This window comes from Channa argus, chromosome 3 (assembly GCF_033026475.1).
Source record: "Channa argus isolate prfri chromosome 3, Channa argus male v1.0, whole genome shotgun sequence".
NCBI lineage: Eukaryota > Metazoa > Chordata > Actinopteri > Anabantiformes > Channidae > Channa > Channa argus.
Genome location: NC_090199.1, coordinates 26,042,652 through 26,114,740, shown reverse-complemented (window position 1 = coordinate 26,114,740; position 72,089 = coordinate 26,042,652). Strand labels below are relative to the sequence as shown.

Genomic DNA, 72,089 nt, shown 5'->3' with positions numbered 1-72,089 from the left:
CTCTGCATGCAGCACATAACCGTAACTTTGTGATGACTAGATGTACTATTTAAATAAAACAAAAAGTGAGGTAACACATAATATGAAGACTAAAATATTATTTTCATATAATTTTAAGATAAAGAAATATCAGGAATAGCATCATTTAAAGTGGTTGAAAAACTAAACATTTTTACCCATATTTAATAAATATGGGCAAATGTGTTAAAACGACTAATAAACACTGGTACCGTGGTGACTTGACACACAATAATTTTTCATACTTGAAATATCCACACAGTTTTGCACGAGTCCAGCTGTCAGATTCTTACCAAAGAGGCCTCTGTTGCTCGGAAATGAACACTGACTGTAAAGTCAGATGATCAGAGAGATTTTTGCTGTTTGACACAAGGACGGACTTTCAGCCATGTCAACAAACTCGGCCAATGACATTTATCATCAGTCACTGCTAACTAGAATTTCATGTCTGCACTCTGCCAGATGAGACGTTGAATAAATATCTATGTCAAATTTATTGACAGCTACAAATAAATAAATTAATGATAACTGTGTTCAACTTCATTGTTAATGTTAATTATCATCCCTAAACAACTGTTGTAAGGCAACATGTTAAATTGTTATTTATATAAATTGTTATTTAACACCACAAAGAACCACGTACCCATTAAATATGTACTTTTAAGAGAGAATGAAGTGCAAGTTTTGGGTTGATCATGACGATGAACATTTTGTTCAGAGAGAATCATTGGAGTGATGAATAAATGTTTCTGAATATCACACACCTCACTGATTGACTCTTTTTATTATCAGAACTGGATTCATTGGGTCCAGTGTCTCATTATTTTACATGCACACACTTAGTAACCAACTTAAATTGTTCTAAGGCAACATATGTTAAATTGTAATTTATTATTTTGGAAAGTCTGCAAGATTATTTTATTTTATCCCCATTCATGAGTGCAGGGAACAGACGAAACTGAAACAAACTAATGACAAACACGAATGACTCCTGCACATTGTCTCACATATTTATTGATGCGCAACGTTATTTATTAAATGAACAAATCAAAGTTAACGCGCATTTAAAACACTCGGCAAGAGGTGTTTGTTGTATTTGTTTGTTTTTAAAGATTACATGCGATGAGTAAACAAAACAGACTTTTTTACCAGTAGTTGTACTTGAGTTTTACCAGGAAAACAGACTTCACTGAATCTTTTTTACATAAAAATGAAAGATCTGCTGTGGAGCAACCTTTACAATAGTCTATGGATCCATTTGAATCCTGCACAAACAAGTTCATGCTTAGTGGCAAAGCCCACTCAAACACATATACACGCCATCTTCTGCAGTCGGTGCAGAATCACATGTGCACTCACGCAATTGACTGTTTTGTGAAACAACACCAATGTGTGAAGGGAGTGACTATCCTCTCCTTGCCCACATCACATTTCCTCTATCCCTCCATCGTTGTTAATGATGACTCAGAGGGGCAGTGAGTCACAGCATCCTCCAGGTCTCTCTCTCTCTCTCTCTCACACACACACACACACACACTTACAACCTTCTTTCTTTTTACTGGAAGCAGGTCTCCCCTCCTTTTTAGTCAGAGAAATATTTTTTGTTTTCCTTCGCTGGTTCCCTTTGCTCCCCCTCAACTCTCTGGGGTGCAGTGTGTGTGTGTGTTTGTGTGGGCTTGTGTGTCTGTGTGCAGCTGTGTGTGAGTCTGCATGTGTGTTCCTGTGTGTTTGCACTTAATTAAAGTTGGGAGGAGAGCTCGGAGGAGAGAGGGAGCTGCCAAAGGCTGTTGCATAAAGTAAACAGGCAGACATACAGTCACTTGCACACAACACATACACACACACTACAAACTTCTCCATGTTTTAACCCACTGTAAGTACAACTTGAGTCTCTGGGATTCAGATCAGTCATAAATGTTATTTGATTAAGTTATTTAGTTTTTAATAGTTCTCTGTCCTAAAAACATACATACAGCCTTTAGGGAAAAAACATAAACTCTTGCACTACTTGGCACTGCCTCTGTTTCTCATTTTTTAAGGTATACAAATGAAATAATTTCAAGCCCTTGAAACATTTTATCTCTTTTTGGCAGAGCAGACAAACAGGTGTAAATGTTAACTCTGTTGACCATAGTTGAGTCGTGGGCTGTGTGGTACAGTCGCACCAGTGCAGCAGCTGTTCTGCTGGAAAATCTTCTCTTTTTCGAGATGTGACTTTCCAAACTTTACCTTTTCCACCATGGAAACACCATCCTGAAACTAACTGCATCTGCATGTTTTTATTAAGGCATGAAAAAAAAAAACGACACAGAACCGCACTTTGTTGGACAAACATACGATTTTGCTAAAATAACTAGTTTGCCCGACTTAAATCAATTCCGCCATGAATACTAGACAATCAGCCAGCGCTCCCTCGAGACGTGATCGGTTCAACCACAAACCTCAAAAATGTTGGGGTAATCATAATGTGTAACCCATTTTAATCAAAATGTACCACACCAAACAGTCATATATCACAGCCACAGTGAAGGTTTGTAACCTCAAAATAAATGTTACGCAAAGCAGTTACATGGTGTGATCACAGTAAGGAAACACACACACACACACACACAAAACCTCTAACTGCAAGTCTGGCCATTTGCATATTTTACTTTAGGGCTCACAAGTTCACAAAGTAAAGCAAGCTTCACAGTCTTGGCAGAAGCCTCCGTCCATGGTTATAAATGTGAAATTAAATCTGTTTTTTCTTAATTTATAAAAGGATATTGAAGATAGATGGTTCTCATCCTACATCAGAAATTCCCCTTCTCAAGTGTCTCCCCTCTGCTCTTGCTCTCTTATTTCCATCTCTCCCCTGCAGGCTTTCAGTCATTTGTTTCAAACTGGTGCTTCATGTACTTGGACTTGCAGGTCTGCATCACTTCGAAAGAGTGCAATTATGCATTCAGGCTGTGTAAAGAGTGGGATACAGTATGTGTTTCTGTGTGTGTGTGTGTGTGTGTGTGTGTGTCCAATGAGCCACTTTTCTTTCAGCGATGGAAAAAAAGAGAAAAGGGAGAGAGAGAAGGGCCTTTAACATGCAAATCCCTCCTACTGCGTTATCTGCCTCCTCTCATATCGTCCATAGCAACACGGATACGGGGCATAATGAGGAGGACACACAGGTTAACAGCATTGAGCTGTCTCAATGAGTGTAGTTGACACATCCTACACACACACACGCACAAACAGCAGCATGTTATCAGAGAGAAATCAAGGAGGTGTATGTGTTAGCTTAAAGCCATAAACAGACAGCAGCAAGACAGGATCATTCAGCTGATAAGCCCCGTTGGACTGTTGGCAGGGCCTGAGAATTTACACACACACACACACACACGCTCACACACACAATCTCTTTTATTTGACACTGCTGGGCTGATTTCAATTTATGAGCGTATTAGCGCCATTACCCAAACACGTGTCAAAGTGGGGCTTTACTAAGGAGGCGTGAGGCCACGTTTACCGGCACTTATACATACGCTCACACACAAACACACACGCACACACACTGGGAAAAAGATTCAATGGCGTTGTTATTGGGATTGATTGCGGCTTAGTTATAAAAGGCCAACAATATGTTGGACCACAAGGTTCTTTTCATCGTTTAACAGCTATTTGTGAGAGAACCTATAGTCAGCAAATTGGATTTAAACCAACCATAAGCACAGCTAAATCTGGGCCTTAATAACTTAATTACTGTAAGAGAGAACCAGGCCCTGAACAACACTGCCTCCTAAAAATCATGCTTCTACACAAGTAAACTGTAAACACAAATACATTAGCTTCTGTAGAGAAACTAGTTGCAGCCAGATTAGGGCACAAGATTCATCTAAAGAAATATGTAACTCATGTTGCATTAATCATTATCATCATTATCATGTTGCCTGCACCACACTGCTCAGAGTGAGCAAAGCGTAAGTACAGTTACAGCTAAGTCATCTCTAATAAACACTGATAAAAAATATACTGTAAAATCAGAATAGAAAACTACAGGAGGTTAGGATGTTTTAAGTATTACTGTCCTACATTGTGGACAAAAATGTATTTGCGTAGAACCATAGATGAACCTGTCTGTCTGTCTGTCGTATAGATGAATATTATATAACCCAGTATGATTGAAATTTTTTTTTTATAACATTGAATATATTGAAACAAGGTGGTTTGCACTATTACAGACATCTAGCATGTGTTGCAACTAAACCTCTGTTCGAATTAAACCCACTCATATGGTCATAACACTGCATTTCCTGTTATTTTCAGTGGAATTCTACAGAAATTGTATTTTCTAGAAACAAAGCTCAAGTGTATTTGTTGCTTGTACAAAAACACATAACAAAAAAACCCCACAACAGTAAAATGTGTTGGGTTGTTCCCTGTGCTCACCGAACCTTAACCTAAGTGCTTTTTTGTCATATATATGACTCAGACTCATGTTTGACTCTGACCTTGCAACTCTCTTACTGCTACTAAACACAGTGAACGCATTCTTTTCAAAAGCATAATTGCATTTGCAATTGAGTTGCACAGTGATGTCATTTTTAGGAGACGGTATTGCCCAGGATCAAATTTGACCCTAAAAGGTTGCTGATGTATATTATTTCTGCGTTAGTCAGTGTGCTGTCAAGTCATATCAGAACACACGTCACCGTCTATACTTAAATCCTCAAATTTAAAAAGAAGTGTTTGACAAAAACTTTAACATTTAAAACACACATTATGCCACTAGGATGAAACCATGATAAATTATAAACACGTGAAGAACATGATCAGGTAGGATGGCGAGCAGCATCAAGGTGTTGCCGTAAAAGCCAAGCTACACAATAAAGGACAGACTCCACAAGCTTACAAGAGGAAAAAGTCACACACACCACTCCCACATACAGGAGACAGGAATGACAGATAGGGAGGAGACAAAGAAGAGGCTGGGACTTCAGGAGGACAAGGATCCATTTTACCTGGAGTCTCTAGGAAGGTTGATTAAGTTTAACCAAAAGCTGTTAAAATATGCTAATTCGTTTGTGCCAGGAAAGGAAAAAAATAGAAAATAAGCAATGATTGAACCTTTTTTTACTTATTATGTTATGTTGATTTAACCATAGTTTTGACTGTGGTTGGTTAGATTTTTATTTCTTTAGGAAGACTCAGTGATTATGAGTCATTGATATCAGTCTCTTTCTTACCAACAGAACACATCATGTATGTCTTAAAATAACCTCATTCATCTACTACACTTGCAACAAGTGGCACTCAGGAAGCAAACACTTTCAGTCTTAGCACACTGAGATAAATCAGTGTTTTATTATAGAATAGGATCTTTGCACTTTATTGCATGTGCTAAATTTTTGTATGTTACATTGTAACAAGAATAAATCAGCAATGCCGCAATGTGCTTCAATCACATTTCTTCCATAGTGATTTACTGTACTTCATGTCTTCTACATTTGGCCAGATGTTTTGGTCAACATCATATTTTATGTCTTCTCTGGACCTTGGGAAGAATCTTTTTAGAATTTCTAATCCAACCCTGGCAGGCTCCAGGAAAAGTATCTTCGGACCCTGCATTTACAGCAAGGACAGCTGGTCATGTAGAGAGTCGTCATAAACCTTCCACCTTCACATGGGGCAAAACTCTTCTATATGGTTCAGGAAGGGTGAGTATGGAGGCAGAAGAAGAAAAAGAGAGACACCACAGGATGTGTAGCAAACCAGTCAGGGACTGCAGCAGAGTGCTGGGATGCCACGTTATCCCATACAAGTACAAATGTTGTCTGCCTTGCCCTTTGACCTCTCTCCCTTAATGGCACAAGTTGATTATGGAGGTCATCAAAGAAAGGAATTAGCCTTCTGTGTTGTAGGGACTGATGAGAGGTTTGTATAAAAGCAAACCATCCCTAGAGAGGGCCGCACATATTGTAATGTTTGCAGTGGACCTGGGACAATCAAGGTTCACCTGGATATGGTTTTCAGCTGTAGACTGCACTCAGCTGTTTGACAATATTGTTGAAATGATTTTCTTTAGACTTCAATATGGCGGCCGCAGAAAGGGAAATGTTTTTCCATCATTGTGTCTTGAATCCGTTGAATGTGCTGCAAAAGTGTTTTGCAGGGATGGTCTCTGACTGAGAAAGGAGTTCCTGATTTTCGGTATCTGTGGTCACTGAATACATTTTGTGTCAAAGCAAAGCAAAGTGATTCACACGTACTTCTGTTTTGCTGACTGCGTGAAGAGTTTTGACAATGTGACTTCAGTTTTGACCAATGCTTGTTAGCAACGCACCATCACAGATTCTGGCCTTTGAAATGTGCTAATAACAAGTCAGATGGTCCCTTTCATCCATGATTTTCCGAAAAGAATTTCCAACTTTGACTCTTCTGATCACAGGACACTTTTCCACTTCAGCTCAGTCATTTTAAATGAGCTCAGGCTCAGAGAAAGTGGCTGTACTTGTTTGTTCATATATGAATACATGATGGAATTTTCATTTCAAAAAACAAAAATAGATAGATTAATGATAAATGATAATTTACCATAAAATAAAATAAACTAGATAATATATTGTCCATTTAGACCTGTCAATTTCCCACCTTTTTTCCAGAAGGCGGATGACTTGAACCGTAAAATGTTTTTTAGCAATTAAATGCTGCACTGCACTTATATAACACTTTTTTTCCTATTGGCACTCAAAGCCCTTTACACTGCTTCTTATTCACCGATTCGCACTCACAGTCACACACAGACTCACACACTAATGGGGGAGCTGCTATGCAGCTGGCCAACACTCACCGGGAGAAACTAAGTTGAGGTTCAGTGTCTTGCTCAAGGACACTTCGACATGTGACTGGAGGAGAAGCGGATCGTAACAGCAACTGGGGGATTGGTGTAAAACCACGCAACTTCCTGCACCACAGTCGCCCCTATAAATTCACAACTTTTCCAGTCCCTGTCGCCACTGTCCGGATTTTTTTCAACATGTTGCTGGCTTCAAATTCGTGGTGAGCAAATTTCTATTTCTCTATTTAACTATTTCCTTCAAAAACAGGTTAGAAATAATTTGCAAATCATCACATTCTGTTTTAGCACAGCTATGTATTTTGGCTTATCTTTGCTGCAGTTTTTAACATTGTCTGATGTGAGATTTTGAGGGTAATGCTCTCTTTCTGAGCTGCTTACCAAAGTTTAGTGTCTTCTATTTTTAACAAAACAGCTGCTGGTGGAAACCACAGTCTGCACATCACTTCCCTTGTGCCACAGAAGTTTTCCTGGAAAACCCCTAAACCTACAAATATAACAAATGCACTTGAAACTTGACAAGCACCAGCATTTATTTTTAATCTGCCTCTATTGAGACATTAAATCATCAAACATCCAGACCAGGGCAGGCACGCACCAGATACACACCACACACACTTAGATACTTACATGCTAAAATAACACTGTGGCAGCCAGCGACCACCGTGCTGGTAATAATGAGGGTGCAGAGCGGTGCCTCGGGCTGTCCCTCCAGCACTGGGGGGGATGAGGTCTGGCTGTGGCTCCCTTGCTGCGTGGGGATGCATCACTGAAATCATTTAATTCATACCGTAAACGTGACAGGGTTAATGAGTGGCAAAGAGAGCCTGGGGACCAAGGGGTGGGTTAGATTGGGGGTAGGGTGCGTATATATGGGAAAAAAAGTGTGTGTGTGTGTGTGTTTGTCTGTGGGTTGGTGGGCATAATGTTTGTATGTGTGTTTGTACTAAGAATGGTGTGAACATGATAGGATGAGGCCAAAGTGTAGCCTGCAGTCATAACTAAAATGCTTTAATTCAGAGTCTGGATGTTTCAGCTTATAGAGAAACTCCTTGAAAATAGCCACATTATTGGGACACTTGTGTGTGTGTGTGTGTGTGTGTGTGTGTGCGTGCGTGTTTCTGTCTGTCTGTCTGTGTGCCTGTCTGTTGTGTATAGAGAAAGAGGTAGGAAGAGAGAAAGAAAGAGACAGAGGTGCAGGAGTATCAGGTTTAGGGGAAGACAGATGGCAAGGCCTGGGTGTATTTTTTTTTTTTGGGGGGTCACCATTGGTTCTAATTACTGTACCAACAGAATCCAGGATCCTTACTTTTTTTTTTTTTGCATTTAAAACACACCTCCAACAGACTGCAAGCACACAGACAAAAAAGATGAGAAAACAACAAAAACAACAACAAAACGGAAAGTACAGAGCTGTCATTCAATGCCGTCTCTGACAACAGACTGCTCGAATTTTGTGATCAGACACTGACAGAGAGAGAGAGAGAGAGAGAGAGAAGGAGTGAAAGAGGGGTTACGACAGAGGACAAAAGCACAGCGCTCTGCTGAGGAGAGAAAAATGAGTGAGGGCTAAATTGGCTGGGTGGAGAGATGGAAGACGGAGAGGGGAGCGAGAGGCGATGGTGATGGATGAGCAAATGGTAGGCGCGTGATGGGGGAGTATGGGAGGGGTGGATGTGATTCGAGTGCTGGAAGCATCAGAAAAAGAAAAAAAAAAAAACACCTCAAACCTCCCCTCCCTCCCTGCTCCCCGCTTCTTCATTAACACACACTGCAGCCTTTAAACACTAGCACTTATTGTGTGTGAGGCGTGCAGTTTACACTCGCCTTTGGCCCTGACAATTAAATCAGACATCAACACACTGGACGAGCTTTCACCTCATAACTGCACACGATGCTTTTCTTCTCTCCTGAAGGAGGTGTGTGTGTGTGTGTGTGTCTCTCTGTCGGAATGGCAGAAAAGAAAGCGCTGTTTTTTTGCGGCTTCAAAATGCATCACCTAAGGAACAAAAGAAAGAGTTGTGAAGATGACATCATTATGGCACGATACATAAACTGCACAAATCTCGTTAAACTGGATCACCGCGCAGGATTTCTTCCCGGGTGCCAAAAACAAACCCCATCATAGGCGTACGTCTTCAAGCTGGGGTCATGAAAACAGCTTGTTTGCTTCATCAAAGCTCAAGCTGCAGTGACATTAAGGCCTCCAGCGGGAAAAACAAAGGCCTCCACCTCCCCCCTTCTCCTCCATCTCTGCTTCCATCTCCTCTGTCCCCAGGGATGCTATCAGGACATGGAAAGGTCAGGGGTCTGGTAGCACTGCAGTAACCACACACACACACACACACACACACACACACACACACACACACACACACAGATCTACCTGCTCCCACAAAGCACCTGCAGACACAATCAGCTCTGGTTGTGTTACGATCAATTAAAAAGCCTCATTTAAATTGATGCCATGTGGTAATTGACACGGTTCATCAATAAGTCAGTTTGACCTTTCTAACAGGTTTTCGGTTGTGGTTTGATTTAATTATCAACGTCATTTCCTATTTTCTCCACTTTTAGATAGTGATGATAGTTTAGAAAAATACACATTTATTAAAAAACAATAAATCACATCATGAACATATTAATCCTTATTATTTTGGTGTGAGCACATTTACAAAACAAACTATGAAAGGGATTAAAAAAAAAATCTTCATCCCAATGGTCAGAAGAGACTTTAAAGAATCTATACATTTCTTTAAAGCTGCTTCAGGAGTTTTTCAAACTTTCATATTTTTTTCTGGAAATCCCAGATTTGGTTGTGAATGTTGAATGTAATGATAAACCCTTCAGTAAGCATCAGGTTATTTATTCAAGGGAACCAAGAGAGAGGTCCACAATTCCTAAGTCATGAGGGTTCAACTTCTCAATAAAAGCCTGGAAATTTCCCTCAGTAGTGGAAATCCCTGTCTTCGCTCGCTCATACCCAGGGGGGAAACACAGGAGCAACTGAAGCAGCCCTGTGTGTAAATGCTGCATCTCCGATCTCAGCAGTTTCATTCCCTCTGACTGTTTTCCAAAACCAATTCCAGACTCATACATTTCCTGAGTGTGGAAAGAAGCTTGGAAGAAGCTGGTCATTGGTTTTTACTGCTTAAAATTAACTTCCACATAATAAAATCAATGAAATGAGAAATGAAATATTCTAGTTTTACCAGTCCTGTGTTTTTGGAGTTTTTATATTACTCTCACATTATTACAAGACTTGTATTATCTGGGTGAATTCTCTCTGAGGAGCCGATTGTTTCCTTTCACAATGTGATGTACAGAAACTGTAGGTGTGTGTAGACCTGTGAAACCATTAGTGTGTGTTTGTCTGGCTGAGATTCATGGTGATACAATCTCTGTGTTGCACTGGCTCTAGAGGAACAGGTCCTGCCTCCTGATACTGTATCTACTTAAATAACACATCTCATTAAGTCCGATGACTAATGAGGTGATTAGCCTCGACTACCAATAACTAGCGCTAGCCTAGCGTGGCGTTTGCGGCCCTCTCTAAGGGTTTAAGAGCAGTGAATCACATGGAATGGCTAATATGACTGGTGGTTGAGGCTTTTAATTGCCTAAAAGCTATTAGAACTAATGTGCAGATATGTGAAGGACAAATTACTTTAATTAGCCTCTGTTAATGTGTTTGCTCGCAGAAATATGAACACATAACGTCAGCAGGAGGAAACACAGAGCAGCAACGAAAGGATGGGTAACCTGCTTCGGATGAGGGGTGAAGATCCTCAGAGCGTGTGTCACTGTGTGTGTGTGTGTGTGTGTGTGTGTGTGTGTGTGTGTGTGTGTGTGTGTGTGCTCTTTGGGAAGGGCAGGGGGCCTCAGCAGCAGTGAAGTGTGCCACAGCTATTTATAGGCCCAGTTGATTGCAGATTTATTCTCCTGGGAGGGAGTAACTCGGAATAGTGTGCACGCATGTGTGTGTGTGTGTGTCTGTGGTGGGGTGGTTATGAAGAAGACCCACTGTGGGAGGAACAGCTGTCTGTCAGGAGGAATCCGGTGGTTAATTTCCTTTGGGGAAGAGGTAGAATTGAAGGGTGAGACGAGACGTCTCTGACTATAAAAAACAATCATAAGTCTTGCAGTGTTTCATTCGAATGCAATCACATATCTTTTTATTTGGGTTTAAAAGAGTTTTACTGTCACTGCTGTTAAGGCAACGTTCAGCATTTTTAGTTTTTTAGTTCACAGCTTTCTCAAAGCTTTTGTCTTCTGACCTGTTCTGTGTTTGTTGCCCTGTACATCAGTGGTTTCTCTCATTATCAGGACAGATTGTTGTATTATCTCTCTGGTCACTATGTTAGTTTATGCATTATAAGAACAAATAACGTCTTCACAGGTAAAACCAGAGGCACAAACCAAGAGTAGTCATTTAGAGTTAATTACTGGGAAATCAAACTTTCCGACGGGACAAACCTGAGTAACATCAAACGCCTGCCAGTGACTTAAGGGGTGCTTGTGTAAAATGTGGGAGATCTGATACACAAGATGATATGTTCTCGATGTTTAATATATCTAGATGTTTTGATCTTAATCCTCTAGAGTCTAGATTATCTGGTCGTTTTTGAATAGTTTTGATTTTACCTATATGTTTCAATTTAAAACTGCTTACCATGCTGTGAGTTGGTCTAATGTTTTTCAGCACAAACTCACCTGTTTGAAGTTACAGTTATTTTTATCATTTTGACATACTGAAGGAGCATTGGAGCTAAAACTACACAAAAAACATGTATATTTTAAAATATTTGTGTTCCAGCAAAGTAAAAAATGAAATAAAATAAAAAAGGCGAGAACATTTGCGAGATGCGTTCTATAATTTGCACTATTGAACACACGTGAACCATTTTTCATAACTCTGGTTATGAAAAAAAAAAAACTGCTATAAATTTTGACATCTGCCCTTTCGACACACACAAGAGCGACTTCAGTGCTTCAACTTCCCGCTATGTTATCTCAAAGAGAGCGTGTGATTTGGATGCACCGGCATGTTCATTAACTCTAGAGGGTAAAACCCGGTTGCCCTCAGTGAAAAGCAAACACAAATAAATTGTCCTTGCTGTTCCTTTACTTTTGGAGGAGACTGAATAAATATGAATGTCATAAAAATAAAAAGTCAATTTCAGCTTAAATCCTACCAAACTATTGTGTGTTCATGCTTAAGTGTATAGAATAAGGATTTTTGGCTCAGCAATAACAGTAGCGTCACCATTTACTACTCTGTGTTCCTATAGGCAGATTTGTCGTTTGTCTCCGCTGTGGTCAAGTATGTGCATGTCAAGGATAAATAATAAAGCAGGAGAGTAAACAAGGAGCTGCGTGAGGCTGGGTACAGCTCCGTTTTGACAGGGGGATGGGAAATACTGCGGCTGGCGCTGTGAGTTAGATGAATTCCTGTCTGCTGGCGTTCATGGTGCTGACAGTGGTGGGCAGGCTGGGGATTGGAGGGAAAAAGCAAAGCTGATGTTGACACGGTAAATAAAAACAACATACTTGTATACTGTACACAGACAGGGAACATGCAGGTCCCCGCTTCTAAGTGATACCTTCATGCGGATGAGTGTTAATGTGTGTTTTGCTTCCTATTTATATCCTACTGGCTTTCAGGAAGACAGGTCTAACAGAAACAAAGACGCAACAACAGCCTCAGAATAGTGTGGCTGTTTTCAGAGCGGTGGGATGACAGAAGTGTTCGAGGCTTAACCCTGTCTCTTCCTGAACTCTGAGGACCGAGTGGCAGACAGACAGTGCTAAAAAAATTTCAACAATGCCAGTGAGCTCAGCCCTGGACAGAAGTAGATCAAATTAAAAGTCTAGACTTTATTCTCAACATTCTCTCATTGATGTGTTTTAAAACGTTTTCTTCTACGAAATTCGCACAGACGTTATACACAAAAGTTGTACAAGTATGTCGATGTTGATAAAAGTTTATTTTCGTTCTTTTGGTCACGGCTCGTTGAGACACTCCTGAAAACGTTATTTTCCTGACACAAACATATAAAAGAAAACTGAAGGAGGGGTGAGCACACAAAAATGTGATCTTGAATCAACATCGGTTGAAGTTGCAACAGTAATGAGCACTTACTGACCTGTACAAACACACAATATGTGGCTTGTGGGAGGACAAAAAGAGTGGTGTTTACAGTAACAATGAGATGACTAACAAACAGGGACATAGAACTCCACACACACACATACACACACAGATACACTACTAGCCTGATGCCGTCACAGAAGACTAGACCTGTGATTCGGTGCAGGATCATGTGAGCTGAGGCATGTCTGGCATCAGGTCTGATGATGGATAGCATGAAGCTGGCAGAGGCTCCTGAGAGTGAAGCAACATGCCAGCCAACCCGTTGCCAACAAAGGCAGCGTTACAAATACCTCACATTAGGGGAATTATGTCTTTATGCGCCATCCAAACAGGCACAAGGGCGAGACAATGGTGTGAGTGGAGATAGTTCTTCTGTAACAATTAGCTGAATGTTAATCTGCTTTTCCTCATCTCCTTCTTCTCTCTGTCTGTTGTCTTTGTGCCTTTCGGGCGTCAGCAAAGCGAAACAGTGCAGGACATTTTGATGGCGAAGACGCAAGATCAAAGAGTCGAGTGCGGTAATCTTAAAAACAAAACGTCAAAACTGTGCTGCAGAATGACTTTGGGGAGAGATGAGCAGATACTGAACTGAACTGTGTGCGTCTGTACACTGAGTATCTTTGTAGCATCCCCTGCGTATTAGAAACGTCTGGAGATGTTATCTTTACCAACATAACTCAGTCAGTCCTTCAGAAGCTTTATTGCTAGGATGTACTGTAATAACACACAAGTGCACACACACACACACACACACACACACACACACACACACACAGAGGGTATTTGCAAACAAACAAGTGTAGGTTAAGGTTTATCACCCTTAACTTAAAAACCTGCTGCCCTTTAAAATGCAATTTCCTGAAACAAGACACATGCACCAAATTTCCCCCCCTTTCGCTGCCTGCCTGTTACTGCCCGTAGAGCTCTGTAAAAGCCCGGCCAGGCTTTCCGCAGGCACTTTGGCAAGCATGAGCATCCAGTCTATTTTTCTCGGATAAGGAGGAGGGGGTTAGAGGGGGAGGTTTTTGTCTGCCTGTGTGAGAGCGAAAGGAGGAGGAGGAGGAGACAGAGTAAGAGGGGTGGATAGAGCGAAAGAGTAGGTTCAAGGGAACAGAAGAAGATGATGCAGTAATGTGAGAGTGTGTCTGTGTGTATGCTGATGATGGGGAGGGGGAGGGGGTGTGATGGTAGATGTAAACAGCTAATCAATCAGCATAGGAAAATGACACAGCCTCAGACAGCGGAGATAGACAGATGAGGATGGGGAGCTGCACAGCTGGCTGGACGCCGGCTCTCTGCACACACCACTGTCCTCTCCCCTCTCCCCCCTGGGCGCCCTATCTGCCCATCTGTATGTCTGTCTGGGCCTTGGCGGGGGACCTGCAGTATAGTAGCTGGTGCTGGGACATGAGCTCCAACATCGTCTGTGTGTTCAGAGTACTGCTGGCCTCCCCCTCCTCTCTCTTACCCTGCAATTTGAACTCCCACTGGAGTCTAAGTGTGGTTATGTTTTTGTTGTGTTTTAGTTTTTTTCTTTTAGGCTGAGGAGGGGGTGTCTCAGAGGAGGGAGGGGGATAGGGGTGGGTGGTTGGGGGGTAGTAGTGATGAGAAATGAGCTTTCACTGCAGCTCAGGTGCTCCCCACAGACAGGAAACACACCTCACACACCTGCGTCCATCTTTTTTTGTTACCAAAGTAACTCAACACTTTCTTCCACTGACATCCTCTCTAGAAAATATCACAGCCCCTTAAAGATAAATTCTGCTCTGTGTTACCCTTTGTTTACAGGGTTTGAGAGGTTTCCTTTCAGACAACAGTACATAACCTTTAACGTGGCTGCATCCTCTCTTGCTGCTCTCAGAGAACATGCTGACAAAGCCCAGTGGACTTTTATAGCCTGAAGAGTTTCTATTTTTGCAAGCTAAATTAGAAGCCCCCCGGAAAAATGGCATGAAGGGCTGAATTATTGTCCCATTTTCCTATAATAACATTTCCGCTTTGTCCTCTAAAATCTGACAACAATCATCCCGTTCGCAGGCACAAAACATCATTTATTCTTCCTCAGTTTCTGTAGCACACAAGCAAGAAAGTGGCTGACATTTCACAATAAGAGTCTTTCTTCCCAACGTTTAGCGCACTTGATGAGAGAAACAACTGGGATCCTGAACAGGTTAAATGCAGCTCTGTGCGATGTCTCTGTACAGACAGACTAAGTATAAAGTGTAATTGAAACCCTGGTGCCACGTCCTGGTGACTCAGCAGAACATTTAGTGCGCTGTAACCTTGACTCATTTAAGCGAACACGTCCAGCTTACACGCAGCCTCATAAGCCAAACTAAACTACAGACAAATCCCTAAAGTAATGTTTAAAAGTGTGTTTGTCCTTAGGTTTGTCCAAGTGTGTTTGCAAACAGGTTGTTCTGTTCACAACCTTGAATGAGCACAGAATGAAATGTTCTTCAAATACTGCAAACCTATGTAAAAATGTACCAACACTGACAACATTTTAGATTCCAGAAGTACAAGAGGAAAAAACTAGACAAACTTCTTTCTGTACTATTTAGGTTTGTTTTTTTTTTTAAGGAGAGGGAGCTGAAGCATTTTAAGAATTCATGATCTAATTGTAGCACTCAGTCTATTAGTAGTCTAGTAGTAATTTTACATTTTGAATTATGTGCCAGTTTCTGTCTGTTTTTAATTAAATTTTAGGCGTTTCGTGTCTAGTTTTGGGAACTATGTGTCTATTTTTTGGATCTTGTGTGTCTGTTTGGATACTTTCAAATCAACCATCATATTTAAGTAATTTAGCCCTGTTTTGTGGTTGCAGTGCATAAAAACCCGAGCTGGTTGAATTCTTTTCGGATCTTCTTGGAAAACTGGAAAAATGTTTTGATGAAAATTGTCGTAATAAATAAAGTTTCCCTCTTCTTCAATTGAGAGGAATTGTAAATGTAAAATGTAGACATTTGCAGTCAAGCTGACCCCTGTAAAGCCTCAGGTGCATTCATTCTTTCTGCAACTGTTAAAAAGCTTCAGTAGATGTACAGTCATGGACTGGAGCCCTGAGGTTGAGCGTGAGATTGTTGGAGCATGAATAGTGAATGAATAGTGCCTGACTCCATCAGAACAAAGTATTACAGTGAATATTACACTGGGAATGAATTCAGTGAATACATGTTAAAGAGTGAAACCACCTTAACCCAGTTTACCCACAGAGCTCAGAGCTGTGAAGCCTTTTAAGACTCAAACTCAATACAGACTATTGAAATACTATTATTAATTTCAGGTCCAAGGACTTGCATATACGTACACACTTATCTAAATAACTCACGCTGTGGGTCATTCTGATGGTGTTTACTGACAGGAGGTCAGGGTTTTACCCACCTCTTTATCTGCTACTGTATCGCTGCACCATGGCACATTTCCAACAGGTGTCTCACCTTGGCACAGTGCCTGGTCAGGTTGACGGCACATGTGACAGAGCAGAGTGTGTCAGCCTCTCGTTCACGTTTCCCACGGCACGTTTCAACCCGCGCACTTAGTGGAAACACACATTCAGCGGAGCTACTTCATGTCTCCTCATTACTTCTTGGATGGTGTCAGGCGTGATGATAGGCCTCCACATATGAATGTGCCATCATATTGCCCTGCGGCTGTTACAGCCTTTTTTCTAATTCAGAAGTTTATTTGTATGCTGGTGCAGAGGGCATGCTTATTTCTGTTTATTTTCCACATTTCCCCTCCAGGAGACATTTAATGTGTCTCATCTCCTAACAGGGAAAAATAGGATGTGATTGCCGGCTGCATTTTAGGAGCAGCTCTCATCTGTCATGCAGGGAAAGGACAAAGGGAAGCCCCGCGCTGTCTGTCCCGTTGTGCTCTACTCTGCTGCTATGATGGCGTTTACATGTCAGCCAAATAAAACAGGCTATTTACATGTGAGTGCTGCTGACATAATATCATGCGGCATCTCTTTATAGATGCAGTAGAAAGGCACAATGATTTATTGAGTGCGTGTCCTTAGAGGTGGCACATTCAAATCTTGATTTTATGTAGCACAAACACTTTTTTATTTTTAGGATCCATGAATCCAAATGAAACATTTGATTTTTACAAACACGTCTCCTAATGCAGCTGAATTTTTCACAACCTAAAAACACTCCTAACCACATCCCACTACTGTTGTTCCTCTCTTCTAATGTTGGCACCATCAGGTGCATTAAACTTATTATTATTTTATTTATTTCCACCAAATTCATTCTAAGTCCATTCTTGAAGCATTTTATATTTTTTTACAATTTTGGCACCAATTTCATTAACACACTGCAGTGGAAATATTGTCATAAAAACCAACAGCACAAATACAACAATAAGAAAAGGGTGAAATATTCAGAATAATGATATGCTGCAAAAGAATGGAATCACTTTAAAATGGATTAGCTGACAGCTTCAAAGATGCCACCCCCATCATAAAATACAGGCACTGTCAATGTGTTTGTGTGTGTGTGTGTGTGTGTGTGTTTGTGTGTAGTTGTTGTTGAGGCGGACGTGCACATTTGAGGCATGGGACACACAGTGAGCTAGAAAATAGATGAGTGTGATTTAAAAAAACGATGATGAGGGGATCAGGATGGGATGGAGAGAAGGAAATAGATGAAAGAAGAAAAGAGAGAAGAAAAAAGAGAGCGAGAGAGAGAAAGAGGCTTTTCTTTTGTCTTGAGCTGCAGCCTGTTTCATTAGCACACCAGCCAGCTCCCCTCCTCCTCATCGCTGGCTTCCCAGCCCCAGACAGTGAGCCCAGTTACAGTCCTAATGGTAGCTCTGTATTCATTATCACCCCCCCAACACGCACACACACACACACACACACACACACACACACACACACACACACACACACACACACACACACACACACACACACACACAGACTCTTCCCAGGATGGGGGTCTGTCGTAATTGATAATTAAAGAGCAATAACACAGCGGTCAATGCAATCTCACTGCAGGAGCGCCTGAGACCCCTACCTCACACACACACACACACACACAGAGAGAGAGAGAGAGATAGAGAAAGAGAGAGAAAGAGAACACAAGAAAAAAGGTTGCACTGATAATTATGGTTAACCCACAAACCAACTGTGAAACACACACACAGAAATATGTCATGTCTTGGCACAAAAACTGCGAACCCTGCAAACATCTGTGCCCGAGTTTACATGATATTTGAAATAAACACATAGACACACACATCCAGACAGAGGAGAAACAAACAGGAAGCAGTGAAGAGCATAAGGAAAAAGACAACAAAAAGAGAGCTCATGTTAATTTAGCAGCACACAGATCGATACACTGACATGGAGGTGAGGCCTCGGGTCTGCTGATCATAACAGGAACTATTCCCCACCACTGGCACCGCAGGCTCATTAACATCTTGTTAGTCAGCATCTTTCATGAGCCAGACCTCTCTCCAGCAACTGCTGCTAATTAAAGCTCTACCCACATTCATTCAGGGCCCAATGAAAAAGGCAGTAAATAAACGTGATCAAACATAATGTAAGTGTACGATTAGTGATCGGGTGCACGCATCAATTCGTGTGTTTGTTTGATCATGCCATCATATAAGAGCCCCATTCTGTCACGTGAGCACACGCACAGAGAGACGACAGAGATGAGAGACAGACAGAATTTATTAGTCTTCTCTCTCTCAATCGTTCCTCTTCAAAGTCATTTAGCACAGCGATGAGGATTCAATCTGCCGCTTGGTGTGATACGTGGGATGTAATTACAGACGGAAAGAACGAGGCAGAGCTTCCACTGATTAGAGAGATAGTAAGAACTAATGATTATGTGTGTGTGTGTGTGGGAGAGACACAGGTGACAGTTCTCTTGCACCGTGCACTCGTGCCTAATGTACAATTACAACATATTTCAAATTAGCCTGTGTGCACTGATTTTGTATTTTTTCAGACGTGTCTGTTTGGAATGAGCCTGGTTCCTTTACAGCAGGTCGGCTAAAGGCTCTCTGCGTTTCTAAATCTGCCACCATATGTTGTCCGAACATATTTAATAGAAATACACAGCTTCTACAGGAAATATGTGCAAATGCAGTATCTTGCTGTGCAGAAAATTGGGGGAAAGGTACAAGGTACATCAGAGAAAAGTTGTGAAGACTATGTGATTTAGCAGTTTTCAATACAGTACAGTAAAAAATGTTATAAGGCATCAATGTGTGCAACAGAGGCAAAAGAGGAGCTTTATAATTTGGAGCATTTGACAGAATTGTAATAAAGTGCAGAAACTAATCTTTAGAAATAAAGCATATTTTGATCTCAGTAGTGACAGTGCAGCTGTATTTCATTGGACAGACTGCACATCTTTAATGTCATATGTTGGTAAATACACTGTTTTTCTAAAGAACTGCTGTTGATTTCGGTCATTCGTCCACACAGTTCCACCATATTCAATGTATCCAGTCACGTTCCACCAACAGTTCCACTTTTTTAGTGCCCCACAATATGATGACAGACATTCATAATTTTAATTAAATGAAGTAAAGTCAAATGTAAAAAAAACACATTTTTAGAAAGACTTCATCCTCATCTGGGAATTTAATGGAGTCAACCAATATTTTTTTCAATAACATAACACAAGAAATATCACAATTTCATATTTTTAAGCTAACTTTTAATTTTTAAGCTTACTAGGTTTAACTCAAATAAACATTAGTTGTGCTAACTTGAAGTCTTTTAACCTAAAATGATGAGATAAATGAATTAATTTCTGTAAGTTCAATATGCTAATGTTTAAACAATCAAAACTAACATATAACTACACTTTCCAGCATGCACTTCTCCTCAGAGGCTATTTTCTTGTAATTTGGAACTGATTTTGGTAGAAACCGGCTCCACCAGCTGCTGCTGTAATTTCCTCACGTTGAGAACCTAAGTCTCTAATTTGAGAAAAGTGAAAGCAAAGGAAATGCGTAGGAGTGTGGTAACTACCTGTCATTGTTTTCAAAAAACAGACATTTAATTTAATTTAATTCCTAACACATTACTCCAACTTAAAGTACTGTAGTCACGATCTAACTTTGTGCTGCAGATCCTAGAGTAAATCGGATTGTGAAATTGGCTCCTGGTGTGAATAGAGTATCGGTTTCAGCACTAAGGGTCCAAGTGAGGAGAGTGTTCTACATTAGACAACTTGTAAAACTGTTTGTCAATGTTTGTTTTGTGATTGGGGCTAAAAACAATTATTATTAGTAATATATACATTTACCATCATAAAGGCACATGAAATGCTGCAGATCTCATCTTTGATAAAAAAAACTATTAAAAAAGGTTTATTGATGCACATATTAAAATATCGCCCTGGATCTCGTTATATTAATCCCTGCTTTTCTGGACTGAAACATTAACAGGTACCACAATTAGCCTCTGCCTACAGTTTTAACCTTAATTAAACCAGTACTGCTGCCTAAATCATCTAGGCTCCATGGGTCATGTCGTGTGCACGCACAACATTTAACTACATGTGTTTCACATTTTAGAAATGTGTGGATCAGTTCCTCTGTCAGCCTGCGTGTCAGAAAACCCCACTGTGCAAGATGTTACAGTACTTTACACAAAACCAGGTTTCTCACACATGGTTTGACACATGTACACCTGTCCAGTGCCACCAGGGTTCCATCAAACACCTCAGGGTTCAATGACTGAACCATGGAAGGGCTTGTAAATAAATGTTTGACATGTTTTTGACATGAGCACGGGCAGAGGACGCAACAGAGGTCAACAAATCAAATCGCGCGCGTAGCCGTGAGATTCCACAGTGACTGACATTTAATGAATCTCTTTCTGACAGAAAGTTCAGCCCTTTAAAAAAAAAAATCAGAGGTAACAACAGAAAACAGCGATTAAAACGTCCGCGTCTGGCCACTTTCAACCAAAGCCTTTCTCTCTTGAAGAGAAAAGAGCAGTTTTTCACATTCTTCCCGTGTTTCTCAGAGACCTTCATCTTTTTTACTTTTTTTATAATTAGCTCATTTAAATGCATCTGACTTGGCTTGGGCGCTATCTTAATAAAGACACACAGGGAAGGAACAAGAGCGTATAAACAGGAGAAGAGAGGGAAACAAAGTGCATGTGCGGGTGTATGAGCAAACGCATATGGCAGTGCATGTGTGAGCACTTGTGTGGGAGCGCCATATGCTGCAAAATGGCAGCCCAGAGGGGGCGAGAGACTAATAAAGACAGAGGGAGGACTGGAAAGAGAAAAAGAGACACAGGGAGAGAGAGAGAGCATGTGCGAACATACCAGAGATAGTTTTATGATCGAGTGTAGCACAGCCGTCAGAGCGCTGTGTGTCAAACAGGGCAGATGAAACCTGACATACTCCAACTATTGCCCACTCCTCCATCTATCAGTCTTGCTCTTTGCCAGAGAGCGTTCCCCTCAGCCCTTTTCTGGAGAGTGCTATTGACTGCGTCGGTTCGATCTTGGCTATTTCCATTTTCTCCTGCGGGGAAAGAGGAGACAAAGCAATAGAAAGTGGATTTTGCTTTCACCACAGCCGAGGCTGAAACCAGTAACACATCAGTCACCACGACGCTCTCTGTCTTTTTCACTTTCGCTCACTTCTCCATTCTGCATGCGAAAGAGCTTTTGTTTTTTTATGCACGCACATGCAGCCTTAAATACACACACACACGCACACTCAAAAATAGGCAGTGCTCTCTGTAGTTCATACCTGAGGGAAGCCTAGATTGGAAGAGGGTTTACACAAAGCCAGGAGCAGGAGTCCATCTCTGATTCACACACACATGGTTACACAGGCAAAACATATAAAACACCCACACACACAGGCACACGCACACACAGATATATGTCCCTCATATATATAAAAGCACACAGGTAATATGTGCACACATGCAAACAACTCTACAGTCACACATACACACACACACACACACACACACACACACACCTCTGAGCTCAGCTGCGTGGAATGAGGCCACTTTGAAGTGCTTAAAAACATCCTCCCTCCTTCTCCACCGCTATCCGCTCCCTGCGGGATGTCTGCTATGGCAACAAACACATACATACATGTGCACACACACAGACACACATACACACGCTAATTCAGACTCCGCACTTTTGGTCCTCACACACACATGCATGCTTGAATCGAAATATACATCACCACAAAGAACAGCGTCACCCACCGTGACCACAGCACTGAAATCACTGGGTTCTGATCATATAGTAGTTGACAGGAGAAGACACACAAACTAACGTTGAGCTTCTTTTTCAGTCTTGACTACATGATAGCAAACATGTGGAGTAATGTCACTGAAATGATTATGGGCTCTTTGCTACAAAATTAAGTGAAGCAATCAGTGGAGGAGAGAGAAAGAGACCGAAAGAGAGGCTGATGAAAACAAATGTAGGGCATAAAGGGGAGTTTTAGGATGTCTTCAGTCAGGCCGTGGACTATAAACAGACAAGGTGGGAAAAACAAGGCAGCCAGTGCTGTGTTTCACTCATGTTGTTTCACTACCAACTAAATCACTCTTTTTCCACATTGGGTGATATTCAGCCGAGGAACTAGTTATACTTTGATATCTACAAACCTTAACCTTATCTTAGGTTTCTGCCTGTATCCCTGGATAATCGAGGTAAAAAAAACGGTTTCGGCTTGTCCCTTCAGGGGTCACCACAGCAGAACACGTTCTGCACATTGACTTGGCACGTGTTTATACGCTGGATGCCCTTCCTGCTGCAGCCCACCCATTTTTTTTTTTCCAGGCTTGGGACCGGCACCAAGGTGGCCCTTGGTAACTGTGGGGGTGGGATTTGATCCAACGGGCTCCTGCATCCCAGCCTGATGCTCTACCCATTAAGCCACCGGGATAATCGAGGAACATGGACTTCAATTTGTGATGCACTCACACCTAAACAGATTCCAGAAGAGCTTATTTTTTAGGTTTCAATATCATAGAATTAGAATATTTTATAAGACTTTTAGGAGTCTCTCTGATGTGGACATGCACACACTCATTACATTGTCAATTGTTTCATTATACAGATACACCCATACAAACCTGACATGGAGAACTGGTTAAGCATAAAACTGATTTTACATGTAAGCTGAATTGAGATTTACAGCTTTATCAGCTTCTAGTTATGGTTTGGCATGAGATGTGTTGGGAAATTGGTGGAAATTGTGGCAGTTGTAGTAAATACTACAGGCTCCAGAGTGGAATTTAGCAATGCATTGTCATTTGACAAAGTCTATGTCGAGAGACAGTTGAGGTGGATGAGTGGGTGAGAAAACACGGGACTGTCTCACCTCTTCGTCAATTTTCTTTTTGTATTTTAACCCACCCCTGGACCTTCCCCCAACTTTAACCATCTCGTTTTTGTGCCTAAACGTAACCCACTGGCAATATGCTGCTGATAACAACTGATAACAGCTGTTGAATGGTGTGATAGCATCTGAAGTGGGACAACATGTCCTGATGACTTTCACCAGGCCATGTTCTCGCTGATAGAAACATTGGATGTTGCTGGAGACCAACAGGTGACATTGAATCCAGAACTTGCTCACAACGGACCCCGACACTGTAGTCATTCAGCTTTCAGTATCTCTTCAATCACTGTCATTTGCACTGTGACCAACCTCCTGTGTACTCATTCCTTCATAACAAGCACACAGAGATTGATACCACCTCCTCTAATTCTAGCCTACAGGCACATGCAGGCCTGCTCCCGATAGTGATTCTGCCCTGGGCTTTTTTTGTTTTTTAGGAGTGTGTGTGTGTTGGTGGGGGGCACGTCTGTCAGAGCAGGTTGCTAGTCACCTCTATTTCACAGGTAATGCCTCCTGTATTGACTTAATGGGTTCAGGCTCTGTAGCAGAGGTCATTTAGTGAAACATTATGGGGGAGAGTGGGGCTTACCAATCCTAATGTTACATTTTAGCTGCAATTTGGGGATATTTACGCTTTTCCTTCGATCCCCCGTGGTCACCCCCTCCCAAAAACCCCTGGAATAGCACTCAAACAGCCCCACGAGACTGCAGATTTGCAGGATCATCTTCCCATATATGTGTGTGTGAGTGTGTGTGTGTGTGCGTGAGGGTAGAGCGGTTTGTGGATGGCTGAGGGGCGTAGATTGATTTGGTTTTGTTAGGCAGAGAGGATTTGCTGTGAGCTTTAGTTCTTTTAAAGCCTCTCTCTCTCTCTTGATTTCCCTCTCACTCTTTTCCTCTTTTCAATGGGGACGGGGAAGTAATTAACAGCTACTTAAATTCCCTTGATGGATTTTGTGGACAGAGGAGAGAGGGAAAACGGGGCAGTGTGGTGACAGATGTGTTCTATCCTCCAGGCTTAATGCCACCATTTGCACAGAGTAATTCTGTCCTAGAGATTTTTTTAAGATTAGTTAGTGAAAAAAAAAAAAATCTCTTTCCTGATGAAGCATTATTCTCTAATGAAGCAGAATAATACAAGAAGCTGCTAATGCATTATGAAAACCTCTTTGCATTTATTCGTGCTGCCATTGATTGCATCAAAATTTCAACTCCCCCTCATATGTGTGTGTGTGTGTGTGGTTTGTGCATGGAGCTGCCTTGTCTTACAGACACGCTTTTAATGCTAATCAGTATCTTGCCAGTGTATTCTATAAGTCAAACTCTATTTCCCTTTGTTCATTCTCTAACTGGCCACCCAATAAAGGCTGAACTGCTCACTTTCCTCCTCCTGCCACAAAGCCAATTCAATCCCCAGCACGTTTTAATGATCCATACCACACGTACTGTTAAACAGGAAGATAGCAACCAGAAAAGTTTGCATTCCTGTTCACCACCTTTTAAAGAAAGTCAATCAAACACACACATTTCACTCCTCCTATCAAACAGTAGTCCCCAGATGGAAACGGCAGCACTTCCTGTCAACATGGCTCAGCTTCCTCTCCGCCAACGGCTGTGTCATGTGTGTCAGAGCTGCCAGATCAGATGTCCCATGTCTTGCGCGGATATCAAATCAGACAATGGACCTCCTGCTGCAGGCAGAGAGAACGGCGTCTACCCAGAAAGCATTCATTTCCCTTCTCGCAGCTAATCCTTCATCCCAGGAGAGACGAGCGGTTGGCTAATGAATACAGAGGAGGAAATGTGAGTCTGCAAAGTGCTCCATCACATGCTGCCTTTTTTTTACACACATGCACATATTGTTTGGATAGATTCATGGATGCACTGACACATCTACACATATACAGTATGTGCACTGGCAAACACCCACATCATTTGTTCTATTCAACTGCTGGTTAGGAGCATAAATATTCAATGTAAGGAGACACACTTGAATATGAACCCCACACTCCACACACACACACACACACACATTTTATTTGCTCTGTAACACCTGCCCAAGACGGGATCAGGGTTAGGTAAGTCTCATTATGAAAGAGTGTGATTATGGAACTAACATGGCCTATTTTCCACACAGGTGACGGAGTTTCGCTCTCTCTCTCTCTGTGTGTGTGTGTGTGTGTGTGTGTGTGTGTGTGTGTGTGTGTGTGTGTAAGTTGCATAACCATGCCAATGAAACATTCACTCTTCATCACCCTCAGTTAATCTCAAGCTGTTATGCAGGCAGGAGCTCAAATGCACTGATTTGTCCACCAAGATAAAATGTGTGTGTGCATGTGTGTGTTTGTACATGTTTCCAACATTATTTTTAAATTGGTTTGTAAGGAATTTTGTTACATAAATTTGTGAGGATCTGATTATTTGAGGTTAGTGAATTTCCCAGAATAAAAACACACCTAAGCCTGCATCATTTTCAATTTAAGAATTACTCAAAAATAAGTGATTCCACCCCTAACGTCCACTGACAAATTAATGTAAATATGTGATGGAACAAGGTGTATTTTCAAATCAAAGAACACAGTTTATTATAGAAATTGTCTAATTTGCAATCCAACTCGATAATATCTATTGCATCCATTTTCTACACCTGCTGATGATTCGTTGGTCATCATCTCTCTCTGTGTTCCTGCAGTGCCCCATTTCCGAAAATTCTCCCAGTGTGTGACACCAATCGAGTACGTAATTTTCCATCACTTTTGAACCTGCCTTTAAAACAACATGCTGCTTGTATTTCTGTCACACTCTTAGCAGAAGAATAAGCCAGTCTCACAGCAGCCTGGCGATATCATGGTATTAGCTGTAATGTGAGCAGGCAGGAAAAAGGAAAGAGTCTTGATTCAGTAAAAGTAAGGGCTGACACCTCTATAGCTACCTGTCCAACTACAAGCCTGTAATCTGTTTCCATCAGGTGCCTGATAGCTCTGGATATAAATACCCACTATTACTGAGAACCTAACAGTGGGGGCTAATCGAAAGAAGGCTGTATGGAGCTGTGGCCCTTCTTACCACACACACATTCACAGAGACACAAAAATATCACCTCTTCAACTGGCAAGCACAAGCTGATGTCCTCAAAATACCTGTGATAACTTCAAAACCAATATATGGATCTAGTAAAGGCTAAAAGGCCTTGGTGATGCTTTAAAGCCCTAACTGAAGAGGTGTGTATGCGTGTATCAGGGCCATCTTGAACTGAGGGACAGATACCTCCTGACTGCTGTCCTTCCTCCGAATCGATAGCCCTCGCTCTAGGTTTTAATTAGCTAATCAGTGGAACATGGGCTTTTAAGCGTGGTGGGAGAACGCGGCTAAAGCCTGGCGTCAATACCTATTAAAATGGCCGCCTCAGCTGTGGCTGTACGGCCAAGGCCGTCAACTCCCAGCCCTGCTCTTTTATAGCATTCAAACCAGCTTATTGCTGTGATGAAGCTCAATAAATAGCTGGGAGGGCAGGGTGAGATAAATGGAAGAAAAAGGATACACACACAAACACACCTATGAACTGTGCAGAAGTATCAGGTAATGAGGGCGTCACAATAAATGTAACAATTATAATTGCAATAATTATAAATAATTATAAATAATTATAAAGCAGAAGAGACAGGCTTATTTTTAGCTTCAACAGGGCAGCTCAGGTACAGTAGTTTGACATCAATGCACTAAAAACTGATTTGCTTATTTTAAAAAAAGATGTTACAGTAGGACATTAGTAACACAAATGCACCAATGGTGGCTTGTTTGTTGGCTTAGAAAACCAAAAAGAAAACACACACCCGTGAACCCTGGCGGATTCGCACCATGGCTGCCCACTGTGTGCACAGGCTGTAATACCAGAGGGATTAAGATGGAGTGACACGCTGCCAAGAGACAGGCCGAGTATTCAGCAGCAACTATAAACCAGTAAATATGCTGCTGTGCATCTGTGCATGTGTTGGTGTGTCAGTATTTATGTGTGTTCATCAGAGGTCAAGGTGGGGATATGTGTGTGTGTGTGCGTGTGTGTGTGTGTCTATGTGTTATTGACTTGGGATGACATATTTGCTTTGTGTCCATATGCGTGTGTGTGTGGGGGTGGGTGGGTGGATGTGTGTGTCATTGCATGCGAAAGCCCACGTCAGAAAGCCTAATTTATGTCAGCAGATCAAGTGTGTGTGACTATGTCCTTTGTATTTGTGTATAAATACTGTATGTGTGTGTATGTGTTGTGGTGACAGTCATGTTTACTTTGAGCTTAAGCCTGGAGGTGGCGTCCGAGTCTGAATGACAACATTACTGGTGGTTTTCACCAGCGGAGCCGTCACCTGTGGTCACCAGTCAACTTCCAGGACAGTGCAGAGGGCCTGTGCATGAGAATACACTGAGTGAAGCAGACAATGAGATTATTTGAACCCTAAAGCAGGAAGTGGTTCTTGCAGCTAATGCAACCAAAGAATTAAAAAAAAGAAAAAAAAACAGTGAGGAAATGTGAGGAAAGATCAACAAGATTCATAGCTGAACAAACAGGCCTGGTTACCTGTGTGACATTTTCTGGATCCTCTATGTTTCAACACTAACCACTGACTAAACTCTGGGACAACTCCCACACAGCCACCAGTGGCCTGTAATTAGGACGTTTGATTTAGCTTCGCTGTGATGATATGGCACAGAGTTAGATTAAAACAACTGATGCAACCTAGAGCAACTGTTTAGTCTCTCACTGGTTAGACACCATCTGTATCCACAGCCACGACCGAATCCAGCTCTCAGACACTTGCAGTATGTGTGCACACACACACACACACACCTGCTTTAAAAGCCTGTCCGCGCTGCATGGACACAGTCTAAAGCGAGTTTAGAGTCATTATCCCTCATTGATTTTCCCTTTAACTTTTTATAAACACCACAAGAGGTGTTAATAAGAAAATAAAGGCAACAAAGTGACAAATGTACTTGTTTAAAAAGGCCTTACAGTAAAGCGATTGTGCTCTAATGTCACATGCTTCCTCATAAGATAATGTTTCTATGGGATTACAACACCGGTGCACTAGCTGGAGGGGTTTACCCTGTGTGTCATCATTACTGTCCAAAGTACAGATGGAGCCACACTGTGGAAATTCCTGTTTTATTACAAGCTTTCGCACAAACACGGCTCTGTCACAAGGAATCTCGACCAAAATTCAGCTGAATTCAAGAGTAGCGAAACAATGTCGTGTGCTGGCTGTGCTGTCTTGAGTGTTGCTTTGCTTCACTTTGCATGTTGCAGTCTGACTGGAATATTAACCAATTGTCTGTGGCACTAATTTTGGATAAAGTGGATTTTCTGCATTATCTACAAACACTTAATCCACCACCAGGCCTAACTGAAGGTTACAGGAATATTTTAAAATGCAGGTTTGAAGGTCTTGTCTTAGCAGGCTAATTACAATATTCTTGTTGGATTAGACCTTTTTCCCCACAGCAATAAGAACTTAGTGGAAGGTTTTGCAAAAAGGCTCAAACTGTCTTTTATGGCCTGAGATGAAATGTTTCCCATTTGACCTTCAAATGATTTTAATCACTTTCAGATTAAATCAGCTTCATTGACTATGAAGTCGTGCCTGCAGCTCTGTTATCAACAGCTTCAAAAGCCAATAAACCCACTAATGTTTTTTAAGAAATGGTAAAGAAAATTTGCAAGAACAAAGCTTGTTTTCTTGCTCTTTACTGGACATAAAAGGAAACAGAATCCTTTAATTTGCTCTTTGTCATCTTGCCCTAATCCCAAATATGGCCACACACACACACGACAGATTGTTAATAAATTCCTGTAAAATTACAACATTTTATACATAAAGTAAAATTATTAGTTTAAAAAAACAAACATTTAATTGAGCTACATTTCTGACACTATATTTGCACTTCGCTCTGCAGGCATCCGCACTGTTGCCGTGCTCCCAGCATCCACCTGCCACAGTGCATGAGATCACCAGGAGTACATTACTGCTTTACAAATCCACGGCTGCTTTTATGAGCTTCCATAGCTCGGTCATGGGAACCCAGGAGAATTGAACTCTTTTTTTCAAAGGTATAATACACATCGGTATCTGGCAATAAAGGAAAGAACAACAAAAGTGCCCATTTTCAGGAAAAACGAGTGAAGCAGGAAGAATAGGAAGAAGCTAGTCACAGAGGTAGAAGAGAAGGGGAGGTGTATGTGTGTGTGTGTGTGTGTGTGTGTGTGTGTGTGTGTGTGTGTGTGTGTGTGTGCGTGCATGGGGTTTCAGTGCTTTAATATGATGACACCAGGCCAGTCAAGGCCATTATCAGCCTTGTAGACTGCTCTGAGCGCAGACAGAGAGACAGAAAGAGAAGGCACCCCCCACTTTAATAAAAGGGGCCCTTTGCCTTTGTCTGATTAGAAATATCATTTCCTGATGCCCATCCTTTTCCCTCCATTAAATTGGTCAGAGCTGCGCGGGGATAGACTGTATATAATAAGCTGCGGGGAACGAGGACTGTAAAAAAAACTGAGGTGATAGACAGGGAAGGACTGCACTGCCTGCCTACACTCTAACAGCCACACATCCACACTCACACACACACACACACACACACATACATACAGTATATACATGCACACACATCTGCACACCGTGTGATGCACTTGCTAAACCTGGTGAGGTGCGGGGGCTTTAATTTAAATCATCTGCCTCTGCTTTGATTTGCTTCCATGAGTTTAATCTCCTGCCTCTTCAGACTGTCCGTCAAAGAAAACACAGGCATAAATAAAACAGCGGCTTCCACGACACGCGCACACATCCACAAAGACACGCGCACACACACACTCACAGGTGTGCACACGTACGCACCAAGTGACCTACATAACTATCCTGATCACTATGATTAACTGCAGCATTGTCTGCATCAGTGTAAATTACATTCATATTCATACAGTTACTGAGATGATTGTCATGTAAAGTGTGTTTCACTGTGACCTGGAGCAGTTCTCTTTTATTGCTGCTGTACTGCTTGTTACTATCAATTAGTATCATCATACGTATTCATGAGGCTAATTATCATGTCATTTTTCACATGTGTATGTAAGCATTGCTGCTACCGCTAACAGATAACAATCGTACTATCATTCAACGCTTCATCTCCGTGTGTGTGTGTGTGTATGTTTGCATGATTACATTATCATGGTGAGGAGAAACGGTCGCTTTGGAATGAAACGGACTCTCTTTTTCTCGGCTGAGTGAGGGAGATGGCCTGATAAGTGGGGAGGTAATAAATAGCCTGATCCCACCGTGAACAGCATGCAGGCAGCAGTACACACACACACACACATTACACGCTCTCTCTTTCTTCCCCTCTCCTGCTCTGTCTGTCTCTCTCTCTCTGTTTGGCCCCTGTGGCCAAAAAGGCATCTGCTGCTCATGCTGATGTCATCTGGAGATAATAACCAGGCCCAGCGTGGCACCGGACCACAGCCAGCGCCCCAGACTCCCTCCACCCTGCATGGGCTTACTACGATCTGGCATCCCCCTGGCATGTGGGGGGACTGAGAACCTGGCAACTCGCAGCTGGCGGTTTTAGGGGGGTGGGGAGATGATGGAGGTCAGTGGTGTTGGACACATGCAAAGCATAGCCTCTGGGTTGCGGGGGCACCAACAGCGAAGAGTTAACAAGTTACTCTGAATATGTTCCGGGACTGGCAGCTCACAACTGGAGCGAATAAACAGTTTTTCTCCCCTGCTTCAAGTCGCGCAGCCTCGGTTACTGTACAGCTAAAGGGAGCAGCTCTGCCTGCAGCACAGGGGGAGATTTTCCAGACATCAGAGTAAATCAGTGGCAAAGCCTGGATGTAAGCAAAGCACTCCAATGAAAACAAGGTGACATGTTGCGTTTAGATGCAGACTTAACTTAGTTGCAGCCATAATGGTCACATCGGAAAAAGGAGTCAGATTTACATTTTGATTCTTCTTCAATTATACAGTTATAGGATAGATAAACTGTGTCTGTAGAGATTTGTTGACTAGCTCTGCAGTCAAACAAGGGCTTTTCTTCACCAATTATATGATCTTCATCCACACAAATTGCGCACATCAGTCGCTCAATTTGTTATATTCTAGTTTTCCTGAGTGTATCTGTGTAACTGGCTGCTGATTGGTAACCCACCCATTTAAACTGCATGTCTCCGGTCGATTTTTTTTTTTTTTACGAGCTTCGTTTTCATCTTCTTCAGCTCCATGGTCACCACTTTGTTTGTTTTGCATTGACAGACAACTCCAGCTCCATCAAAATGGCAACTCTCACTCAACCATGAGCCAACATTTGAACTCTTGGTTGCATGAGCTAAAACCCAGCTGCCCAAGAAAAGGTGTGGTGTCCAAGTATCTGATTAGATTTGAACCCTTACATTTTTACCCTCATATAGTATTGAAACTTGGCAGTTTAACATAGTATACATAATTTTATAATTTTTTTTCATGTACGCCCATAAGTGCATGTACTGTCATTTGTGTATCTGTCATTAAATACAACTATACTCTTTTATAGTAGGCCTCCTTTTTCAGAAATGTAGCTGGACATATTTGATAGGTGATAATTTATGTTTTTAAGAATTATGTTAAAATAAATTCAGTTTCACTTACAAACAGTTTCACTCTTCAAAATGTCCAAACACAATTTAATATTGTAGCTGATACAACCTTTATAGTCACCAATCTTAACTTACAGCACACACACACACACACACGGAAGTGAACACGCTGCATCATGTGTACACTGCACACACACACACAAGACCAGACATGCACAAAGATGCATGTGCTCACACACACACAACGCAAAAGCCAAACCTCCAGTGTGTGTGCTTGTAATGTTTGCACTCCACATTATGTACAGTGCACCCAGACCAACACATGGACATTACGTTAGCACAAGGTCGGCCACCCTCCCCGTAATTCACCTTGCTGGAGTCCTCTGTGGGTTAGTAAATCTATCTGTGCATATGATCACAGCGAGGTAAAAGCGCGGTACCTGCTCGCCACCCTGATATGGTGAAAGGGGCTGAAACAAGAGAACAGAAGTGAGGAATTGAGTTACTGTGGACAGGATGGCTCCCTTTCCCGCTGCCAACCCAAAATGCGCTCCATTACAGGAGCTATTAAAGGAGCTAACAGGCATCAATCTGCCCATTTGGACAGAAGTGAGTGGGAAGACTATTAAGAGGCTGCCTGAATGGCCTCTGCTATTGTCTTCCTGTTTTTCTCCCTCTTACACTCCTAACCTTTCACCTGCTCCATTTTTCCCCCTCTCTGGTTTCATCTTTTCATTGTTATTTCTTTTTTTGGGACAATCTTAATTGACTGCTCCTTTATTCCTTTTAACTTTCAAACTGCCCTCTTTAATTGCACCTCTATTTTGCACCTTGCACGTCTTTCTCTTCACCACTCTCCACCTTCATCTGCTTATCTCTCTGCCTATCTCTGTCCTCCACTTTCTCTGGCTCTCAGACCTGCTTGTCTGCTGTCTGTGAGAATCAAACCCTCTCTGCTGCATGTGTGTGTGTATCTGTATGTCGAGGAGAAGGAAGCCTTGAAGACGAAATCAAATTGTCTGCTAGCATCTAATTCCCCCCGACATCCACTTCAGTCTGGCTGACTTTACTCACATCCTGGAGGGAGGACAAGGAGGAGGAGGAGTAGGAGGGATGGAGGATGCAGGGAGAGGCTGTGGAGGTAGTAAATGAAGGAGCAGGGGAAGTGTAAATGTGTGGGGTAGTTGGCTGGAGGCAGATTCTGACTCCCTGTGCTTCTTGTCAGCTCGACCGTGGATCAACCTGAGGCTCAGACCTCACCTCAACATGAATTTACAACACATAGGTACACCTGCATACACGAACATGTACACATCTGTGCACGCACACAAGCTGTTTGCACCACCCTGGTGCACGCTGTCTTCACGGCTCAGTCTCCACAGACTTACATACAAGCCCTCAAAGTAACAACTACTGGGCCCGTCTCCTACAAGTGCAGAATAAAAATGTAGCAGGATGTTTTGAAGGATTCACAAATATAGTTCAGATTCTTGGTGAATAGAAACCTATTTGGACCTGGATACATGGGAGTTAAATGTACAAACTGCTCTCAAATCATTCATAAACTACATATATTACAGAAAAATCATTTAGCTACAATGTGTTGTTGAAAATCCTGAATCCTTAAAACCACTTAATGGGCCATTATTATTTTTTATCAGCCCTTAATTACAGTTCAGTAGGTGACCTTCGACCTCTCGTATAATTCACTCGTATCATGTGATACAGTGCACCTGCCTCTTTTCATTGTTAAAATAATAATAATAATGATGATGATGATGATGATGATGATAATACAATAATAATACCTTTGTTGTCTGTCCATCACCAACTGTAACTCCTGCTTGTGTCAGATTTACTAGATGTCACCTAATTATCAGACTTATGGATGAAAACCCCTAACCCTAACCCTAACCCCTAACCCTAACCCTAACCCTAACCCCTAACCCTAACCCTAACCCTACTGGATGGTAGAACCATAGGTTTGGGCTTATAAAAACTGGTTGTAGTCCAATCAACTGTTAAAATACATATGGTAAATGTACTGCAAGGAGCATTTAACCTTAGCTGTAATATGAAATATGGCCTTCCTTCACTAATATTTAGTTGGAAGAGCAAACTGTTCTTCATGCTAATATTCTGCATCCTGAAGAAAGTCTTTTTCAGAGCTTATTGAGGCACAGTACGCAGAAAAATACATACTGCTTATATATGTTAATAGGTCTCTGTTTTTAGATATTTACACTAAGAGCTCTCATCAGACAGATGCCTGAACAGGCTACACAGAAGTCATTGTCTAAAGGGTTTGTTTCCAGTTGAATCTGTAACAGACTAGTCTACACACTAGAAAGAAGGAACATGTTGGTTCCTGTACTGAGACAAAACCCATGAAATGAGGTAATAACCAGAGACTTCCAGTCTCGTAATTTTTCCTTGGTTTACTGTCACTAAGTGACATCATTATCAAAGGGTATTGATTGTCTTCTAGCCGGGTGACTGCAGGTCAGCTGATAGATGGTTATGAGCACAGCCGAGGCTCCGTCTATAGACTGAAGAGAGCTTAACGTCAACACATTAATGCTACAGAGGAGATGGGCAGTAAACGGCAAGATGTGATTATTGAACATTACATTGATATGACATCTCATATTTAGTTAAACCTGCATCACTGAGTTCAATAATGAGCTATTTCTGTAACAACCACAGTGCAGCGTTACACAAGCAGACAAACATGTAAGGGACCATAAAACAATGGTTTTAACGCAATTTTATGTCTTAACTTGCACATTAAAGAATTTAACTATTACTGTCTGTACAGAGATTCAAAAACTGTGTAGGAGAGTTTAGAAGCTGAGAGGAGCGATCGCACAAAGAAAAAAAAAACATGACCCACCACATAAACAAGATCAACGGCTTTTGGCTGGTCACTTCAGGGGTCACCGCAGTGGAATGTGTTCCGCAAGTTGGTCTGCATGTGGTTTTTTTTACGCTGCATGCCCTTCCTGACACAACCTTCCCAATTTTTTCCGGGCTCAGGATTCTTTACTTCACAATCTTAAGGTTCTGTGTTGTCTCTAGTTCAGTTACACACTACAACATACATCTGTGATAAATCATTTTTCATCTGCCACCTCTTCTACCATTTTTCTTTCTTCTTGTTCCTAACTGTGGTTTTTCTGGCTCAGTATTATGATGTTGGTCAAACCATCACCTCAGTGACTCTGACCCTGGCATTGTGTGTCACTGACTCTCTCTGACATCTCAGAACAATGGATCCACTCACAGCCGTTAGCCGGCTTAAACCCTACTGTCTGCCAGAGAATGAAGGCGGGCAGAAAAAAGCGGGTTGTGGAGGGGAGACAGGGGCAGGGGGAAAGTATATGTATGCATGTGTCTGTGTGCAGACTCACTTGTGTGATATTTCCAAACCATATTTCGACAGTAGTTCTATTAAGAAATGCACATCACATAAGCATTAATGGTCCAAATATTAAAAACCTTTTCTTACCTTCGCATCCTTTGCTGATCCGTTCTGGATTTCCACTGAATATTACACTTGCTCAAATAAAACAGTATCATACAGCATCTTGTTAGGATGTTCCAGTGTAGCTGATGAAATAATTTCACATATCTCTGTGCACCATTTCCCTGTAAGTCTGTGATGTATTTTTTAATGTTTAAAAAGGCCAGGATTGTGCTAACATTTTAAATAATGTTCCTGAGAATGTGTGCTGACACATGAGGTGGAGTATTAGATGGCAAACAAAGCGGGAGTTTTATTACTTTTTTGTTTCTAAGAAAAGGTCAAGGGCTTTCGCATGGCAGGTCCAGTTTATATGAGAAAATTCATTCAAACAAAGGAAGTGAACTGGAGGCTACATTTTTAATTATTATATTGTAATTAAATTATATTATGTTTTTTATTTTAGTTTTTGCATGTGAAGACATGCTGAGAGTTACAGGTTTCTGCTTCAACACAATACTCTAAGGTCAGGTTTGTTGACACGACTACAAGTAGAAACCTTGTTGACAAAAGACAAAGGACTGGACAAAACCCAGATCATCGTTCAGACCGTTACGCTGGCATCAACCAGATCTAACGACCCAGATTTGATAACGGTCTTTTTATTTAAGATACAGTGCCTTAAAAAAGTGGGGATGGTGTGTTCAGGGTGATGTGCAGTGTTAGGTTTCTGCCACATCTAGCATTTTGCATTTCGCATTCACATGTTTGCTGTGACTCCCACATGGCTTGTGGGGACGTCTTATGGCTTTTTTTAAACAATGGCTTTGTTATTGCCACTCTTTCATAAAGGCCAGATTTGTGGAGTGCATGACTAATAGTTGTCCTAAAGAAATTACCCCACCTGAGCTGTGGATTTCTGCAGCTCCTCCAGAGTTACCAAGGGCCTCTTGGCAGCTTCTCTGATTACTACTCCCCTTGCCCAGCCTGTCAGTTTAGGTGGGCGGCCACGTCTTGGTAGGTTTGCAGCTGTGACCCAGTCTTTCCAATGATAGATTGTACAGCGCTACTTGTGTGAGATGTTCAAAGCTTAGGATATTTCTTTTAACCTAACTCTGCTTTAAACTCCTCCACAACGTTATCCCTGACCTGTCTGGTGTGTTCCATGGACTTCATGATGCTGTTAGTCCACTAAAGGCCTCTAACAAACCTCTTAGGGCTTCACAGAACAGCTGTACTATACTGAGATTAAACTTCACACAGGTGGACTCTATTTACTAAGTAGGTGACTTCTGAAGACAATTGGTTCCACTGGATTTTAGTCAGTGGTATCAAAGTAAAGGGGGCTGAACACATATGCACGCCACACTTTTCAGATATTTATTTGTAAAATATTTTGAAAACTATTTATCATATTCCTTTCACTTCACAATTATGTACCACTTTGTGTTGGTCTATTACATGACAAAATGTAGAACATTTCAAGGGGTGTGGATACCTTGCAAGGCACTGTATACAGGTGCTGCAATTTAAACAGGCTGTGGTTTACCTGTGTAGTAGACCAGTAAGTTAGTACCTGTTCATGCTGCGAAAAAGAAACCTTATGGCCATTAACTTCAGCACATGTCCCCTAAGCACAGTGAAAACTCGTAGTGAGACAGGAGACACAAGAATCATCTGTATTTGCAGTCATGCTCAGGTTGTGTGTGCACGGATGTTGAAAAGAGAACTAGACAGTCTTGGAGAATTTCTTCCCATCATTCGCTGCTCCGTGACCACATGTGATCATCACTGAGATCGACAGGTCGATCACAATCAACAGAGCAGCAACCACAGCTTTAAAGTCATATATTCGGTGTAAATTATTGGTCACTACATTGCCACATTTGACAATGACATTTCATGCGCACTACTGATATGTGCAATGATTTGCATGTGTTCAGGGTTCAAAGAGAAGCCACCGATGAAAGATGCTGTTTGCATTGTTGTTGTGAACAGAAACTAAGCAGAGTTTCCATGAGGGTTATTACGTGCTGGTGCACATTGAGGCAGGGCCACCCTCAAGGTGAGCTCTGAGCGTGAACGTGTAAGGGAGGCAGACACATGCAGAGACTCATGCATGGATCTGGAGCCACTCCTGTGTGATGTGTTCCTCGCTATGCTGTGTCATCGAAGGGTCAGTGCTTTGGAAGAGGAGACATATTTGTCATAAAATACTTAGGCACATCTCTGACTTAGAAAATGACAAGCAATGCCATTGGAACCAAAGCAGACAATTTTCTAAAGAGCTGGTGCTCAGTCAAAAACAAAACTAAAGGAGTAGTTAATATGGGACTTTATCACACTCACAAACTAAGGCGAAATCATTTAAATGGTGGACACCATAGTGGACACTGAAAGAATAAACTGGCCTTTATTTGTCTAAAATTACTGATGACCAGACAATACAGTGCAGATAAAAGGTTTTTAGGTTTTTAGTGGTTTCCACGTACCAAGTCAGAGTTTCCCATGCTGTCATAATTATGACTTGGATGTTGATTAAAATGAAATCTACAAGTTAGAAACAGACAATGAAAATAACTTTGATACAATACAAATGCAGCTTCAGGCAGATGCTGTGCAGAGTTGAGCTGGGAGGTCACCAAACTCTATGTAGCCCACCATTAAAAATGATAAATGAGGCCTTGTCCTGCCTTAAGAGGAGAAGCTTTGTGCATAACCCCTCCATCACTCATTTTCTCAGTTTGGGCCCCAGAGAGCTGTAGCCTAGATTTAAGATGGTGAACACTGATGAATCATCATCCTTTGGTGTTGTCCTGGACAAGTGTAGTGCTGCATTACTTTAATATTTATGTCTATGAAATGTGAAGAATTACATTATGGGAGTGTTTCTCATTCCATGGATACTAGGCGACTGTTTTGTTCCACGGTGGGACAAAAGTCCCTTTTCACAGTTGAAAAATTACAAGTGGAAATAACTTGAATAATGGCTGAAGTCCATTTAGCTGCATCAGTTTCAGGTTCCTGGTTGTTCGTTCAGTTGCTCGGAGCCGCAGTTAATGAGATCAGAAACACCTGTGCTTTTTCCACTACGACACGTCAAAAAGTCTGATGTGAAAAAAGCATTTTACAGCCATGGACATGACTCTAATGCTGAGTCTAAAGACGCCCATGCCGTCCAAAGAAGAGTCTACAGAGTCTACAATCGGGCTACGTAAGTAAAAACACCTGTGTGCTTGGACCATGGCCACGGGTTAGTGGAAGGTGTTTATTGCTTACCAATGGCAACAAGCAGGGAGAGTAGTTATGAACTCATTACTGTGTAATAAAAGCCAAAGCATGAAAATGTGTAAGTGCATTTCTGTAAGCGGCCCATGTCAGTATAATTACCCACATACTCTCTTGCAGATTTATGAAAGTGTTCAGGTTTGGTTTTACGCAGGCTTTGCTCCAATATCTGTAAGTCAGCTGTAAGGCCAAAGTTCTGAGTACTGGTAACCTGCAGTATATTGTAATACTCTGAAAGGAATTTACAATTTTCTGTTTACCCTCAGGGCGACGTAAAATATCAGTAGGACTATTGACATATTGACAGAAAATGGGCTCCTGGGCACAGATGAGGGAAAGGCCCCTCATCCTTTCTTTTTGGAACTTTTTTGTCATATTTTTTAATCCATTTTTAGTCATTTTATGTTTAGTTTTGGATATTTGATGTCTATTTCCCATCTTTCTGTGTCTATTTTTGGTGTTTATTCCGTCATTTTGGACATTTTTGTTTTTTTGTGGTAATTTTATGTCGTTCTTTCGGACAAAAAATATGAACTTAAGAGCCTCTGCTTAATGGGCCCCCTTGACCTCTTGGGCCCCAAGACCTGTGCCTGCCCATTCAGAAATGTTTCCATGAGTAAAATGTAACAAGGCCTAAGTACTTTTCCCCAGTTTTCTTGTGAGAACTGTAATAGTTAAAATTAAATGTAACCTAGTGTAGAGAGGAGCTGCTGATGGCCCTATTGTTTTGAATTAATGTGACAGTTTTACTTTCACATCAAAGGGAGATGAATTTGGCAGTGAAAGGTGTTTCTGAACATAGTATGAAATCATTCACACTCACAGTACTCACAGACACGACTCCTGGCAGTAAATCTCTTTCACGCACACACACACACACACACACACACACACACACATACACATATTCAGCGTGATTTAAAGTAATTGCAAGTAACAAGCCTTCTGCTTTGACGTCCAACCTCTATCAATTAAACATCAAATAATTCTCCCCAACAGTTTTGCTGCCAAACACATTCTTCATTCCTTTAATCCCAAAAGCTGAAACTCAACCCAGTTAAAATGCCGATGTAGAGTGAGAGAGAGTGAGACAGAAAGAGAGAAAGACAGGGGGGAAATCAAAGCATGTTAATCAAGCCCTACAGTGCAGTATGCTGTGTGTGCGTGTGTGTGTGTGCGTGTGTGTCTGTGTGTGTGTATGTTTGTATGTGTGTCTGTGTGTGTCTGTGTGGTTTTAAAGGAGACAGTGAAAAAGAGAAAGGGAACAAGAGTAGATGTGCATGTACTCATTTTTCTTCTTGAACCCCCCCCCCCCCCCCCCCCCTCTCTCTTTCTTCTTTCTTTCTCCAGCCAGGGTCTCTCTCTCTCTCTCTCTCTCTCTCCATGTCACTGTCTATAATGCACTCTGACAACACACAAATCACTGAAGTGGTTTCCCAGCAACAGGAGAGAGGTTTTGGGGTTTTGGACCCTGATGAAGCCAAAAATGTCTTCCAGGAGAGGAAATTGATTCAGTGGAAGTCTTAAAAAACCTTCAGATCCAGTCAATATTCACCACCAGATAAAATAAAGAAGAAGACGAGTGCAGGGGTGGATGGAGCATTGATTATCCTTGTTTTCTCCTGCCCAGTACACACAGGCAGTAAAATCAAGTCGAAATCAATTGTTACGACAGCCTGATGGAAGACAGTGGTTCTTAGAGCTTGTGGTCAGAAATCAAAGCGCCCTCTCTCACCTCTCCCCGCTGTCAGAACAGCAACCACCATATTTCCCTCCCAACCACTCCCTCCTCTTCACATTCACTTCTCTCTGCCTCCACCCTGTGGCAGCTAAAGGTCCAAGCACAGCCTTCTGCTACACAATACTTTCATCAGGAAAAACTGCAACTGTGAAAGACTTATTTAGCTTTTTAAGATATAAGGAGTAATTACTTCCACCATGTAGTTCAACTTTACAATACAATGTTTATAATGTATAATCAATGTGAATCAATTGGAGGTTAGCAATGAATACCATGTACAATCATAAATTACCATCAATAACCCCCCAAAATACTGATGTGCCTCACAAACAGGCACCTTTAAAGATTAATAACCATTTAATAAAGTCATAGTAATTTACAAAGCCCATAATTGTGCATAATTGTCAGGAAGTGTTCTGCAGCCTGTAAGTGCCACACAATCCTTATAAGGAATAGAAATAGGTCCTAGTGCACTTTTTTAGGCTGTACATTTTCTTTCTTTTACTGTTTCAGTTCAACATAAAAAATGTGATCAGGTTTTTATATTTAAATGACAACAGAGTACAGACATGACCAAAAGACAAACACGCAGAGGCATAGACTGAGAGAAGGTAAAGGGATTTCTCCTTGTTTCAAGTGTACTGAATATGTTATTGTAAATCAATGGGTGGAAGCACAGTGGCGCCTTCAGAATATTTTCATAGAGGTGGCCAGATGGGGCCAGTGAAAATCTTAGGGTGGCACATCACATAAGTCCTCCTTGAGTTTGTGGCTGTGCACTGAATTCCCCTTTTACTCTTTTTCATTAAAGTGTGAGAAACACACAAACATTAAAAAAAAAAAAAAAAACATTTCAAAGAACTTTCAATACAGTTTGATTCATTGTAGCTGTTTCAACACCTTGGCTGAACAAATCAAATTGGGGAAAAAAATATATTAATAACCCATTAATAAAAATGTAATAAAATAAAAAAAGTCAAATTCTTTTAAAATAAATTAAAAAATATTTTAGGACAGCTTAATTCACCGGTTTCTGTGTCTTTGTGTTGTTGCGTGTGGCGAGTTAATTACTAAAATGTACAAAATGTGGCTTCTTTTCAATGTGATTAAACTTATGGCTGCACTGTTTTCTCTTCCACTTCTTTCTCTATGTTTTTGATAGACTGCACGTCTTTCGGCACAGAAAACACTGATACAACCACTGATAAAATGCCAAGAGATCTGGAAATAAGCTCAGGATGCACAGAGCAAAGAGCCACAGAAATCCTTTAACAACAACAAAAAAAGTAAACCCAGTGGATGGTTGTAACCCCACTGAGCACTTGCGCATGTAGCTGCTTCCTTCAGAAAGTGAGGAGAACCAAAACTCGCTTCAGTCAATCAGTCCTATGAATGTGTGAATCAGCAGGGTCCAGCTCTGTCCCAGTTCTCCGTGCAGAACCATCTCTGCTTTATTTCGGCCCCTTTCTGCGCACATGGCACCAAGATGGAGAGGGAGGCAACGTGTTTGGAGCGCTGCTCGTTATTGTGCTTGATCGACTTTGACATCACGTTCAACGATCCCATTTGAAGGTGCATTTACAATTAATTCAGTATTTTATGCCAAAGAGTAAAATTACTGCATACCAGCTCGCTTTGAGTACTGCTTTTATGTCAAATAAGTATTATAATTAAGGCTATGGACTTAGGGACTAACAGTCTACCTGCACCTGGTTTAAAGAAGCGGTTCCTGTGTCGTGCGTTTTTATAAATGACGGTTAAACGGTTAATTATGAAATGTGCAAAATAATGTGGTTGTAACGTGTAACGAAACTTTGTTTAGACATTTGGTGGAGTAAAAAGTAAAGATATTTGCTCTTAGACGTAGAGGAGTGAAGTCAAAGAGGACATAAGTAAATCTACCTAATCAAAATGTACTTGTAAGTACAGTACTTGTACTTAGTTACTTCCCACCACCTATGTATGTGTGTGTGGGTGTGTTTGTGTCTTTTGAAGCAGGCTGAAAGTCCCTTGAGGAAAAGAACTGACACGATAGAGTCTGAGTTAAAAAAAAGAAAAGGCCAAAGTGAATGATGTAATGACCTCTGCCTTGAATCTGAGCTAAAAAAAAATACAGTCTAAATGTGACTGAGTATTTAGAGGTCTACAGTTGTGTTAAACCACTTTGTGTTGGGAGCTGATTAAACCAGAGCAGGCTCTGCTTTATGTAATTACCTCTTCTTCCATCCAGCCACTCAGCTCTGCTTGTGTCTGCAGCCTTTTAGAAAACCTTCACATGCAGGACAGGATAGATTTACAGTTATGCATCTTCATGGCACACAGACATCAGTGTTCTCCAGGAGAAATGGATCAGGGGGAAATCAGGTTTCTCTTTATAATCCATTGCGGCTCATGGACCCAGGTTTCTTATTTCAGTCGTTATAATAACTTATCTGAGAAAATGGACTCTTGCCAGAATACTTAATGTAAACGCAGTGATTGTTAGCATCCAGTATATGAAGCTTAATGGCAGTTCACATTTTTCATCCTGTGTAGTGTCTTGAATTTTTAAAAGACATGCAAACCCACACAGAAATCACCACAGAAATATGTTGCCAACATTTTTTTTTTTTATATCACTGTAAACTATATCGAGGACATTGCTTGGCTCTGAATACACAGCGTTTTCAGTTTGCTCTTTTCTAGAGGAAAGTTGTCTTTGTTGAAAGTTGTTTCTCTTGGGTTGTTGCCGCTCTGCTTGGTTCTTTTTGCTTCAAATGACGATGTGCTGGGTACAACGATTTTAGAGGCCGCAGCCTTTCCAGGGAACCACACGTTCTTCCCCTTCAGACATGCAACTGTTCCATACGCTTCAGATCGAAACAAAAATGACATGTTCAGCAAGCTTTAGCAAAATGATGATTTCCTGACACTGCATATCCACAGATTATTTCACAGAAGTGTAGAATGCTCAGCAGTGTAGTGACAAGTTACATTTCTTTATCCGTTTTGGTTTCATTAGGTTTTGGGGGGGAAGACACTGTATCCCATTGTGGAGTTTGTGCCACAACTCCTGTGAGTTCAAATATTCAAATGAACAGCCTAAATCAAAGAATAACACATGCACTGTTTTCTTTTAAATACTATTCTGTGCCTTGTTTTGTCTTTTGTGAATCCATCTAATGCTGGAGAAACCAGTTTTCTGCAGTGTTGCTCACAAGTGACATTTTGTGACTTCACCTTCACCTTCCAGTTGCTTTCAAGTGACTGCAGATTTTCAAAATTTTGAGCATGTAATTGTAAACATTTTAAGATTGGTCAGCCTAAAAGCGTTTGTTAACTGATAACTTAATTGATTGCAACAAAATCTTATCGTGAATTGTGAAAACGTAAAAAAAAATGGTTTAAATTAACCTGAGATCTTATAAAGCTCTGGATTCCACAGATATTCCACAGTGTTGTCTATTGGCTCTAAGAAAAAAATGCATTTGTTCATCAACATTTTTTTCAGTCCTTCTCTGGATTGTTAATAATTCTCTGGATTGCTAATAATTAAAATTACAACACCAGCACCACAGTCTGACAAATGTCCCCATATTAGGAAACATTTTGGAGGATATTTCTAGTAAAAGAAATGTATAAAAAAATTAAATAGTAAAAAAATAGTAGCTTTAAATTGAAACACTGATTGTTACTTGCATGATGGCTAGTCCAGTGTTTTTCTAATGTTAAGTTAAAGGATGGTGTTAAAATGAGTTGAGTAAACTAAAACCAGTACCTTTCTTAATCTTAAAAAGATTTAGATGAATTTACCTATAAACTCTAAAAACATTTCTCATTAACTTAAAATTCATAAAACCCATGTATTTACATTCACAAAAAACACTAATTCCAATGGGTTCATGTACAGTATGATGTCACTTCTACATCTAAACACAGACACTAACATGGATAAAATGACCCGAAAAACAGTACAGTGTATGAAAATGAACAGCTTCAGACCTGAAAGGGGGATAATACTGGGGACACTGAAATACAAAACACAATCTGTGGAACAAAATGGGGACAATGAAAAGGACAGAGTGAAGACGAGAGGGGAGTGAGACACTAAAAGAAGATTCCTCATGGTGGGAAATGATCCACAACATACAGTAGAGATGCAGAACCTACAAGTCATTACAGTACTGTGCCGTATGTGTGATTCGTGAACGCTTTCAGGAGACACCACACACGTCTTTCAGTTTGAGACAAAAGCCTCAAAAAGGGAGGCAACACAAAGTAGGTAAAGTAAATATCACAGCTTACAGGTTAAACAGTATCATAGATACATACTCACGTTTACAAAGATACTTCTTGTAAAGCTTATGGTATAAATACATTCTCAGTACCAAAAAAAAAAACCCTTGTAGATACTATTATTCTTTTTGTGTACATTATCTGTGTTTTTAATATTCTTTTCTATTCTTCCTGTCACCACAGGTCAGGCTCCACCCAGACGATTTTCCTTTGCTCCTCCCAGATAATAGTGCGCAGGCTGGTCAGCAGGGAGGTCTGGTCGCACCATGAGTCTGGAGCCACGTTGTGATACAAACACGGCAGCTTGTCCAGAAGCGGCTCCTCGCTCCTGGAACACGCCAGCAGCTGCTCCTCCCACTGGCTGTTACGTTGCAGTTTTGACCTGCAAGTACAAAAGGGGTGGAAGAAATAAACATCTTGTTTGGATGCAATTTGATGTTTTTTGTCCCGATTGAGAAATCAATCTATATGAGGGAATGATTACAGATTAAAGAAAAAAACAAAACATTACAGATTTTCACGTCATATCCTCAGTCCAGGAAAAGATATTTGTAGTTAAAACTTTCAAAAATTGCATAAAGCTATAGTATAGAGTAGTTTTGTTAGTATAGTGCTGCTTTATTGTAGCAAGAAAGACTAAACAACCAACTTATGTAGCTGGGTTTTAAAAATGCTGTGAGTGTGAAATGCTTTATGTCGTTTGGTCAGTCGGCTACATTCAGCACTGCAGGCCTCACCTGAAAGTCCCTCAACTCTTAGAAAGTACTACCTGCTAAACAGGTGCTTTCTGGGGGTTGAAGTACGGCTTAGAATGAAATTTAAACCCTGGTTTCTCTGGTAGATGCGCGGTTACCACAAAAACGTCCATTTTCCATTATCCATTTGTCAATTAATGTTAATGTAAAGTTAAGTCTAACATAGCCAGCTGTCCTTGCACAAGAAACAGGGAAGGCCCTGAAAAGGTCAGCAGTTTACAACAAGGCCACACCTAAGTTCACACATGTACCTTGACCCTGAAGCTCTTTAGACAATAATGAGAGGAACTGCAGATGTCCGAGTCAGGTGTTCTGGAGATGACCCAGAGTATATCCTATGAGCCCCCTGCTCCAAAGTAATGACTGAGTGAGCCCCCGTGTGGACAGAACATCAGATTGTCTGTGTGGGCGAATGGGCCTGTTGATTCTTCTTTTTTTCCCTGATGTGCCGTAAATAAAACACCGTGATGCCATGTGATGCTCTTTTCATGCTCTGACCAGACACCACGCCTCGCTGAAATCAAGCAGTGTAAGAAACGTAAGAAATCATGTGACTTGGACAATCTCCTGTTTTCTGTAACACTACAGGAATCATAGAGCATTGTAAATGTTAAATTCTATGACAGCACATCTAGAAGAAGACAGAACAACTAAGTCCCAAGTCTGGATAAATGCAGAGGGTTGTGTCAGAAAGGGTATCCAACAAAAAACCAAATTAAACATGCAAGTCATGACTTCCACACCGAATCTGACTTCTATACGGGATCGGTCGCAGCCCAGGTTAACAACGAGGCACTGGTGCTATTGACCTACAGGGTTCCGGTGGAAATTGGGCTACTGTTGGCCGAAGAAAGGGATATCATTAGATGGAGGCAATGGTGCTGTGGCGACCCCTGAAAGGGAACAGCCAAAAGGAAAGAAGAGAAAGAAGACAAGACTTCTGCAACATGTCCTTTGGACATGTAAGACAAAAGAGGAATTGTTTGGCCTTGATGGCCAGGACTATGCTTGGCCGAAGCCTAATACAGCATTAATCAGAAACACCTCATACCTGTTGCCAAGCACAGCAGGTCCTGTGGCATCAGCACACAGGACCTTGTAGTTACAGAGTTAACCATGGATTTCTCTCTATACCAGATTATTCTGGGCATAAATGAGATGTGGCAGGTAAAGTTGGGTCAAAATTGAGTCATGCAACGGGACATGATCTGCGGCACAGCAGTAAATCTACATCAGAATGGCTCAACAATAAAAGAATTGAGCGTTTGGAATGTCCTAGTTAAAGTCCAGACCTCAACCTCAAGCTGCGCATAAGTGAATGCACTAAAAACGTCAATGAACTAAAGCAATATTGTAAAGAATGAGCCAAAATTCCTCCACAAAGATGTCAGAGACAGATAAAGTCATACGGGAAACAATTACTACAAGTTATCTCTGCTAAAGGTGGATCTACAAACTACTGACTCATGAAGGGCACTTTTTAATGACCTGTGTTTCATGTGTTTTTGAGTCATGAGTAATGAGGTGATCTCTCTCTGTTTGTATAAAGAAGCCGGAAGAAAGAATAGTTTACCTCAGTTTACGTACGCTACGTGCAGTCTGACCGATGAAGATGATGATAGGGAAGATGTCTGCTCGATGCAGACGACGCACACAGTCCAGGCCTAGTGGCAGCACACAGTGAATCCCCTGCAGCAGGAGAAGGAGGACAGGGATTTTTAAACCAGCATAATTTCTTTGCTAAATGATATATATTTTAACTGTCAACTGTAAACGATGACACAAATTTCTCTGGGAATCACGAACAACTGTAGACATTTTTATGGGAGGAGCTTCTGACTTTACATCCAGTCTGGTCCAGCTGAACATCTAGTGTGGCTGTTGTTTTTTTTACATTTTACTTAAAGTAGGTTGTTTGTGTGGAGAGCTCTGACCTTCTTCATGGTTTTCTCCACACTTTGTAGGGTGTAGCAGCAGTTTGTTCCCTGCTCACATTCCTCCAGGATCTCAGACCTCTGCAGCTGGGCTGCATGCTCACAGGAGCTCAGTACCTCTAAAGAGCAGGACAATGAAACAAAGGGAAGTGGAGAGGAAAACAGAAAAGGGGAAAGGGAAGAAGAAAATACATGTTGTACATGACCCCATAAGATAAGGTTAGAAAAGAAGACTCCCATATATCTGCATCACTTCTTCTATGTTGTATTATCTGAAATATGCACGATTAAATGTTCTCCACTATATCCAGTCTATTTTTTCTCTGGGCTTGTTCTGTATGTAATGGATCTGTAACTGTAAAGGATAATTTCCCCCAAAGATCGTTAAACTTTTATTTGACCTAATCAATGCAGCATTTACTGTCTTTACAGCTGCTACTACAGCTGACTTCCTTCCTTATTTACAGCAACAGACAAACCCATAAAATATTTTAAGCTGCACCATATGAGCTTTTCTGTTTATTAAGGCAGCAAAACAAACTTCCATCGCGGACAAAAATCGGAACTAAAGGATAAGATACATAAGCAATCACCAATAAAACATGTGACCTGTCAGGTCAAACAGACTTAATAGGAAAATGTGTTTGTGTAAAATTGGAATTGACTGACTCAAGCTAAAAGCCCACATACAGAGTGTGTCTGTTTTATTTCAGAATACACTGTAACTACACAGAATTTCTCACCAGGCTCACAGAGCTGAAAGCCCTGCCAACCTGCCAGCTTCTTGTCCAGGGTGCGTCCCAGGACAGTGGGCAGCACAAGAATGGGTCTGCAGACAGGTGGGTAGTGCGGGGTGACCAGGGTGTAGGGCATGAGGCTTACAAAACTTCTGGGTGCAGATGTGTCACCTGTGTAGAAAATGAGTGTGAGAAAGAGAAATGCTTTCCTCTAAACGCATTCCAGATCCAAAAAGGAGTTAAGCAAGATCTTGTGTGAGTGCTGCAGGTACTGTACCTGACTCTGGGCTCTTTTCGTCTTCCACGCTGACCCACAGTGGGTTCCTGCCCTGGCGCCCAGTGCTGACAATCCTTACTGCCTTCTGCTTTTTCTGGGCCACCAAGCGATTAGCCTGGTGTGGACGAAGGAATGAGTTAACAGAGTGAACTTCTGGATAAGATCACAAGGTGCTAGTACAGTAATTAGGTGTTTCCTACCTTAGGAGACTTCTTTGATTCAAAGCTAATGTCTTCAATGACTCGAATCAGAAGCCGCTGTGCCCTGTAACATCAGAAACGGATTCAAAATGTACAGTTTTAAGCACCGATTTGTAATTTCTCTCTACCCACTTTATGGTGACTGACAAACACTGAACTGATCCTGCGCCTCACATGTCTACAGCATATTCCTCATCAGTGTACCGACCTGTAATAGTTAGGTACGGTTCCACTCTGGAGGTCCAGTAGCTGACAGGGATGAACCTGGCTAGCGTACCACAAGTCCTCGGTGCCAGCCGCCCGTGTGTTGGTCACATGTAAGATGTCATTGCAGGACACAGCCAGGGTTCCATTGGGGCCAGCGGTAAGAGACATATTGACACGTACGTAGAAGGAATCTCCTGATAATGTGTCATTGTTCTGCAGGTGCTTCAGCAGCACTGCATACTCTGACAACAGGCAGAGGGAGACAATTTACTCTGTAGTTCATGTAGTGTTTAAAGTTTACATGTATCTGTATCTTGGAAGATTTTCACATAATACTCAGGTGTCAGTTGTCGAATCACTAAAAGAAACTGTATGACTTCGTCCACTTTGATGCTTTTAAAACTTATTGGAATGAACTGAAGTAGTACCACCCATAACTTGTTAGATCGGCATACACTGTATTATTGATTAAAGTTCTAATAAGTGGTTAAACTAACTTACAACTAATTGTATTTATTGTGTGATCATCCATAATTTACTTTGAGCATAGTAAAGAAATGAATCTTAGCCCTTCATGGAGGACATTTCTATCAATATACCAAGTGACGGAGTTTGTAATACATGTGAAAAAGTACAAATAAGTATTGTGTGCTGCTGCATTGCCATGTTTATGCAAATCAATTAGTGAGGAGTAAGTTATAGAACTTTTAGGCTAATTTTCTCTCAGCACATTCAAGGGTCTTCTGGAACACTGGGTTCCTAGACATGGACACAGGTAACACATGCAACTGAACAAGTTATTATTTTTAACAATAAGAGGCTTCAAGAAACTTGCGTGTCAGTTTTTGGTCTGTGTCTGTGTGTATATGGTGTAGACAAAAATAGACATTCTTTTTGTGGTTTTGTTTTTCATAATTACTGTGTGGGATTTCTTTGGGTTGTAATAACGGCATGAGCACAAACTGAACTGGGGTGTGGTAGTAAATACATTTTGCACACTGAGAAAACTGATACAAATTAGTTTCTAATAACTGAGACTTTATGTGCACGTTATGGGACATACCATCTTGCTTGGGACGCAGGGAGAGGTGGCAGAGACCTGTGACCTGGCTGAGAGCCCACATAGCTTCCTCTAAGGTGGAGTCTTCCAGCACCATTCTCAGAGCCCTCTGATTTTGCTCGTATTTCACCTGCAGAAAAACAGGGTGATGATTAGAAACACAGTCATAAACAGCTTAATATTAAGAATAACAGTTATCACTCGCTCACCTCCACTATCTGTGCCCCTGGGCTAATGCCAACAGAATGAGCAGCGCTCCCTTCAGTCACCTTGTGCACAAACACTCCTGTCTTATTTCCCCCCACCACCTCCAGCTGGCTGAGCAGTGCCTCCCCCGGGAAGGAGATGCTGAGAACACGGCCGTTGACACGAATGGCTTTTGGTCGGGAACGCATTAAGAAAGGAGGCACTGAAGTTCTTCCTAAGCTGGAGGGACATGAGGCAAAGAATATAAAAGCTCAACATACATTATTGAATGATTGAATATTAACCAAAGCTAGTTATGCTTGTCCTGGGGCTCTGACTACTCAAAAATGTTTTGTAATCTAAAAACTTGATTTTTTTTAAGAATGTTGTTCCAGTGGACCTCCTCACCGATCAGACCTGGAGCCATTACACGAGGATTTCTGCTTGCCTTCCTGTCCCACTAAACAAAAGAGAGACTGTTTAAGGATTTGGCATCAGGGTTGTTTCCCAGGAAATAATGTGCCAGAGTTAATGAGTGACTTTATGGCCTTGGCAAAGCTCCACCATGAAAATCCTGCTAAAAACCAGCAAACCACCACTACCCTTTTTACACGGAAACAAAAAGACACTTCATGTGTTTTCAGCACATACCACATGGGAGGAACACAAAGTCGTCCACAAAAGGATCCGTCTCTGCTGTTTCAAAGCTAGAAGAGTAAATACAAACAACAGCAACATGAACATATTCAAACGAGCACACAAACAATAATAACACTGGGTCTAAGCAAAGTTTGAGATAATCCGCTGTGTTACAACCAGAAACTGGTTTGGGGGGGTGGGAATAATTACTGCCTTATCTTTACTAAACACTTTGAACATAAAAACACACAAGCTCCCTCAAGTCTTTCTAAAAGAAATGTGTAATTTGGAAAAAAAACGATAAATGCATTTATGGAGTCCCCCCACTGTCTAGGACATTTACACATTTGTGTTATACGACACACACCTTATCACACAGTTGTGTCTTTATTGGAATCATGTTACATGTAGTAAAGACCTCCTTATAATACACACACACACACACACACACACACACACACACACACACACAGACACAAACCTGCTGCCTTCATGTAGGTCTTCCTCCCTTCTGCGGAAAGAGTCTAGGCTTGGGGGCTCTACATTTTGGGATCGGACACTACATGTGGAAAAATCTTCACTCTACACACACACACACACACACACACACACACACACACACACACACACAGTAAGGTATTAAAAAATTCTGCTTTTAATACTTAATACTTTAATTATAATATGCTGATGGATAAAACAGATACAAAATGTAGGATTGGGTATCATTCAAATTATGTTTTTCCATTATGTTTTACTTAAGAAGCATGATAGTGATATCATTCTTCATATATGAAGATTGATATGTAGATATATCTATGTGAATATATTAATCTTCATTAAAATATGAAGATTGATATTGTTCTCGTGTACTGACAGCACTTCTGGACTAGTTCTTGGTCATTTTCTTTTACTTATTATCACTTATTTTAGTCCATGGACACATTTTCACTGGTATTCTAGAAGAAGTGCAGGTTCATAACAAGCCGTAATAAAATCATTGTGGCTGATGTAACACGTACACATGCATCTGAATTGCAGGGACTTAGTGACATCGGATTTAGTGCATCCATGCGTCGAAGTCTGCTCCTAGTTGATATTTTGGATTCTTCAGGGCTTAATATTGGGCTATTCCAGCTAGAATCTGTCTCCTGTGATACAAAACGAAGAGCAAATTGTTTACACTATTATTTCTCTATGTGTCGTGTCTACAACATGTGTGTGTTCCAGTGAGTAATTACATCAGAGCTCTGTCTTTGCCCTCGGGGGCTGTAGTTGGCCTGCAGACTAAAGACCCTCTCCTGGAGCTCCACCAGCTGGCACCTTAAGGTGTCCTTCTCGGCCAGGATGCGGGCGATCATGGCCTGGGCCTCATCTCTGGACAAGTATGCCTAGAAAAATGGGAAAACATCATAATTTCTCAACACAATATATACATTACTCATAATTGACAGCACACAGACACACCTTATGCCTTAGTCGTGCAGATTGACACCTTATATAAATTGCAACATCCCACGAACCTCAATGAATAAGTGGTGCCACATTCCACTTGTCATTGACAATGTACATGTGTCAATTAGGCATCGTTTGAATAGAGAAATGTTGACTAAATGCTTTTCTTACTGTAACATGATGAATGTGGTAAAACACAAGGCAGGTTATGTGTTGTTCTGTTGATACGCACTTTTCAAAGCTAGAAGTGAGAGTCATGACACGTGGCCAACACGACAATCCACAGCTGTATTCATGCATATCCCTTGTCAGACACCGCACACCACGCAGGAGTTGTGAAGTAGTATAACTGTCCTGTGTGCATAAACTACGTGACTTCCTTGGGGCTATCTGAGAGTTGTTAAGAGTGTGGGTGGATCCTTTACGTTCTTTTTAGAGAAGAAGCCTCAGTGACATTTCACCCTATGCCTGAAATGTCATTCAGTTGTCAGTACCTGACTGCTTAATATTTCAACAGGACGAACTAACAAAATGATGTGACAAACACTAGCCATAATATGAGTTAAAAACAGAAATCACTTTTGGAAAACTAAATTGATCCTTAGCAAAGATGGGAAATTTTGGGGGATGGGGCTTTTCTGGTTCCTTACCTGGTCTCTCTCTGTCTGCAGCTCTCTCATTTGGTTCTGGATCACGATGCTCTTCTGCTGGTGCATGTTGCAGTCCAGAGTTAACTTCTGCACCTGAAGACTCAGGCACTCCTTCTGATCCAAGAGCTGGACCAAAACACACACATTATTTCAATATAGTTAATGGCGTATCAAGCTCCACGTGGAAAAACTGCTAAATATAGACTTATACAAAATACATGTATTGTACATCATGGTCCAGTACTGTGCCACAGTGGAATAATCAAAATGGCTTTTTCCATTATAGATATTTCCTGACTTTGCATGACACTTCCTGATAGATGTAGACAAAAAACAAAAGACACACACACACCCCTTGTTTCTCTCTTAACAGCTGTTCATTCTCCTCTCTATAACACCTGAGCTGCTCTGCAAGCTCCCCCTGGCTGTCTATGGCCTCAGCCAGGTCCTGGGCCAAGATGTCCCGATGCGCCTGACAAAGAAAGACAGCAGATGAGAAATAGACCAAACTCTTCCACTGTTAGATTAGAAATACAAACTATCACAACTGCACACAGTTAGTAACAGAATTATTAAATGATTGTTCTTACTGGGTCCAGTTTTTCTGCCCTCACCAACTCGTAGCCCATAGTACTGACTTCATTAAGCGAGGAACGCCTGAGTGAGCGCCGCACCTGGGACTCACTTTCTTTCTGGGCTTTCAGCATCTCAGTTTGCAGCTGATACACCTGCCATGACACAGGACAATTATTTATTGATTATAAATATATAATATTTTTCTCTATGTCAAGAATGGTTTAAAACCCCATCAGTGTTTACCAGAACCCAGCCTTAGATTGTTTGTATTGTCTGAGCAACAGTCCTGATTAAAACAAGGTATTTTATTTGCAGTTATACAGGATATACTGTACTGTAAGGGAATGTGAAGCACTGTAAATTTGGCATTTCTTGCTAGTCTCCATATGCCTAGTCATTCAAACTCCACCCCGAGTTTGTAACACAAGCTTTCTGCTAAAGACTAATCTCCAAGGTTACTCGAGTGATATTATTCTCTCATTTTCTCAGGCAACGTCCATCCATAGCCACAAAAGTCATTATATAACTACTTTACCAGGGTGTGTTCCAGTACCTCTCAGGACATAAACATACATTGAGCTACATTACTAAGATTTCACTTTTCTAAAGCTAACCTCAATAATCCTTTCCCCTGAGATCACAGCTTTGTGTTTCAGGAAGGAGAAATGTGTTTACTTCTGAATTGTCTAAGCTAAGAATGAGACACCAGAGAGAATCACTCACCTGCAGGTTCAGGTCATGGAGGCGCTTGTTCATAGGCGATTTCTCCTCAATGGCTGCTGTGTAGCGCACATACAAGTCACACTTCTCATCCTTGAGCTTAGTGACTTCCCGTTGCAAAGAGCACAAGTGTCTCCGCATGCGTTCGTTTTCAGCCTGAAGGCTTCTGGACTTCTCTTCTTGTTCCATTATCTGCCTAATCTCTGACTCCAGAGAGCTGCAGCGTGCAGTCATTCTGCCAGCCTCACAGCGTGCCTCCTGGAGCTCCTTCTGCATCCCAGTGACAGCTCTGACCAGATATTCTGTCAGCTCTGAGTACTTAACCAGGCCTGTGAGGAGAGCATTACTAGTCAAACACACAGCATATGAAGCAAAACGACTAAAATTACAATGGAGGTATGTAGCCACTGACCACTGAATCTTGAGGGCTCGATGCTGGGTTTGCGTCCAGTAACTTGGGTGTACAGAGTTGGGTAGTGGATCATGAGGCTGTCTAGCAAGGCTACAGCACCATTCCTCCCCTGGGTCCTCAGCAGATCCAACATGTAGCCTATAAACAGTAGAGAAGGGTATAAAGCTATTTTTAAATCCAACCCTAACATTTGAAGATTCCATCTTGTTTTGTCTTAACTTGTCAACAAAAGCACAACATCATCACTTCTTCACAGAAAAAGTCAATCAATAATTAGTTACATCAAAAAGTTAAAATGTTACCAACTAGAGCAAATCAGTACACTCTCAAACACTATCAGGTGGCATAGCATGTTGGTTTTACTTCTAAATATTTGATCATGGTAATGTGAGTTTTGCTGGAATTTCCTCTGACTGTCTCAACAGCCAAGGTAAACAAAATCAGGTGCAGTAAAAATACCATCTAAAAAAAGAGTTCTGCAAGGTGAGGTAGACTCTAGTACTCCATAACTCCATGCACAGGCTGTTAACTTTCTTTAAAAACAAGTCAAGCCATAAATCTCACTGGTTCTCATGCAGCGGTTGGTGAGGTTGTGGCAAGAGATAATTTCATCTTCGTCCATCTCAGTGAGCACCCTGGCCTGCCTCAGGTACGGGATTAGGATGTATGGTCGCACCCCTAGAGAGATCCGGTGGCGGTTGTCGTTGATCAGCTCCCACAGTTCCTCCTCACCCATCTCTTTCAGTTCTTGACCCTCTGGAACACACTCCCCTGCCATCATTAACGTGTGGTGTGTGTTTGAAAGAGTGATGATTGTCTGCTGGTGCTGAGACGATAGGCACAGCTTGAGCAAATAGAGCACACACTCAGAGCTGCAAAAGACACTTGTCACAGACTCATTCCTGGAAGCAGACAGAACAACAGACTGACTGGAAGAAGCACAACATCACTATAAAATGGCCAGGATCTCTCCACGCCCTTAAAGCTTGTGTGCGTATGTCTGTGGGGGTGTGTTTATGTGTGGGCGTGTAGGAAAACCTGTAAGACAAGACCTCTGTGATGTAGCAGAGAATGTTGGCATAATTATGTAATGGTGCGAACAGGCTCACACACACACACAAGCCACTATTAATGTGAGCCACACATACATTATCTCTTCCATTTGGCTTCTTTGTGGCTTTGTAACATTTGTTTTTTCTTCAACAGCTAGTTCACTATGTAATCACATCATAAGGCCTCGGCCTCACTTTACTCCTGAATGAAGTCAGATTTTCTGGTTGACTGAAGTCCAGCTACAGCTTGTGGCATAAATTAACAAAGCCTCCTAACACCGAGACAAATTACACAACACATGAAGTCACCTAATAATTTCCAATCACAACAAAGCAAACACACATACCACACCAGTGACAGAAGCAAACACTGAACAGTATAAGGGCAAAGTCCTCAGCTGAAAAAAATAAAACCAGAAGAGTATTTTGCATGGGTGGTTAGTCCTGGAAAATACTCTCCATTTTAGTCCATTGATTTCTCATGTATATCAGAATTTCCTGTACCTTAAAGGATGTATGGAAACAAATGGAACTTGTAAATTATGCACTGGCATCAACCACAACAGCAACAAAAAAGGAGATTGAGTAATCCACGGACAAGGAAACTGAGAACTGAGTCAGTCACAAACGTATTTCTGGTTTTCCAATTAGAAGTAATTAACATAATAACCAAGTCTTTAGTGCCAGTGAATTGCAACAGTAAAAAAAAAAAATAAGTGAGTCAGGAATTTATCAGGTAGTCAACACTATCAGATTTCATGAAACTTCGCAAACAGCATCACTCTAGTGCTCAGCACTGCAGTGAGCATTTTAGCACTAGAGACTTAACAACATGATGGTTGAAGTGGAGCTGTCAAAATTGGATGTCCCAGTATTTTCTAATCTGATCTGCAAAGTAGAGAGGGTGTCTCCTTTCCGAATCTGAACTGGGAGCTGGTTCCACAGAAGAGGAGCTTGATAGCTAAAGGCTCTACCTCTCATTCTACCTTTGGAAATTCTAGGAAACACAAGTAGGCCTGCATTCTGAGATCAAAGATAACAGTGCAGTAACACATTCAACATATACTGTGCTTTGTTCAAGATGACAATTGTTGTGCAATTGTGCAATACACAATTTTACAAGTAGTCCCAGTTAAATGTACCATACTCAGGTTTTATAGTGGCCTACAAGGTGCAAAACACAGAAAATACTTTTAGAAAAAAACAACACTGCAATGTTTTGTGAAATGTTGTGTTTCCTGAAGTTTTTGTTGTTTCCTGAAATGTTGTTGTGCTCTCTTTTGTTCTTGTTTTGTGAAATGTTGTGCTTTGCATCTAACAGCTAAGAGCACAGCACATGCCCCAGTGGTGGAAATGGTAGGTGGGAAAAAACTCCTCGTGATTGTTTTCAATTCTATCCAAAGCCAAAGCCGGTTTGAAACAGTTGATAGACAATATTAATTACCATTTACGTGTGCAAAAACAAGATATATTTCTTTTTTAACTTAAAAAAAAAACAACTTAGTAACTGCAACATATCATTTCTAAAATTATTTATAGAAAATTAGTCATCCCAATCTTAAATGCAGTTTACCTGCAAGAAAATTATTTGCTGATACACTGTGAGGAACATTGTGAGTAAGAGGAATCTAAGTTCATTGTTATAGCCACTTGTTTTGCCCCACAGCAGGGTTTGTACACATCTGTCTATAGGCTGCCTCTGGTTACTATGGACAGTTCTTAGAGAGAAAAATGATGCTCATGAGAACACGTATTATGAGGAGCCAGTTTAACCACATTGCATGTTTACCCTCACTGTTTGGTTGAGATCACGTCGTCACAGTCATGTATGACACATGTGACACATGTGTACAATCAAGAAAGTTAAAATGCTGGTCTAACATGAACAGATTTTAAGTGCCATTGTCAACCAGTATTTAGCGCTGCCGTCTTACAGCTAGAAGGTCCCCACTTTGAATCTACCCGTTGGCTGTGGCCTTGCTGTGTGGCGTTTACGTACTCTCCGTATGCTTGAGTATTGTTTTTTGGTCCTCCGATTTCCTCCCGTCCAAAGACATGGATGTTAGGTTCATTGGTGACTGTGAAGGTGTGAAATGAATGTGAATGGTTGTCTGTCAGTGCATGTCTCTCTGTGTTGTCCTTGAGATAGACTGAGAGAGACACTTGCCCAGTGAAGGCTGTGAAAGGCTGCCCCCTCATGACCCTGAACAGGTTAAGCAGTAGCAGATATCGGGCTGACGCAAATTCAGCTTCACAAAGTTAAGACAAACTAATGACAGGGCAATGATGTGTTTGTAGGTGAAGGTTGAAAATAAGAGGAGCTCATTAGGTAATTGGAGCATGAAATACGGTACCACATTTACTTTACCACCAGGACTGTTTGCACATTGCCTGCACTGTGGTCTGAAAATTAGCATCTATGACAAGTGTCTTTTTTATGTCACTGGCAGTACCACTGGACCAACACTATTTAAACTAACAGCTGGACTGAAAAAGCCCAGCAGAGCAGGTTATTTAATTACTTGCATTAGTGTTTATCAAAATGTTTATTTTATTACACTATTTGACAATCATTTTAGTGCAGCACAATGCAAACACAAAAACAAATGTCCTGGTACCACACACAGTGAATTATCCAATATTTTTTTTTTATCTACTCTCTTTTTAAACTTTTGACTTCCACACTACAATTAGACAAAAGAAATACATTTGCCAAAAATATGTATAAGTAAAATTATGATGCTGCTTCTTCATTTATGATGCTGCTTCTGCAGTAAATTCAACAATAATACATCTTTCCAGATGTTCATTATCTAAATTTTCCTATGTGGTTAGCGCTGAGTAGTTGTGTGTGTGAGATTCAAACTGCATATTGCATTACACATGTGAATCAGGATTCACATGTGTAATGTGTTCACAAGTAGTCGAAAATTTGGATATAATGCATATTATGTCTTTGTGGCTTAGAATTTGAATTACTAGCAAGGGTGGGAACACGGTTACAAAATGAGAAATTACTAACTTGAAAGACACTGTTTACACTGACTGCTCACAATGTCAAGCGTTCAACCATGTTTTCTGATGAATCATAGATACGGTCATGGCTAAAAATATCAGCACCCTTGCAATTCTGTCAGAAAATGCAACTGAGCATGGACAAACAAAAGTGTAAAGAGGTGTCTTTGGATTTTAGTGGAAAACACTGTGGAAAAACATGGACAATTTGGAGGGCAACACGTCCATCTCCACAGATCTTAATGTTCCTGTGTCCACTGTGTGTAATATCATCAAGAGGTTTACTGCTTATGGCTCTGTAGTTAACCTCCCTGGAAGGACGAGCAAATTTAATGAAAAATGACAACAAAGGATTACCTCGCTGATTACCAAAGAATTTTGGGGCACAACATAGTGGCCAGTGTCAAAAAGCTGCGTCTCCACCAGAGGTCATGGGTCTTCCAGCAGGACAACGACCCAGACACACTTCAAAAAGCACTCAGAACTGGTTCCAAACAAAGCACTGAAGAGTTCTGAAATGGCCAGCAATGAGTCCAGATCTGAATCCCATAGAACACCTGTGCAGAGATCTCTAAACAGCAGTTGGGAGAAGACATCCTTCATATCTGAATGACCTGGAGCAGTTTGCAAAAAAAGAGGGGTTCAAGATTCCAGTAGAGACGTGTAAGAAACTCTGATTTAAGTAATTTTTTCCAAACTGGGGGGGCTACCAAATATTAAATTAATGGGGCCAATAATCTTTTGGGTTCTGTGTGGAACTGTAGCAGATTTGACTTTTCAATTGGAACATTTGCCATTGGAACAATTTTCTAAGAAAGGTTGCATTTTCTAACAGGATTGCAAGGATGCCAATATGTTTGCCCATGACTGGTCCATAATGTCTAGAAATGACATCTGAAAAGATTCTTTTTTTTTTTTCTTTTTTTTTTTAAACCGTGCAGTTACAATGCAACTCAAAGGGTGAATTCACTCCTGATCCAGGGCCTGTGTGCGGGCTGCCAATGTGAGCGACAGCCTGCGGAGTGCCTCTTGGTGCTGGGGAAACTCGTCACACACGTGGAGCAGGATGCTGCTGACGGCATGCACACGCTGCACCTGGCTTTGCAGAGAGGCTTCTACAGACTCGCTTGTGGATAAGGCTTGGTAGCTGCCCTTACACACCTCCTGCAGCTTCTTGCCCTGGCTTTGTAGAGACACCAGGTGGGCGAGGTTCTACCGGGGGGAAAGAGAAAAGATGGGTACATACTGTATGGTCTGTGCTTTTACTTCTACCAAAGGTGGAAAACCCTGAGTAGCTATTTATATCTGGAATTCTTGGTTAGTAGGTGTGTTTCACGTGATACTCAAGTCTAAAATCACAACTACCTGAACCAGAAAACAATGCCACCACACCTTCATCAGAGTTATTCAACATTTACCGGCAGAAGATTGACGCTGCATATTTCAGTTCCAAAAGAAGGCTTGATTGACACATTCTGTTCCAAGTAGTTAAACGCTGAAGTAAGTGAATCAGATTAGATTGCAACACACATACTGGACTGCAATTACAAAACCAAATAATAGACAACTACAACTTTTTAAACAGAGTTTCACTAAAGTGTATGGAGTCTGTGCTCCTTACCTTTTCTTTGGTATCCTGTATATTTACAATTTCCGTGTCAATGATGTAGCTGGTGCCGCACAGTTCTAACAGCTGCTGTTTCTGCTCCTCAATCTTGTTGCTCAGACTCTGCTGATTCTCCTGTAGCTCCTTGATACTCTGCTCAGACTCTGCCACATGCTGAAAACAAGTTTACTGGATATAAGATAACAGTGCAACATGCTACAGTCACATAGGCAAACACTGAGAATCCACTTCTCCCACAATACCTTGAGTGTATCCTGGATCTTACGCTGTAAGCTGTGTATGACAAGAGTTAGGTCGCCCTTTGTAGTTTGTTTGTGAGAGGTGTGGAACATGGCCTCCCAACGGAGGACAGTGGTTTCCCTCCTCTCCACTGTTTCTTCACTTTCCCTCAGCAGCTGCTCCTGTTGCTTCATCAGCTGGTTGAGTCGCACCTGCACAGACACACACATACAGTACTGCATCCACAAACATTAAGCAAACAAACATCAGATTGTAGCTTAAGATGCTTTTCTGATTTCACCTACTGAGTTTACGAAGAAATTCATTTTAATCATGTTTCGTTCACCCAAACCACACAGCTGATTCTCATGTCATGTAGGTTATTAGTACAAAAGGTAATGCAACTTAATACTGAGGAAAAAAAAAACATTTAAAAAACACACAAGTACTGTTGTCATATTATAAGGTCCAACCAAACATCTGAAATAGATCCTATAGTTTTTATTTTGATTGACGTCCTTTTATCAGAGAGTCTTTAACTACTGTCAATGTATGCAATTATATATCTTATTTTTTTGCACATATAAATTATCAAATCAACAGAAAAACATTAACCAATAATGAATGTTTTCAGAAAGGTATTTTAATGTTTTGTAAAATTCTCTCACATTTTGGATTTGGGCAGTTAAACCTTTGGACTTCATAACTTGGTTTTTGAACAGATGTGCAGTGAGAACTGTGGGTTGTTTTATACCTTTTCAAACTATGTCCAATCTATTCAATTTCCATTAGGTGGACTCCCCCTTTTGCAATGTGATTACATTTGCAAAAAAGTTGTAGAAATTAAAAACCATTTTCTTCATCTCAAAATAAAACAATAATTTACTGCTTCATTGTACATATTTAAAAAAACTCAGTATTACAGTTTCCCTTTGTTTAATGAATTTTACCCGGCGTTTACCTCCATACGATGTATCTCAGCCTTCATCGTCTGCATTTCTCCCTGGTCCACCTCCACAGCTGAATGGGTCTCTCTCATGAGCTGCGTCTTTTTCTCCCACAGCATGATTTGCCGCCTGCAGGACACACACGCAGTAAAGGATGCATGTGAAAAAACACCAAGCATGTATGAACTGGTAATGTCGAGGGAAAATGATTATAAGCAAGCTGAAATGAGCGCTACTTACGGCATGATTTCCTACCAATACGTATGTACTAATTAACTAATTTTTGTTCAGTATATAACAAAGAAATACAATTATTTTTTGACTGACAGGCACACTGATATATTAGAAAAGAAACTTAATATCTATGACTTACTCATATTCCACCAGACTGTTAAGAAGCCTCTCTTTTTCCTCCTGGGTCTTCTCATATTTCATCTGCATCTCAGTACATTCCAGCTCTGCCTCCTAAACACAATCGTGCACATCACAAAGCAATAATTACCAGTATTTACAAAGGAATTCAGTAAAAAGGAATTTAACAACCATCCCATGCCTTAAGTCTGTGGAGGAAGTCTGTCTCCATCAGTATATTCTCCTGCTCCAGGGCCTGGCTGAGCTGTCCATCCTTGCTCAGTAGGGTGTTGAGTTTTACCAAATCTCCCTTCAGCATCTTTGCATTTTTCTCCAGCTCTGTCTGCTCTCTGTACTCTACTTCAAGCTGACCTGGTGGGGTTGGAGGGGGTTTCAGAGTTGTTGGTTTATCGCATGTGGCAATGGTTATACTATAAAAACATCATTTTTGTTGTTTTTTTGTGAGGAACCACACATTACATTCTCAGACACACTGCTTACTAGTTCAATATAAAGCAACGTACTTGAATTTTCTGTGACAATAACTTGTAGTGACATGGAAATGTGGGACTATTGGGGGATGTGTGTGCTTCGTTCACTACGTTACATACTCTCCAAGCGGATTTTATTTTGCTGAATGGCAGTGTACTCTGCCTGCAGTTTGAGCATGCTCTTGCTGCTGGTCTCTATGTCCTGGGTGAGTCCTACTAGAGTTCCCTGCTGTTTTATCCAAAACTGCTGGTCCTTTCTTATATTTTCTGCCAGATCCTCAATCTCTGCAGTCAATGACTCTATCTTGATATGCAGAGGACTCAGGTCTTCATGCTGGGAATACAAAATCACAAAAGAAACATGTGAGCTTATTATTATATACCAGTTGAAAGACTTCTTCTCTTTGATTTATCCACATGAACAACACACAACCAGGGATTACTGCCTCCCCAACATCTCTCACCCCAGTGCTGGCTGCGATTTCACAGATCCTTTTGTTGTATTTTGCAATGGTGGCCTGTTTCTGTCCGATGACTGTAATTAAAGAAGAAATCTTATCCTGGTGGGATGTCAATAACTTGTTGTAGTTCGTGATCTCCTCATCAAGAGTCTCCTGGTTAAGGGCCAGGCTGTCCAGATGTTGGCTGACCATGCTGCTCTCCAGTCCCACAGACACCATCTCGTTCTCTAGCTGCCACAACTGAGAGATCTAAACAGGCCAAAAAGACAAAAGGCAAAGATTTTTACGTATGTACAGTATATTTCTACAATTATGCATGTGTTGTTTGTGTCCTTTGTGTAATGTTTTATCTTCAGCACTGTGTTCTTTTTCAAATTTTCCATTTCCTCTCACTTTCCATTGCTTTGGGGAACAAATCTTGGTGATGGTTAACTCGTTAATTCGTCTTTAATGATCCCCTCTTTACCTTATCTTTCTTGAGTGTGGCCATCTTGCCCGTGAGCCGTTCAGAGTACTTGGCAGCTTGGTTGTGGGTGAGCTTCCGCTGCATGTGGGTCATGATCTTGTCCTCCAACTCCAAACGCAGTGCACTCTCTTTCTCCAACTGCCTCTTTTGATCATTCACTTCAGTCTGGTGGGTGTCGCTTTCCTAGAATGCCCAAGGAAAGAAAGAGAAGAGGAAAAAAAAACAAGAATCAGAAAGTGGCATAGTTAAGAAGAGAGAGAGAGAGATACAGAAGCTTTTTTTCATTTGTTTACCTTTGAAAGTCTGGCAAGGGTGTGAACTGTCTCTCTCAGAGTGCGGAGACAGGTGCTGTAGTCGGCCTGCAGGGCCTCCTGCTGGGCTTGCTTCTGACTGATTAACTTCTTAGAGGTGGCACAGTCCACCTGGGACCAGTTCAGCTTCATAGTAAGAGTTTCATTTAGCTCTTGCTCTTCAGTGGTGGATTTCTTGTAGCCTTCAATCTCTCTGTCCAGTACAATAACCTGGTGCTGAACCTCACTGAGGGAAACAAGAACAGCAAAAAGAAATGAACAAAACATGCGTTTGGTTGAATTTTCGTTACCTTTTCATTTAAACTTCAGGATTTTTCTTGGAATTATTTTACCTCACTTAAATGGTCACTGTGAATAAAATAACAAATGACAACATATAAAATGTTATTGTAAATCCTGCATTTTCATGTTGTTTATGAAGCATGTGCCCAGCAGGACTAACTATTATTAATAACAGATTATTAATTAAATGTATATGTGGCCTCCACATAGCATTTTAATATTGAGCCTTCCTTTGCCCCTTTTCTCACCGCAAGGCCGCCTGCATTGCGCTGAAAGCCTCATCTCGTTTCCTCATGCCCACCAGGCTGCTGTTCCACTGCTGCAGCAGCTGTTTACGTGCCAGCATCAGAGACTCCATTTCCATCTCAGCCTGCACACAAACAAACATGGATGATACCACTGATGCGGTATAGATACTTCACCAACAGTCAGCAAGAAAATACAAGACTTAAATTTTCTTTCTGAAGGAGCAATTCAATTCATTTTTGAATAGTTAATGTTATAAATAACTTCACTGATTTTTTGGCCTATTTTGCGAGTAAAATGTCTGCTAAATATTTCTCTACACACTAAACAGCATAATTAGCAAAAAACTGGATCAGGGACAAGATATTTATCTTTGGAGATGGTAGAGGCCAACATAGAGGTAAAGTGAGCATGGATTTTGACCTTACTGTGTGTTCATAAAGCAGCCAGAACTACAACTCCATATCATGTAGTAAACAACTGTTTTGCTAAATAATAATGTGTCAGCAGTATCCTCACAGTTAGTCCTACACCCCCTAAGTGGCCAAACATTAACACTGGTGGTCTTAAGAATGCCATTGAAGACAGGGGTGAGCGTGGCCATTCTGAACCATTCTTTCAAGTTCAAGCGGATTTAACTGCTGTTTGTTCTGACAGGTGGTTAACCCATAATAATACATCAGCATTTATTAGTTCAAAATATTTTTTATAAAAACCATATTATAATTTTTTAAGTTTCATTTTTAAAAATGTCCAACAGTTGCTTTTAGTTTTAACAGTACTCGCATGGTGATTAAACATTTCAAACTTACTGTTTTCTGCCATTTTTACTTACCAGAGACAGGGCCTCCTTGGCTGCCTGTGTCTCCTGTGCTTGAGCTCTGGCCTGGGCTTCATACATGGCTATCTGCTGCATTTGCCTCTCCATTTCCTTTGTTAGGTGTTCCACATACAAATCCTGATAACACAAGACTATTGGTAATTAATTACTTAGTGACAATACCTACAGTTATAAAAAGATGGGATGTTTTTTAATGCGCCTAACTTCAGCCTGTAACCTGCTTTAATTTCTGCTCCTCAGCCTTGCTCTTCTCCACTCCTGCTTTGTGTTTTGCATTCTTCATGGCTTTGACATTAGAGCGTAGATCTTCACTGACTCCTTTTGTGAAGTTAAGATGCATCAACAGGCTGTCAAGTTCTGACTGTACCTGGGACACTATGGAGAGGAGATACAAGCACAAACATTTAAACCTGAAACCTTAAACTAATTTAACTTAACATATGTTTATGATAACTTAAGATATGTTTATACTAAACTTTATACTGTGGATTGAACTTTGGTCAATCTTGGTAAACAAAAAACTACTATTTGTTGAAATTTACATGATTTACATGATGAATTCTCTAGCTGTGTCACTTTTCAGAGATTTCTGTTATCAGAATGAACAGAAAAGTGAAAGACTATGGTTTAATCCACCTCAATTCAATGAGACATTATTTGTTCCATGCCTGCATTTAAGTGTGTGTTAAACTATGCACAATTATTTTGCTCAAATAAAAAGCATTGTTTTAACAATACGCACGATCATGGACTAACACCAAATGGGAAGTCAGTCTCACCACTAGCTTTGGCTTTGGTGTTCTGGCTGGAAAGATGAGAGTACTGGCTCTTCATTTCGTCCAGTTGATCCTGTGCCTGGTGACGTTTGGCTTCAGCCTGTGCCTTTGTCTGATGATGGTCCTCCAGCCTAGTATGGACTCGAGCCATCTGCTCCTGAAGCCTGAACACCTCAACACCCATCTCCAGCATGTGGCTGGCATCTGCTTTCTCAATTGCCAGCTGGAGCAGTGGGAGAGGGATTATAGATAGGAATCAGAGAACAAGCTGACCTGACAATCTCAAGAAGTGCTCTAGCTTTTATTTTGCCATGCACACATTCATGGTCAAATATATATTAAAGTTACAGTATGCAACATTTTTAACATACTTTTTTTAACAGATTTATGCTGCAACACATATTGTAATGTGCAGTGATGTGTTGAATGTTTTCAGTGACATGGACTCATCATCCGTCTCACGGACTTCATCAACTTTTTATTGTTATTTGGATGTTAGACATAAAAAAGTGTTTGCTGAACATACACTGCACTATATACCAGGGCAGTGGCTCATATGGTAGAGTGGTCGTCTACCGACCAGAGGGTCACGGGATAATCCGAAAGGACAAAAAACAAACAAAAACAAAAACAGCGCTATATACCACATTATCTTAATAAGAAGGTGCAAATTTAATTTTGATACAGGTCAACAGCACCATCTTCTGGACATGTCATTCTATAGAGTGAGTGAGGAAAGTGAGTGAAATGTCCTTGGCATGATGTCATATCTATACTGTTTACTTCTGAAGGCTTGAATATGTGCAGGCTATGTATTAATAGAGCGCATAATTTTAAAAAACAAACAAACAAAACAGTAAGCCAACCTTTTCTTTCAGTTCCAGATCGATCCTCTCTAGCTGCTTGTGAAGCTGGCTGCTGAGAGCAGCTTGTTGTCTTCTGACCATAGGCTGCCAACAGATCAAACATGGCATTAATGACATGACATTAGATTGCACAATATCTAGTATAGTTCTTATGAAATCTCAGTGGTGCGGGGGTATATAAATGAAACTTATGTATTGGAGACTTTGTAAGTATCAACAATGCACCTAATTTGACTAGTTCACCAAAGACACAGATGAGACACTGATGTCATTATTCTCCTTGAGAAGCAATAAGAAAATATTCCATGATTTAGTAAATACTAATTGCATAACGATTGAAGGAAAAGCCACAGACATGCTCAGGGTCAAGAACAATAAACTCCTCCTCCTCCTCCTCCTCCTCCAGAAACTCCTGATCCTCCATGTATTCTGATGCATTGAAGTTTGACAGGTGAGGAGTAAAAAGCACGTCAGCAACATCATCTTGTTCTGAGAAAAGAAAAAAAAAATCCATTATGTAACCCAACAACATCAATACAGTAAAATGTCAGAAATTCAAACACCGCTGCACAATTGCCTAATATAGAATTTGAAAACATAAATGCACTTGGAAGCATTTTTGTCTGTTTACGACTGTTATTTCAACACAGATATTCCACTTTTTTCTGCACCTATCTACATTTTTGTTATCACTTTTTGCTCCTGCTATAATCTTTCAGCACAATATCTTGTCTTTTTAAAACATCCCATGCTGTGCCATATGTTTCTGTATATAATACAGAAATATAAATCCCTAAAAGAGCTTGTAATGTGACTGACCTAATGAGGCCACTGGGGAATCTTCATCTGCACCACTGATAAGATGTGGGTGAGCTGAGCCATCCAGTTCTGGTTCTGACTGACCCTGTGAGCCACAATGGGACAAAGACAGAGCATGTGCAAAGGTCCTTAACACTGTAGTATACAGTATAGTTTATTAGTTATTAGGCTTAAGCTCCTCTATAGTTTGTGCAGTAATGACATCACAGAAACCTCACAGCACCAAGACATGGGTAACTAATATCTGTAAGAAGCTGATGAAAAAAAGAAATGATGAAAAATGTGTTGGGCAGTAGTGAGCTACATGTACTGAAACTAGTAGTTTTGCCAACATTTAGCAGCAGCTTGCTGGGAGCTCAATTATATTATATTATTTGCACAATTAAATTTTGTAATTTTTGTGTGGTAACATCTGAAACTTCTGATTATTTTGGGTTATAAATGGGAAAACTTTGACTTCATGATCATCTGTTGTATAAACAAGGTCTTCCCAGCCCATTGTTTAGACCAGTATTCAAGCTGTTTACACTGTCTACAAAGTTTTTAAAGTTGTTAAAATGTTAATGTCAGATGTTAAAAAGGTGCAGAAACACAACTGGCCTGTTTTTTTTAAGACCACTGCCGAAGTGGTCACTAGAAGTAACGTGTGGCATAAGAACAAGTTTAAAGCCAATTTGACATCAGGAGACATTTGACTCGTTTATTTCGGAGACACGATACCTCCTGAGCAGGCGGAGCATTCCCCTCAGAGTCTTCCGCTCCTTTGTCAGCCCTTTCCTGTCGCTTGATGTCTCTCTCATCCCGCCTGGACCTTCCGTCCTCCCCGCCTTCCTTACCTCCAGCGCTCTGCATTGGACCTGTTACGGCGAATTTCTCCGTTAGCGTCAGTTAGCATAACTTTACTAGCTTCTTAACATGGAGTTTTCTCCCCTCTGTTAGCTAGAGAACAGCAACAAAAAGATAAACACCACGTTACTGTAACTTGTTTAGTTATGTTTTTTTTTTATTGTTTCTTTTATTTCAGCTCGCATCTGTGGCCATACAGAAAGCACTAATTCACCTAACTGTAAGGCCATTTCCTAACGCTAGCTCCCGGTTGCTAACATTAGTCTAAGAGCAGCAATTATTGGAGCTCAAGCAGAGATGTCGAACAAAAGATTGATACACAGTTCCAAAAGTTGTCCGATACATACAAATAAAATAAATACAAGGAATTTCCGAAGAACCTAATATTTACCTTTTAATTCCTGTATGAGCCAAAGGGAGTTTTCTCTAGGTTTGTTCTGCTTCTGTGTTTTCTGTGGTCACCGCGTTTGAAAGGTCCAGTACATTAATAAGCGTATTTATAAGCGTATCCATGACGTCATCAAGGACACATGCCTGTCTTGGATGTTTGCCTTTGAAGTTTGACCAGTTATCAAGGTAAAGATGGTTGTTTTGGGCTGGATACAAACTGGAAGAGCAACAAGGTGTTACCGAGTTCTATATTGTGGACTGGTCTAAACATGTGGAATACATTGGGTGTGAATAATAGAAGGGGAAGTTGATCCAGCTATAGTGGAAGAACAACAGGCAAAGCAAACTCTTAAGACCACGGAGAATGTTTTGCAAAGTGGGATAAGCTCAAGAAAGGCCCAGTTAGGCCAAGCTGACAGGCAGCTTTATTAGCTAAGGCTGAAGCATTAAGGCAAAAACACGCTGTAGAGGAACAGGAAATTAAGTTTAAAGCAGAAAGAGAAGAATTGATCTCAACTTGAGATCTTGCAGAAATATAAAGGCTCTGTGGTGTTGGGTGGCTCAAAGAGCAGGAAGGGTAACTTCAAATAGATTCAGATACAGATAACAAATGCAAGGGATTACGTACCTTTTACTACTGTTACCAATGCTGTTGAACAGTGTGAAAAGCAAGCAATGAGCCAAATATGAGGTACTTCAGTGCTAAGTGCAAGTGCTTTAGCCAGCTTCCAGGTTTAGAAAGTCAGCACGTTTTGGTCACAGTCAAGATGGGCCAGAGCGACATTAAACATCAAGGGTTGTCTACTCTACCTCCTCAAAATATTCCCATATTTAGTGGAAATACTCTGGACTATTCATTAGAGCATTTGAACATGGCCTAGAGAGTAAAACAGAGAATGACAGATCGGCTCTATTTTTGAAAACGAGAGTAAGGCTACGTGGAGTGGAGTTTGCAAAAAAACAAGCCAAGGTCACACTACACCCTTTGTTTGGGGACATAGGGGACAAACCTAAAGGACACCATCAAGCCAGGGAGAACAGGTGGTAGTAAAACGAGCTTCACCACTACTGCAAAGCAAGTAAGTATCCAAAAGGATGTACACATAGAGCCCAGCTCTGAATAGAAAGGCTCTTCCAGTATCATCGAAGCCTCGCCCAAGTCCTGTCTTTTTTGAACACTGTAAAAAAAAATCCAGAATTTACTTCATAACGATAAGACTTCCTTAAGAGCAAAAGCATATGCTTCAGTTTTCTGAATCCTGGCATATAATTAAACACATTCAGGAGATAGTAAACTGTCAGATTTGCTCAAGGATGCACCCCTCATTGCTGCACGTAAAACCTCGAGGAAAATACAACTATTAGGGAAAGACAGTCATTGGAGGGTGATGAACAGCCAGTGTAAACACCAGGCGTAATCAGCATTTGGATACTGGGCCCTGGAACACAGAGAGTTTCTTGCACAACACGGGCAACAAGTCTCACTCAGGAAGCAAACACTCTCAGTCTTAGCACACTGAGCTACAAAATACTAACGGAGAGCATTACATTAAAAAAGACATTATATCTTTGCAGTTCGACAAAAAAAATTATAAGTTATTATAGAATAAGATATTTGCACTTTATTGCATGTACTAAATTATTGTATATTGTATTTTGTAAAAAGAATGAATCAGCAATACAGCAATTTGCTTCAATTTCCATTTATTGCATAGTGATTTACTGTGCTTGTATAACTACATTTGGCCACAAAAATGAATAAATGTGGAGTCTGGCGTTTATTAAAATACAGTAAATCCACAGTAGAGCACATTATGCATAGCTGTGTATGTATTCTGCTTGTTTATTGAACAGACGTCTTACCTTAACATACTGATAACAGAGTTCTTTCACTCGGTCTCCACATTCCATCTCCTTATGTGCTTCCTAATGAGCCAAGCACAGGTTACCTGAGTATGCTTTCAGCTGTAGACTAAACTCCGCTGTTTGTCAATATTTTCGATATGATTTTGTATAGATTTCAGTGTGTTTTGTTCGATCGTTGTGTTTTGATTTCATTTTTAAGTGTTTTGAAGAAAGTATTTTAGCATTTGATAAATGTGCTGCAAAAGTACAGTGTTTTGCAGGGATGGTCTCTGACTGAAAAAGGAATTCATAAACTTTGGTAACTGTGGTCACTGATTGCATTTTGTATGAAAGCGAAGAAATTGTTTGTCAAAAATTACCGATATACATAAACCACAGATGACCAGACAATACAGTGCAGTGAAAGGTTTGCAGGTTTTTTTTGGTGTTGTTGTTTCCAAGTACCAAGTCAGACAAGCGGGGGTTTTAAGAAAGAGTTCCCCATGCTGTCATAATTATGACTTGGATGTTGATTAAAATTAAATCTACAAGTTAGAAACAGACAATTGAAATAACTTTGATACAATACAAATGCAGCTTCAGGCAGATGCTGTGCAGAGTTGAGCTGGGAGGTCACCAAACTCTATGTAGCCCACCATTAAAAATGATAAATGAGGCCTTGTCCTGCCTTAAGAGATGAAGCTTTGTCCATAACCCCTCCATCACTTATTTTCTCAGTTTGGGCCCCAGAGAGCTGTAGCCTAGATTTAAGATGGTGAACACTGATGAATCATCATCCTTTGGTGTTGTCCTGGACAAGTGTAGTGCTGCATTACTTTAATATTTATGTCTATGAAATGTGAAGAATTGCATTATGGGAGTGTTTCTCATTCCATGGATACTAGGCGACTGTTTTGTTCCACGGTGGGACAAAAGTCCCTTTTCACAGTTGAAAAAATTACAAGTGGAAATAACTTGAATAATGGCTGAAGTCCATTTAGCTGCATCAGTTTCAGGTTCCTGGTTGTTCGTTCAGTTGCTCAGAGCCACGGTTAATGAGTTAGGAAACGCCTGAGATATTTCTTGTAAAGCTTAAGGTATAAATACATTCTCAGTACCAAAAAAAGCCCTTTTAGATACTATTATTCTTTTTGTTTTGTTTTGTTCTGCCTTTTACCACAGGTCAGACTCCACCCATACAATTTTCCTTTGCTCCTCCCAAAAGCGGCTCCTCGCTTCTAAACCATTCCAGCAGCTGCTGGAGAAAACATGTTTCTAGTTAGAACTGTCAAAAACTGTATAAGCCTATAGTATAGAGTAGTTTTGTTACTGTAAGGGAATGTGAAGCACTGGAAATTTGGCATTTTTTTTGCTAGTCTCCATATGCGTAGTCTTTCAAACTCCACCCAGATTTTGTAACACAAGCTTTCTGCTAAGGATTAATCTCCAAGGTTAAGTGATATTATTCTCTCATTTTCTCAGGCAACTACTTTACCAGGGTGTGTTCCAGTACCTCTCTGGGCATAAACATACATTGAGCTACATTACTAAGATTTCACTTTTCTAAAGCTAACCTCAATAATCTTTTCCCCTGAGATCACAGCTTTGTGTTTCAGGAAGGAGAAATTATTTCTGAATTGTCTAAGCTAAGAATCAGACACCAGAGAGAATCAC

At 41.0% G+C, this 72,089-nt stretch overlaps 2 protein-coding genes across 2 annotated transcripts; both read right to left on the bottom strand.

The window, feature by feature from the left end:
* Positions 1-44,306: 44,306 nt before the first annotated feature.
* Positions 44,307-55,516, bottom strand: card14 (caspase recruitment domain family, member 14). Its single transcript, XM_067498968.1, has 20 exons — positions 55,129-55,516; positions 54,565-54,702; positions 54,156-54,481; positions 53,447-53,584; positions 53,209-53,328; positions 52,857-52,982; positions 51,993-52,142; positions 51,774-51,902; positions 51,236-51,336; positions 50,767-50,822; positions 50,524-50,575; positions 50,139-50,355; positions 49,933-50,059; positions 48,871-49,111; positions 48,663-48,726; positions 48,463-48,577; positions 48,192-48,356; positions 47,449-47,567; positions 47,088-47,203; positions 44,307-45,141 (listed from the first exon to the last, which is right to left on the bottom strand). Exons 1-20 carry the CDS (start codon positions 55,343-55,345, stop codon positions 44,934-44,936), a joined length of 2,925 nt encoding a protein of 974 aa, XP_067355069.1. The 5' UTR covers positions 55,346-55,516; the 3' UTR covers positions 44,307-44,933.
* A 1,714-nt stretch (positions 55,517-57,230) lies between these two features.
* On the bottom strand, positions 57,231-69,153 carry LOC137124216 (coiled-coil domain-containing protein 40-like). Its single transcript, XM_067498969.1, has 19 exons — positions 68,572-69,153; positions 68,055-68,191; positions 67,335-67,419; positions 66,871-67,004; positions 66,516-66,599; positions 65,653-65,872; positions 65,091-65,248; positions 64,868-64,990; positions 64,035-64,156; positions 63,487-63,730; positions 63,194-63,376; positions 62,731-62,976; positions 62,387-62,600; positions 61,978-62,147; positions 61,798-61,889; positions 61,439-61,553; positions 60,501-60,689; positions 60,253-60,411; positions 57,231-59,843 (listed from the first exon to the last, which is right to left on the bottom strand). The coding sequence occupies exons 2-19, from the start codon at positions 68,184-68,186 to the stop codon at positions 59,598-59,600; spliced, it is 2,916 nt and encodes a 971-aa protein (XP_067355070.1). The 5' UTR covers positions 68,187-68,191; positions 68,572-69,153; the 3' UTR covers positions 57,231-59,597.
* Between the last annotated feature and the right edge of the window lie 2,936 nt (positions 69,154-72,089).

Excerpts from the sequence above, each read along its gene's own strand:
- card14 (XM_067498968.1), bottom strand. The coding sequence starts at position 55,345 with ATGATGGCAGGGGAGTGTGTTCCAGAGGGTCAAGAACTGAAAGAGATG. Across the intron at positions 53,585-54,155 it reads TCCATGACCTGAACCTGCAG|GTGTATCAGCTGCAAACTGA; the intron begins GTGAGTGATTCT and ends GTGTCATGGCAG. Across the intron at positions 47,568-48,191 it reads CTTTCAGCTCTGTGAGCCTG|AGGTACTGAGCTCCTGTGAG; the intron begins GTGAGAAATTCT and ends CCTGCTCTTTAG.
- LOC137124216 (XM_067498969.1), bottom strand. The coding sequence starts at position 68,186 with ATGCAGAGCGCTGGAGGTAAGGAAGGCGGGGAGGACGGAAGGTCCAGG. Across the intron at positions 67,005-67,334 it reads TTCCCCAGTGGCCTCATTAG|AACAAGATGATGTTGCTGAC; the intron begins GTCAGTCACATT and ends TTCTTTTCTCAG. Across the intron at positions 63,377-63,486 it reads CCCTTGCCAGACTTTCAAAG|GAAAGCGACACCCACCAGAC; the intron begins GTAAACAAATGA and ends TGGGCATTCTAG.